Source organism: Pseudophryne corroboree, chromosome 9 (genome assembly GCF_028390025.1).
Source record: "Pseudophryne corroboree isolate aPseCor3 chromosome 9, aPseCor3.hap2, whole genome shotgun sequence".
NCBI classification, from domain to species: Eukaryota; Metazoa; Chordata; class Amphibia; order Anura; family Myobatrachidae; genus Pseudophryne; species Pseudophryne corroboree.
Genome location: NC_086452.1, coordinates 435,474,168 through 435,546,256, shown reverse-complemented (window position 1 = coordinate 435,546,256; position 72,089 = coordinate 435,474,168).

The following is a 72,089-nucleotide window of genomic DNA, read 5'->3' as shown; positions in this document are numbered from 1 at the left end:
ATGGGAGGCTCTGCCCTTTGCCTGCTGTGTTTTCACAGAGCAGGATTAGTAATGGGACTGATGGAGCTGCATCTCCAGCCCCACACCCCAAAATAGTCCCACTGCATCTGCAGCATCATACCCTCCAAAAATTTACACATAAACATTGATGCAAATTCGAAAAGGGGGCGTGGCCACGGGTACAGCGGCGTGGCCACGCCCCTTTTCCTATACTTTCAATGGAAGCTTGGAGAGTCAAAAAACGGTACAGACCATAAAAAAAGGGACTGTACCTGTCAAAAAGGTGCAGCTGGTGGGTATGTCACTGCATCTGCAGCAAGTCTGTGCTGTAGATAGGGGAAAAAACAATTCTTTTACTGCAGCCTCCTATGGGGGTCATTCCAAGTTGATCGCTAGCTGCATTCGTTCACTGTGCAGCGATCAGGCAAAAACTCAGCACCTCTGCGCATGCGTATGCAGCACAATGCGCACGTGCGGCATACTATTACAACGAACGATGTAGTTTTACACAGGGTCTAGCGATGCTTTACAGTCGCACAGGCAGCCGCAGAGTGATTGACACTCCCTGAAAACGGTCAGTTGACACCTGACAGAAGGAGAAGCAGGATAAGCATTACCTAACCCTCCCCCACTCACAGTACCTCTGGGCCCCATTCGCGGCACCCCCACATACCCCCTCCAGCACCCGCGATATCTCCGGACCCCCACCCGCAGTGACCCTGCACCCGTTCCTCCCACCGCACCACCGCATCCGCCCCTCCCCCACCCGGCGCAACCCCGCAACTGCTATTCCCCCAACCGTAGCGGCTCCGGACCACCACCCACAGCACCCACGCACCCTCCTCCACCTGCGGCACCACTGCAACCGCCCCTCCCGTGGCACCCCAGGATCCCATCCGCCTCTTCCCCGCACCCCCTACTCCCCCAACCAAAGCACCTACTAGGTGATTCACCAGGCCTTGCGTGCGCTGTTCACGCCATTGCAAGGGCCTTCCACCCCTTAACCATTGCACGCCCTTTGTCCGTGCAATATTTAACCACTCACACAATTATGATTGGATGTAATACTCCATATAATAACAATATTGCATGCCACAAGGGTGTGCAAGGGTTAAGGGGGCGTAGCCCTTATGCCGGTGTGAAGAGCGCCCGTAGGGCGCGATGAATCACCTAGTATGTTAGTATGTGCCACAACAGGTTGGTACATCTGCCCTTTATTTAAACAATACACATTTTTTTCATAGGAAGCAAGGAGTGACGCCTATTTCTTTACATGTGGGGCTATATTACAGCTCCATTATGGAAGCGTGAACTATAATATATATATATATATATATATATAAAAAAACATATAAAAAGATAATCAGGTGCGCTCAGTAAATTGCAACAGGGATCAGTCTTTTTCACTTTAAGACCTTAAAATCACTGCTCCTATGAAAAATAGGGAGTGAAAGCACTAGTGTTCCTTTCTTTATTGGAAATTATGATTTGAAACACAAATCATGTGGTATTAAGCCCACAGCGGAGGTTGTTTTGGTACGAGCAATAACGTTGTGATTTTAACAAGAGTTCTGTGCTTTTATGAATTAAAACTTTACTGCACTATGAAGCGCCCCCTCTGTCTTTTTTTTCTATATATATATATATATATATATATATATATATACACTGCTCAAAAAAATAAAGGGAACACTTAAACAACACAATGGGGTATATTTACTAAGGTCCCGATTTTGACCGAGATGCCGTTTTTTCATCAAAGTGTCATCTCGGTAATTTACTAAGCAAAAATCACGGCAGTGATGAGGGCATTCGTAATATTTTGGAAGTCCTAGGAAAAAAATCACGAATCAATACACCATCAGTCAAATACGCCTGCAATTTGCTAGAAATCGGGAATTTACTAAAAAGTGCAAAACACAAACACTGCCGACAATAGCCAAACACTGCCGTGATAAAATACAAATCGTGAAAAAGTGCTAAAAAAAAATAGACCTGCTTTTTTATCCCGTGTTTGTATAGGCATGCACGGATCCATGAGATCCGTGCATGTTTTTCAGTGGGAAGGGGGGTGAAATGTTCTAAATTTACAGAAAAAAAATTGCGTGGGGTCCCCCCTCCTAAGGCAAACCAGCCTCGGGCTCTTTGAGCCGATCCTGGTTGCAGAAATATGGGGAAAAAATGGACAGGGGTTCCCCCATATTTAAGCAACCAGCATCGGGCTCTGCGCCTGGTCCTGGTTCCAAAAATACGGGGGACAAGAAGAGTAGGGGTCCCCCGTATTTTTGAAACCAGCACCGGGCTCCACTAGCTGGACAGATAATGCCACAGCCGGGGGTCACTTTTATACAGTGCCTTGCGGCCGTGGCATCAAATATCCAACTAGTCACCCCTGGCCGGGGTACCCTGGGGGAGTGGGGACCCCTTCAATCAAGGGGCCCCCCCCCAGCCACCCAAGGGCCAGGGGTGAAGCCCGAGGCTGTCCCCCCCATCCAATGGGCTGCGGATGGGGGGCTGATAGCCTTTGTGATAAGTGTTTGATATTGTTTTTAGTAGCAGTACTACAAGGCCGAGCAAGCCTCCCCCGCAAGCTGGTACTTGGAGAACCACAAGTACCAGCATGCGGCGGAAAAATGGGCCCGCTGGTACCTGTAGTACTACTACTAAAAAAATACCACAATAAAGACATTACATACACACCTTGACAGTATAACTTTAATACATCCATCCACACCTCCATATACACATACTTACCTTATGTTCCCACGCAGGTCGGTCCTCTTCTCCAGTAGAATCCATGGTGTACCTGTTGAAAAAATTATACTCACATAATCCATGGTTGAAGGCTCCTCGGTAACTCCTTTTGTAATCAACGTACTTGAAAAAATAAAAAAAAGAATACCCGACCACGAACTGAAAGGGATTGTAGCACCCTCCTGATTGGCTGTGTGTTCCTGTACTGTATGACAGGCGGCACACGGCAGTGTTACAATGTAGCGCCTATGCGCTCCATTGTAACCAATGGTGGGAACTGTCAGGTCAGCGGTTGACCGAAAGTGACCTCACTGCTGAGCAGAAAGTTCCCACCATTGGTTACAATGGAGCGCATAGGCGCTACATTGTAACACTGCCGTATGCCGCCTGTCAGACAGTACAGGAGCACACAGCCGATCAGGAGGGTGCTACAACGTGGCGCTCCCTGATTGGCTGAGGAAACCCACTTAGACATCAGTCAGAGTGGGTTTCTGGCATTCGGGGAAAGGGGGCCCATGTGAAAACATGGGTCCCCTTTCAGTTCGTGGTCGGGTATTCGTTTTTTTATTTTTTCAAGTACGTGGATTACAAAAGGAGTTACCGAGGAGCCGAAAACACTGGATTATGTGAGTATAATTTTTTCTACAGGTACACCATGGATTCTACTGGAGAAGAGGACCGACCTGCGTGGGAACATAAGGTAAGTATGTGTATATGGAGGTGTGGATGGATGTATTAAAGTTATACTGTCAAGGTGTGTGTGTAATGTCTTTATTGTCTCTTTTTGTCCCCCGTATTTTTGGAACCAGGACCAGGCGCAGAGCCCGATGCTGGTTGCTTAAATATGAGGGAACCCCTGTCCATTTTTTTCCCATATTTCTGCAACCAGGATCGGCTCAAAGAGCCCGAGGCTGGTTTGCCTTAGGAGGGGGGACCCCACGCAATTTTTTTTTTACATTTAAACTTTATTTTTTTTTTTAACAAAGTGCACAATGAAGCCCAGCACGGATCTCTCAGATCCGGCCGAGATTCATTGTATTAAAGTCGGCAGTGTTTTACAAGTCACTCACGTAAAACACTGCCTAAAAAAACGAATGACATCGACATCGGAAAACCCGAAAATGCAGAATACGGCAGCTTAGTAAATTAGTCGTAATCAATTCAAAAAGTTGCATATTTACACTTTCGATGTCATTCGTGATTGAACTTTGACCTCAAACGGGAAAACACGAATCTTAGTAAATTTACCCCAATGTGACTCCAAGTCAATCACACTTCTGTGAAATCTAACTGTCCACTTAGGAAGCAACACTGATTGACAATCAATTTCACATGCTGTTGTGCAAATGGAATAGACAACAGGTGGAAATTATAGGCAATTAGCAAGACACCCCCAATAAAGGAGTTGTTCTGCAGGTGGTGACCACAGACCACTTCTCAGCTCCTATGCTTTCTGGCTGATGTTTTGGTCACTTTTGAAAGCTGGCGGTGCTTTCACTCTAGTGGTAGCATGAGACGGAGTTTACAACCCACACAAGTGGCTCAGGCAGTGCAGCTCATCCAGGATGGCACATCAATGCGAGCTGTGGCAAGAAGGTTTGCTGTGTCTGTCAGCGTAGTGTCCAGAGCATGGAGGCGCTACCAGGAGACAGGCCAGTACATCAGGAGATGTGGACGAGGCCGTAGGAGGGCAACAACCCAGCAGCAGGACTGCTACCTCCGCCTTTGTGCAAGGAGGACCAGGAGGAGCATTGCCAGAGCCCTGCAAAATGACCTCCAGCAAGCCACAAATGTGCATGTGTCTACTCAAACGAACAAAAACAGACTCCATGAGGGTGGTATGAGGGCCCGACGTCCACAGGTGGGGGGTTGTGCTTACAGCCCAACACCGTGCAGGACGTTTGGCATTTGCCAGAGAACACCAAGATTGGCAAATTCGCCACTGGCGCCCTGTGCTCTTCACAGATGAAAGCAGGTTCTCACTGAGCACATGTGACAGACGTGACAGAGTCTGGAGACGCCAAGGAAAACGTTCTGCTGCCTGCAACATCCTCCAGAATGACCGGTTTGGCAGTGGGTCAGTAATGGTGTGGGGTGGCATTTCTTTGCGGGGCCGCACAGCCCTACATGTGCTCGCCAGAGGTAGCCTGACTGCCATTAGGTACCGCGATGAGATCCTCAGACCCTTTGCGAGACCATATGCTGGTGCGGTTGGCCCTGGGTTCCTCCTAATGCAAGACAATGCTAGACCTCATGTGGCTGGAGTGTGTCAGCAGTTCCTGCAAGACAAAGGCATTGATGCTATGGACTGGCCCGCCCGTTCCCCAGACCTGAATCCAATTGAGCACATCTGGGACATCATGTCTCGCTCCATCCACCAACGCCACGTTGCACCACAGACTGTCCAGGAGTTGGCGGATGCTTTAGTCCAGGTCTGGGAGGAGATCCCTCAGGAGACCATCCACCACCTCATCAGGAGCATGCCCAGGCGTTGTAGGGAGGTCATACAGGCACGTGGAGGCCACACACACTATTTAGCCTCATTTTGACTTGTTTTAAGGACATTACATCAAAGTTGGATCAGCCTGTAGTGTGTTTTTGCACTTTAATTTTGAATGTGACTCCAAATCCAGACCTCCATGGGTTAATAAATTTGATTTCCATTGATAATTTTTGTGTGATTTTGTTGTCAGCACATTCAACTATGTAAAGAACAAAGTATTTAATAAGAATATTTCATTAATTCAGATCTAGGATGTGTTATTTTAGTGTTCCCTTTATTTTTTTGAGCAGTGTATAGATAGATAGATAGATAGATTAGATAGATAGATAGATAGACAGACAGACAGACAGACAGACAGACAGATAGATAGATAGATAGAGTATCTCTATATATATATATATATATATATATATACATACATACACACACACACGCACATATATATATATATATATATATATATATGTGTATGTAAATATATATATATATATATATCTACAGGAGACTACAGGAATACACGTGCATTCATACACGATTACCTCTTCCTAGAACAAAACAATAGAACGTTGGCCTATAATTAATTGCAGTCATATTTTCGTTCAAAACCATGTAGGAAAATTACATCTTCTTCGATTAACATGAAATATAAGTGTCAGGGTGGTGATAAAATCCCAATCAATAAGAAAAAATAACAATGTTGTTAAAAGGGTACACAGGAAGGTGTTCTCGGTAACTTATTTTAGAGGTTAGAACCCCTTTTAAAATAAACGGATTTCATCTTTACACTGTGTCACCTAAATCATTACAATGTTTGTGTATACAATTATAATCAGACAATAAATTGTGGCGACTGAATGGATTATGTCTACACCGGCCGACCCCATAAATCTCAGTTTGTCAAACCTTTAGAAAATAGTCGTGTAACAATCAGATGATTACATGTCAGGAGCAGCTGCATGTATGTTAGCTGGGAAATATGAAAGGGTGAGGGTAATTCAGAGTTCACTGGTATGGGCTTATAAAATATTCGTCTGACAGTGCCTCTTATTGTAATGCTTTTAAATCCTTGTTTAACCTGCGCTTTTGCTCCAAGAGATTACTAATGAGCTCTCCCGGAAGGGATTCTAAAATGCCTTTAAGTGATTTTCAAAACAAAAATTGCATATTGTATTGTTTAAAAGTGTGTGTTTGGATGCGCTTGCGTCGTTCTCCTCTGTGTGTCTGTGCCTGCAGTAGAGAAATTAGATTGTAAGCTCCACTGGGGCTGGCCCTGATGTGAATAAAATAAATCAATGTTATCTGAACAGCGCTGCGTTATATGTTGGAGCTATGACAATAGCATTAATCATCAAAGCTTTAGATGTACCACTACTCACAAGTCTAACACTTATGTTCAGGTACAATCACATGTTTTAGCACCGAACAGCCTTATAGGATTCAATGGGCGGAATTCAAATGTTATCACGCCGGCAGACACTAGATGGCGTCCAAATGGAGCTATTCAATTGTATCTCCATTCATGCCCGATGGCTGCCGGCGTATGCATTTCAGCTCGCACCCTCTGGGGGTGGTGAGCTGAAATGCGCGAAAGGTGACCCGTTTGGCACTTTTCACGATCTCACCAAACACCTTGGCCGAGTTTATCTGCTTTACGCGACTGAATCCGACCTCTATGGGCACCATCAGCGTGAAAAAAAAGGAGATTGTGCGTGCAAAACAATTGAATTCCACCCAATGTCTCCATCGAAAAAGAGAACATTGCAGGACCTGTAATTGGATCTCGGGGATCTGACTTGCCAGGATAACCTCTATTGCCAGCATGTGGTACGGAGATGGAACGATAGTCTGGTAGGTAGTCTGAGAAGGTCATGACCTGACCTGACTACTGCATGAGCGTAGTACTTGGAAAGCAGTCAAGATCCCGGCTCTCGGTATCCCGGCAGCCAGAATACCGACGCCGGAATACAGACCCTATTTTGAATGCCTTTACTTGCTGGCTAATATATAATACAAACACATTTCTTCTTGGTGGGCAGTATACGATACAGAGCCTATTTCCATGATGTACAGTGTACAGTACCGTCATCATACCCAGTTATAAAAAGTACACTAGAACAAACCACACAAGGTAACAGGATATATGTGATGGAGGAAGAAGTCATGAAAGAGGGTAACGAGGGCTCAGGTCACAAGAGTTTACAATGTAGCGGGAGAGAGCAAGTCTGAGGTAGTATAAAGGAATAGTATCAGGTGGGGGTAGGAGAGGATTTACTGACGACACAGGTTTTGAGATAGCCCTTGAAATATTCAACGTTGGGGAAGATTCTGGTGAGGTGGATCAGGATTAAAAAGAGGCATAACATGGTAATGTTTCAAAGGAGGGGACTACAAGACAGAGTGTTGTACTGGAATGTAGATAGGTGGAGTAAAACGGACTGAGTGACAGCAGGTAAGCAGACATGGCACTCGTGGGACTGAACAAGGTAGAGTTGATTATTATTATTATTACCAGTTATTTATATAGAGCACACATATCCCGTAGCGCTTTACAAAGAATACTTGGCCATTTACACCAGTCCCTGCCCTAGTTGAGCTTACAATCTATGGGGTCTATTCATGAAGCAACGAAAGGAGTGGAGAAGCGAGCCTGTGGAAATGTTGCCCATGGCAACCAATCAGCTGTTCCGTACAACTGTATAGTTTGCAAATTATAAATGTTACTTCAATGCTGATTGGTTGCCATGGGCAACTTCTCCACTGGCTCACTTCTCCACAGTTTTCATTGCTTTATGAATAGACCCCTATATTTCCTATCACATGTACACGCACACACATTCACTGCAGGATTAATTTTGTTGGGAGCCAATTAACTTACCAGTATATTTTTGGATTGTGGGAGGAAACCGGAGTACCCAGAGGAAACCCACGCAAGAACGGGGAGAATATACAAACTCCATGCAGTTTGAGCCATGGTGGGAATTTAACCCACGTCCCCAGTGCTGTGAGGCAGTAACTAATCACTAACCATTACACCAGCCATACTGCCATTGTCCGATTGAGGTAGACTAGAAGGGGTAATGACACCGGGTGGAGGAAAGATGATGAACTCAGTTTTGGATATGTTAATTTTAGGTAGCATGAGGATTTTCATATAGAAATGGTGAAGAGTCATTTGGATATAAAGGTGAGAGGTCAGTGGAGGAGATAGTTTAGATACCATCTTCATATTATAGTTGAAACTGAAGGAGTCTTTTAGATAGAAAGCAGAAACCCAAAAACAGAGCCTTGGGGAAGTCCAAAAATTAGACAGAAGGAAGTTAAGCTGTAAGCGGTTCATGAATCACTTTAGTCATGGAAGTAGGCAGTATCGGTTATCTTTGAGTGTAGAGGACTGAAGCTCGATTGCAGAGAATGAGAGCAGAGAGGACTTGGAATAGGCAGTTATATATATCAGATTTGTTTTTCTTTGGGGGGGTTATAAATGTTACTGTATGTTTGAGGAAAGAAAGGAAAGTGCCAGGGAAGAGGTGCAGGTCAAACATGGGTGGGAAGGAAAGTAGAATGCGTCATTAACTGAGTCAATGTAATCAGGGGTCTTTGTACAAAACCTTGGAGACAAATAAAGTGGACAGAGATAAAGTACCAGCCAATCAGCTCCTAACTGCCATGTTATAGGCTGTATTTGAAAAATTACAGTTACTGTAGGTTGGTACTTCCGCCTATTTTATCGGTCTCCAAGGCTTAGTACATAGGGCCTAATTCAGCATGGAACGTTATTCTGAGAAATTGCAGTTGTCTGCGAGTAGAAAGGCGCCGCCTCGACAGGAAGAAAAGACGCTCCCTGTAAGTTTGCGAATGCATTGCAGATTGCTATCCATTCGCAGATGCATATGCAATTTCCGGAACATCGAAGATTTGGTGCTGCGGCTATTTTCCCAGTGATTTCTTTAGTGTGCATGCACGAAATGCTGGGAAAAGGGCCTCTGCAACATTTTTCTGGTGATTTCAGCAGCACTGCTGCGGGACTCCGGAGGGAAGAATTGAAAATCATGGGTGCAAGGTGAGCCATGTGGTTTCCCCTGGACCCCGGGGGCCCGTGTACACGAACACTCTGCATCCATTATAAATATGCCAGTACCTCCAGCTCAAATTATGCCATGTTTCTGTGTCCCAGTTCACATTATGCCACACTATAGTGCCTGCATTTCATATTGTGCCACATTACAGTGGCCTCAAGTTCAAATGATGCCACATTAGTGTCCCCTTACCATTATAATATCCACTACACACACTCCTCTCACGGAAAATGTTATGTCACACAATTCAGGCAGGGCAATGGATCAGACCCAATTGCCTAGTAGGCAAATCTGGGAAATTGGTGTGCAACATTATAACCTGAGTCCAGGCCTCCTAAACCTCTGGGCCCCATAGCAATGGCACCTCTTGAACCCACTATAGTTACGCCCATGCATGAGACACCTGGTATGAGATTTCTTTTGTAGGTGGTGCGACTGTTTGGAATGATAGTTCTTTGGTCTGGAACGCTGGAGATGATGTTAGGTGTCTCAAGCTGCCTCATCTAGGTGTTTGATAATAGAGGAATTGTATCAGGGCAGGACTGGATAGTAAAAAGAAAGAGGAGTGATACAAATGAGCCTGAGAAGAGGTTCAGGTTGAGGATGCTTAAACATTGCTATGTGCACATAGATGTGGGTGCAGAGGTGGTGCAGAAGATAAGGTGAGGGAGAAGGAAAAAATAAGGTTGTGGCCTCAGAGTAAGAAGAGTCCATCATAATGGGTGGGAGATGATGTTCACCTGGAAAGACCAGAGGAAGACGTAAGTCAGAGGATTTTAGTGGAAGCAGGGTTCTAGATGGGGACAATGAAATTCTCAAGCATGAGAGTGGGCACATATGTGGATAGGAAATGATAGAGATGATGCAAACTTATCAAGAAACTGGGAGACAGGAAAGGGAGTTTCTAGATTTGCTTCTTGTTGCTAGTGTTTTCTATCCTTGACTATGAGCTGAAGTCTGAGGGGTGTATTTACTAAAGGTCGATTTAAAATTTTTATTGATTTTAAATTGATCTAAATGATGTTGTGTTTCAGGGGCTAAAATGTATATTTACTAACATTTAAAAAATTATATTAGTAAATATGTCTGTTAGCCCCTGAAACACAACATCGATTTAGATCGATTTAAAATCGATAAGAATAAATGAAAATCATCCTTTAATTAATAAACCACCGAGTCTCATATTATTCCCTGATACCAGTTCAGATTCTGCTTCTTTAGAAACTCCAGTAGCCAATTGGGGTTCCAGGGGTGAATGCGGGATTTCCTGAGGGAGATCTCCAATGTTTGATTTTAGAGTGATTGTCGCCAGTCCATGAGGGATGCATAATTATGATGTAACAAGCTATAATCTGCCCCAAATAAAGTGCAGTACTTTAGACATATGCTGGCCAATGAAAACTCAGATCCACAGACACACACACCACACTTGGTGGGAAAATCTGCCGCCACTGGGCATGTGCAGCAGCTCCATTCCACCCTTTTTACTGCATGTAGTGGCCAGCTGGATGACATCCCCCCCCCCCCCCCCCCCGCCGCACTCGCATTTGCCTATGGGTTCACTGTGATTAACTCTTACCAAGCCATATAATTGGAAGGACACCTTCAGAATATGACAGGACTACTAGTCGTGCTTGTGCTCATTTGTTAGGTCACATGCTTAATGTAAATAGTTAGATACTTAGGAAGGTCTAATGAAAAGTTTACTAATTAGAAGGTATTTTATAGTCTTCACAAATATTTATGTGAAAGGTTTCAGGATTGAATGCATTTGGTAGTTCATCTTGCTATTTACCATTAAATTGTGCTCATTAATCAGCTATTTTCAGCTGAGAGGCTCCATGCAGTGTGTAGATGAAGAACATTTCACGACACAGTCAGACCTTTACTGTGAAGATTTCACTTTGCCCTACTTTGTCACACACCTCGTCATACCGCATGTTTTTCCAACTCTGCCAGTAACATGAGCTGCTTGGAATTAGAGATGAGCGGGTTCGGTTTCCTGACAACCGAACCCCCCCGAACTTCACTACCCGAGCCCGGATCCGAGTCAGGCATGGTTTTTCCCGCCTGACTCGGAAACCAGAAGGAGGCAAAACGTCATCACCCCGCTGTCGGATTCTTGCAGGGTTTGGATTCCATTAAAAGAGCCGCGCATCGCCGCCATTTTCACTCCGGCATTGGAGAGTGTAGAGAGAGGACGTGTCTCCGTCCTCAGTGTCCTGCATCAGTTCAGTGGTAGTGTCTTGTGCTGCATCAGTCCAGTCACAGTGGTGGTGTCCTCTGCTGCCATATGCCCACTCCAGTGCTGCTGTATAAATCCAGTCAAGTGGTGCTGTGTTGTGCTGCATCAGTTCAGTGGTGGTGTATTGTGCTGCATCAGTACAGTGGTAGTGTCTTGTGCTGCATCAGTCCAGTCACAGTGGTTGTGTCCTCTGCTGCCATATGTCCAGTGCTGCTGTATAAGTCCAGTCCAGTGGTGCTGTGTTGTGCTGCATCAGTTCAGTGGTGGTGTCTTGTGCTGCATCAGTCCAGTCACAGTGGTGGTGTCCTCTTCTGCCATATGTCCAGTGCTGCTGTATAAGTCCAGTCCATTGCAGCAGTGCTGTGTTGTGCTGCATCAGTCCAGTGCTGGTGTATTGTGCTGCATCAGTCCAGTCACAGTGGTGGTGTCCTCTGATGCTAAATGTCCAGTGCTGCTGTATAAGTCCAGTCCATTGCAGTGGTGCTGTGTTGTCCTGCATCAGTCCAGTGGTGGTGTATTGTGCTGCATCAGTCCAGTCACAGTAGAGGTGTCCTCTGCTGCCATATGTCCAGTGCTGCTGTATAAGTCCAGTCCATTGCAGTGGTGCTGTGTTATCCTGCATCAGTCCAGTGGTGGTGTCCCTGTGCTGCTGTAAATGTCCTGTGGTACTGCCGTATATGTCCAGTGATACTGCCGTATATGTCCAGTGATACTGCCGTATATGTCCAGTGGTACTGCCATATAATTCCAGTAGTACTCGCATATAAATCCAGTCCAGTGATACTGCCGTATACTGTATGTCCAGTGATACTGCCGTATATGTCCAGTGGTACTGCCATATAAATCCAGTGATACTGCAGTATATGTCCTGTGGTACTGCCGTATAAATCCAGTGCTGCTGGCATATAAATCCAGTCCAGGGATACTGCCGTATATGTCCAGTGGTACTGCCGTATAATTCCAGTGAAACTGCCATATAATTCCAGTGGTACTGGCGTATAAAATAAATCCAGTGATACTGCCGTATAAATCCAGTCCAGTGGTACTGTTGTGTAAATCCAGTGGTACTGCCGTATAATTCCAGTGATACTGCCGTATAATTCCAGTGGTACTGGCGTATAAATCCAGTGATACTGACGTATAAATCCAGTCCAGTGATACTGCCATATAACTCCAGTCCAGTGGTACTGTTGTATAAATCCAGTGGTACTGCCGTATAATTCCAGTGATACTGCCGTATAATTCCAGTGATACTGCCGTATAATTCCAGTGGTACTGGCGTATAAATCCAGTGATACTGACGTATAAATCCAGTCCAGTGGTACTAATGTATAAATCCAGTGGTACTGCCGTATAATTCCAGTGATACTGTCGTATAATTCCAGTAATACTGCTGTATAATTCCAGTGGTACTGCCGTATAAATCCAGTCCAGTGGTTCTGCCGTATAAGTTCAGTGGTGCTGTCATGTGCTGTATATTATTTACTCCAAATAAAGGGGTTATTAATATTTAATCCAAATAATTTTCACAGGGTTTACCCTTTGTGGTGTAGAGATACGCACTCCTCTACCGCATATTGTTATATAACTCCAGAAAAATAATGGAGAACAAAAATTTGGAGGATAAAATAGAGAAAGATCAACAGCCACTTCCTCCTAGTGCTGAAGCTGCTGCCACTAGTCATGACATAGATGATGAAATGCCATCAACGTCGTCTGCCAAGGCCGATGCCCAATGTCATAGTAGAGGGCATGTCAAATCCAAAAAGCCAAAGTTCAGAAAAAAGACCCCAAAACAGAAATTTAAATGGTCTGAGGAGAAACGTATACTTGCCAATATGCCATTTACAACACGGAGTGGCAAGGAACAGCTAAGGTCCTGGCCTATGTTCATGACTAGTGGTTCAGCTTCACATGACGATGGAAGCCCTCATCATCCCGATAGAAAAATTATAAGAGTTAAGCTGGCATCACAAATCCCCAAGGAGAGTCCCAGTGTGTCGGCGGTTGCGATGCCTAACCTTCCCAACACTGGACGGGAAGAGGTAGCTCCTTCCACCATTTGCACGCCCCCCGCAAGTGCTTGAAGTAGCACCCACAGTCCAGTTTCTGATATTCAAATTGAAGATGTTACTGTTGAAGTACACCAGGACAAGGATATGGGTGTTGCGGGCGCAGAGGAGGAAGTTGACGATGAGGATTCTGACGGTGATGTGGTTTGTTTAAATCAGGCACCGGGGGAGACACCTGTTGTCTGTGGGATGAATAAGCCCATTGTGATGCCTGGGCAAAATACCTAAAAGCCACCTCTTCGTTGTGGAATTCTTTCTCCACAAATTCGGACAACGGGTGTTAAGTAGAGATGAGCGGGTTCGAATTTACTCGGTTCTTAACGCCAGAATTATCGCAAATTCTTTTTTTCTAGATTTTTCTTATTGGCTAACCAAAACACGTGACGTCCATGAGTCAATAAGGAGTTTCGGGTAAATCCGAGTAAATCCGAGTAAAACTGAACCCGCTCATCTCTAGTGTCAAGCCGTGTGTTGCCTCTGTCAATCTGTAATAAGTAGGGGTAAGGATGTTAACCACCTAGGAACATCCTCCCTTATACGTCACCTGCTGCACATTCATCAGAAGTCAGTGTCAAGTTGTGAAACTTTGGGTAAGAGAGTAAGCAGTCCACTGCCACCTAAATCCCTTCTCCCTCTTGTACCCAAGCTCCTGCAAGCCACACCACCTACCCCCTCAACGTCAACTTCCTCCTCAGTCAGGAACGTCAGTAGTCCTGCAGGCTATGTCACTGGCAAGACTGAGGAGTCCTCTCCTAACCGGGATTCCTCCGTAGGATCCTTGAGTGGTACGCCTACTGCTGTTGCTGGGAGAAGATCATCATCCCAGAGGGGAGGTCGAAAGACCACTTGTACTACTTCCAGTAAGCAATTGACTGTGCAACAGTACTTTGTGAGGAAGATGAAATATGACAGCAGTCATCCTGTTGCAAAGTGGATAACTGAGGCCTTGACAGCTATGTTGGTTTTAGACATGCGTCCGGTATCCGCCATTAGTTCAGTGGGACTTAGAGAATTGATGGAGGTAGTGTCCCCCCGGTACTAAATCCCATCTGGGTTCCACTTCACTAGGCAGGCGATACCGAGAATGTACAGAGACGCCAGAAAAAGTGTAATCAGTGTCCTAAAAAATGCAGTTGTACCCACTGTCCACTTAACCACGGACGTGTGGACAAGTGGAACAGGGCAGACTAAGGACTATATGACTGTGACAGCCCACTGGGTAGATGTATTGCCTCCCGCAGCAACAACAACAGCAGCGGTATCAGTAGCAGCATCTCGCAAACGCCAACTCATTCCTAGGCAGGCTACTCTATGTATCACCCCTTTCCGTAAGAGGCACACCGCTGACAACCACTTACGGAAACTAGGGACATCATTGCAGAATGGCTTACCCCAATTAGACTCTCCTGGGGATTTGTGATATCGGACAATGCCACCAATATTGTGTGTGCATTACATGTGGGCAAATTCCAGCACGTCCCATGTTTTGCACATACTATGAATTTTTTGGTGCAGAATTTTTTGAAAAATGACAGGAGCGTGCAGGAGATGCTGTTGGTGGCCCGGAAAAATTGCGTGCCACTTTTGACATTCAGGCCACCGCGTGCCATAGACTGGAGCGCCAGCAAACACTCCTGAACCTGCACTGCCATCACCTGAAGCAAGAGGTGGTAACGAGGTGGAATTCAACACTCTATATGCTTCAGAGGATGGAGGAGCAGCAAAAGGCCATTCAAGCCTATACATCCACCTACAATATAGGCAAAGGAGGGGGAATGCACCTGACTCAAGCGCAGTGGAGCATGATTTCCGTCTTGTGCAAGGTTCTCCAACCCTTCAAAATTGCCACACGTGAAGTCAGTTCAGACACTGCCAGCTTGAGTCAGGTCATTCTCCTCATCAGGCTTTTGCAGAAGCAGCTGGAGAAATTGAAGGAGGAGTTAAGACGGAGCGATTCCGCAAAGTATGTGGGACTTGTGGATGGAGCCCTTCATTCGCTTTGCCAGGATTCAAGGGTGGTCAATCTGTTGAAATTAGAGCACTACATTTTGGCCACCGTGCTCGATCCTAGGTTTAAAGCCTACGTTGTATCTCTCTTTCTGGCAGACACAAGTCTGCAGAGGTTCAAAGACCTGCTGGTGAGAAAATTGTCAACTCAAGTGGAATGTGACCCGTCAGCAGCTCCTCCTTCATTTTCTCCCACAACTGGGGCTGCGAGGAAAAGGATAAGATTTCCTAGCCCACCCGCTGGCGGTGATGCAGGGCAGTCAGGAGCGAGTGCTGACATCTGGTCCGGACTGAAGGACCTGCCAACGATTACTGACATGTCTACTGTCACTGCAAATTATTCTGTCACTATTGAAAGAATGGTGGAGGATTATATGAGGGACAGCATCCAAGTAGGCATGTCAGACAGCCCGTATGTATATACTGGCAGGAAAAAGAGGCAATTTGGATGCCCTTGCACAAACTGGCTTTATTTTACCTAAGTTGCCCCCCCCCCCCCCCCCCTCCAGTGTGTACTCCGAAAGAGTGTTTAGTGCAGCCGGTAACCTTGTCAGCGAACGGTGTAGGAGGTTACTTCCAGAAAATGTGGAGAAGATGATGTTCATCAAAATGAATTATAAATTCCTTCGGGAAGACCTTTACCAGTAATTGCCTCCAGAAAGTACACAGGGACCTGTGATGGTGGATTCCAGTGGGGACGAATTAATACTTTGTGAGGAGGAGGATGTACACACTGAAAGGGGTGAGGAATCGGAGGATGAGAATGAGGTCGACATTTTGCCTCTGTAGAGCCAGTTTGTGCAAGGAGAGATTAATTGCTTCTTTTTTGGTGGGGGCCCAAACAAACCAATCATTTCAGCCACAGTCATGTGGCAGACCCTGTCGCTGAAATGATTGGTTTGTTAAATTGTGCGTGTCCTGTGTATACAACATAAGGGTGGGTGGGAGGGCCCAAGGACAATTCCATCTTGCACCTCTTTTTCTTCTTTGCATCATGTGCTGTTTGTGGCCTGTTTTTTAAATCTGCCATCCTGTCTGCCAATGGGCCAGGTGTTTGTGCCGCACACTTGTGTTGCTTAGCTTAGTTATGAATAGATGAAAGCATTTTTGAAGATGGAAGAGAAACTACTAGTAGAGATGGACAGGTTGAAGAGGTATGCTAGTTACAAATGTAGGGGGACATGTATCAAATCAAAAGAAGGCAAATGGAGGTGTTGCCCATATGAACCAATTAGATTATAGCTTTCATGTATCTAGTACATTCTTTTAGACTATAGCTAGATTCTGATTGATTTCTGCGGGAAACAACTCTACTTGCCCTTTTTAGAAGGTTTGATGCATCTTCCCCATATAGTTTAAGGCAGTGGTTCTCAAACTTGGTCCTCAGGACCCCACACGGTGCATGTTTTGCAAGTAACCCAGCAAGTGCACAGGTGTATTAATTACTCACTAACACACTTTAAACGGCCCACAGGTGGAGCTAATTATTTCACTTGTGATTCTGTGAGGATACCTGCAAAACATGCACTGTGTGGGGTCCTGAGGACCGAGTTTGAGAACCTGTGGTTTAAGGCATAGGTTCTCAAACCCGGTCCTCAGGACCCCACACAGGGCATGTTTTGCAGGTCTCCTCACAGAATTACAAGTGAAATAATTAATTCCACCTGTGGACCTTTTAAATGTGTCAGTGAATAATTAATACACCTGTGCACCTGCTGGGTTACCTGCAAAACATGCACTGTGTGGGGTCCTGAGGACCGAGTTTGAGAACCTATGCTTTAAGGCAGGCATTCCCAACCACGGTCCTCAAGGCACACCAACAGTGCAGGTTTTAGTGATATCCAGGCTTCAGCACAGGTGACTTAATTAGTAGCTCAGTTATTTTGATTTAACCATACTTGCCTACCTGACCCTCTCCATGAGGGAGAAAATGCTCTGTCCCTGGACTTTCCTGGTTATGTATGATTGCCATCACCTGTGGTGAGCTAGTTAATTGATAAGAAAGGTGTTTCACCACAGGTGATGGCAATCATATACAGGTTGAGTATCCCTTATCCAAAATGCTTGGGACCAGAGGAATTTTGGATATCGGATTTTTCTGTATTTTGGAATAATTGCATACCATAACGAGATATTATGGTGATGGGACCTAAATCTAAGCACAGAATGCATTTATGTTTCATATATACCTTATACACACAGCCTGAAGGTCATTTTAGCCAATATTTTTTATAACTTTGTGCATTAAACAAAGTGTGTGTACATTCACAGAATTCATTTATGTGTCATATACACCTTATACACACAGTCTGAAGTTCATTTAATACAATATTTTTAATAACTTTGAGTATTAAACAAAGTTTGTGTACACTGAGCCATCAAAAAACAAAGGTTTCACTATCTCAGTCTCACTCAAAAAAGTCTGTATTTCGGAATATTCCGTATTTCGGAATATTTGGATATGGGATACTCAACCTGTATTACCAGGAAAGTCCAGGAACAGAGCATTTTCTCCCTCATGGAGAGGGTCAGGTAGGCAAGTATGGATTTAACCATCTGTGCTGCAGCCTGGATATCACTAAAACCTGCAATGTTGGTGTGCTTTGAGGACCGTGGTTGGGAATGCCTGCTTTAAGGGAATGCATTGGTATCAGTTTAATTAACAAGTGGTTCATCCTTTTAAAAAGTTTTCAAACTGTTCAAGTACATCAATAAAGATTAGGCCCAGAGTTTACCAGATGCAATGTTTGTTTTTAAGTCAATATCATTATGATGCAGTTTTATAACATAAAACACTATTGTTTTGCAGTGTAATTGCTTCTGATGTGTGGTGGTTTAAAAACGTAAAAACTGCAAACAGAAAACTGCAGGAGGTTTACACAGCAGCCAATGAAACAACTTGTCTCTGTGATTTGAAATTAGTACTGTATGTCTGATTTTTGCAGCCTTTTTTCATTAGAGAAGAAGAGAAAGGACTTTCCGATGCATCTGTTATACACTGAGGACACGCAGATACACTATATCAAGGGTATGCTATGACTTGTTGACACGCAACATGTTGGCATGTTCAGCTTGTCAAGATTGACCATATCAATAATTCATAATGTCTACACCGATGATATATTGACATGAACTGTTGACAAAAACCGTCCCTGGTGGTCCAGTGGTCTCTTACCATCTCCCGGTGGCTGTAGCTACTCCAGCAGCTTCTTCCGGGTCTCGGCCAGAGGTGCTGTGACAGTGACTTCCGGCACAGACCGGTGATACTGTAGCGTTCCAGTGAGTATTTCTCCCCTTAACCTCCCCGCAGCATATCCCTAACCCTACTGTCCGCAGCCTAACCCAGGGCATCAGCATCCACAGAATGCTGACATTTCAGGTGTTGACATTGTGAACCTGTCGACAGTTTGAGGATGCTGGTGTCATTTTCTGATCAGCTCTAGATCAGCCATCTTTTATAGACACATATTCATGAATATGCGTGTATGTGCATGCGACTGTGTGGGTACATGGATGATAGGTTGGCCCTAATTAGGTAGATTGTCAATAGGTTGACTCCATATGGTCAACAGGCATTAGGTCGACATTTTCAACTTTTTCAGACTTTACCATCCACGTAGATTACGATTGGGAATAGTAACCTTGCCCGAAGCATAGTGAGTAAAGCGAGCCATGTGAGGGTATGCGGTACACTAATTGGGGTTCCATGTGCTTTGTCGGCAAAAACGACACAAACATTATTAAAAATGTTGTGTTGACATTTTTTGGTGTCAACCATTTTCCATGTTGACATTTTGATGTGTCAACCTTTTGTACCTGTAAACCTTTTCCATTGTCTAGCTTTAAATGACCCTGTCGACTTTTTTACCCAGTTGACCTTCTCATGTTGACCATATGGGGTCAACCTATTGACTGTCACTTTAAAAGGGCCGACTTAATGATCCATACCCGTGTGGGTCGGATGCAATGCCTTTCAAATTTGCCCGATGTGCCGGTGCGGGCCGTACTTGGACTTTATTTTAAAGGGGCAGTTATTTACAAGGTATGTAAATGACTGCCTCTTTAACAAAAGCTTCTAGATCAGCTGGCAACTCACACGTGGGGTGAAACATTACATCCGGCCGTGTGTGTGTGTTGAAGCTCTGAGTCTACCATAACAATATCGGTGCTTGACTGTCCAGGTAACATCTAAACAGACAGCAGGCAGAAGCCCTCATTGCATTTGCATTGCTGTTGGCAGCAGCTTTGCAATGCAATCCATAGCAATGCAAATGCCTGAAGAGGTTCATAGCACCTCTTTCCTGCATTTGTGATAGCAAGACTGCGATCAATGCAATCGCAGTCTGGGTAGAAAATAGCGCTCACTGGTCGCGAAGTTCGTCTGTAATGGCAGGCTGAGTAAGCCTAAGCTTACTCAGACTTGATGTCGCAGGGCGGCTTGTGAGGCCAAGGAAACTGTGTCTCGGGATGCAGTCCTTCTCCTTTCCACTCCCGGAAAACGGGCAACACACCCCCATTTCTGGCAAATGAATCTTACAAATATACAAATACTGTACATAAAACACACGAATTGAAAATAGTTTACTCACCATGGGGGCAGTGACTATTAATGCCCCCAAGATGGCATGTCCATGCCCCCTTTAGCATGTTGCTAAGTGTGCATATGTGACACCCCCGGGCAAGTGCGAGGGTGATTACCTTATTGATATGGGAACTTCCCTTGTCTGGTTCTTCGTATCCGGCAGTCCAAGGAAATCTGCTGAAGTAGACTTAAGACGTGGACACACTAGCAATATGCAATCAGGTTCTTTTATTTGGTTTCAAGTCAACCTTACATCTTGAATACTTCTTATGTGACTGAGGTAATGTAGACCCCTGGGTCTTTTGCTCAGGTAATCTCTTTAGGAATTGATAAATCCCTTATAATGTTACATATCCTGTGTATAATAAATCTCTTACAGTAAGGCAAACACTTCGCCCACAAACATATCTCTTTGGTATAACAACCTCACAACTGCAATTAATTACTTTGTGTAGTGCAAACTTAACTCATTGAAGCAACATTAGCATTTCCATACTATTATTCTACCTATGGTATACCACTAGTGTACTAGCAGCTGCAATATTAAGCTAACATGTGCACAGGGGATTGGGTCCTTGCTCATGAGCACATATGTCTCTACTTTGTGTTGATTCCTATCCAGAGGGAAAAATGGTCGGGTTTACTACTCCTGTTGCCAAATGTTCCTAGGAGTGTCAATGTCCCGCTGCTGAGTAATAGCCCTGTAGCTAAAGAAAGGGGCCGGGGTGCAGATGCTCTTTGGGCGGTAGCTCCGTGTTTCTTTGTCAGGCAGAAATGCTGAGTAAAGGGAGTGTTTCTCCCCTGCGGTGTCTCTTGTAGAGTGGGGGAACATAGATAATGGGGGAGGGGCGGGTGGCTGTCTAACTCTGTTTCAGCTCTACAGTGGGTGCAAGTATGCACAGAGTACCTGGTCACGGTGGCTGTAATCAGTGGCGTCCCTTTCTGCCTGGGCGGTCCACCGAATCACGGAAGGGGTCGTTGGGGCCGCAGGCACGGTCCCGCCACTCCTGTCTTCAGTCGTGCTAGTGCGGGCACCTCCGCGTTGTCGCACTCAGCCGCTGACCTTCCCCGGCTTCAGTCCCTTGCTGCCGCTCTAGGCACGATCCCGCCACTCCTGATTTGGTCGCGCTAGTGCGGGCACCTCCGCATTGCCACACTCGGCCGCTGACCTTCCCCCGGCTTCAGTCCCTTGCTGCCGCTCTCCCGTACCTCAATCCTCCAGCCCGCGCTGTCTCTCTCGTTACCGCTCTGTCCAGCTCACCACGCACCGCTCCTCACTCTGATTCATCCGCGTCACTCCTTTGCGCCCAGTCCTCCTCTTTTCGAGCCACTCTCCCCTCCAATCCGGTCTCTTTTCTACCCTTCGGGGGGGGGGAAAGTCCTGCCTCTTTCTGCAACACTCTTCCCTCAGGACCTACTAACCCCTTTGTTTCCAGCATTACACTGGGCTTGGATTGTTAAAGTCAAGGGGTGCCCACTGGGCATGGCAGGATGCCACACATAGATTCAGTATACAATACAGGGTGTGGTCATGCTCCTATTCACTGCCCACACATCCCAGGTCCCAGGGCATGACAGATCTCGTTGCGTTCCTGCACATCATTCCTTATGACTGGGCTACAGCTCCAGTAAGCTCCAGATGGTGCTTTGTGATATCATTTTTGTTTTAATGTTATTTCCTATTTTAGATGTGTTTTTAATTATTGACAAAATGTCCTTTATTACTTTTACAAAGATGAGATGATGTGAACTGTAAGGCCATAGAGTGTAGCAGTGTTGGGGGTGAGGGGAGACAGCGCCAGATGCAAAGATGAGCAACAATTTTAAATCCCTGCTTCCTTATTACAGTAATGGTTCCTATTCTTACACAGGGGTGTATCTTCCTATTGGCCAGGATGGCACTCGCCAGGGGCGCCGGTCAAGAGGGGGGCGCCGCCCGGCAGTGCCAACTGCGCCAAGGGGTAGAATGACATAGTACTCACTGAGTACATACCTTAGCAGTGATTATCCACTGCCGGACTCTCAGAAGCGTATTGCACTCTGACACTCTCTGTGACTACAGTCACAATGATGGTGAATATAGCTGCACCTCCTCTTCCTCATCCATTCCCCTTCTCATAGGTCCCACGAGATCTGTCACCAGCCACTAAAATCAGCACCAGTCAGCAGTGCAGCATGAGCATACCTGTACATTTTCTGCGGTACCGTAGCTGCACTGCATGGTCTATCCTGGCAGTCTGGATCACAGCTTACAAAGAGCTCTGTATGGAGAGGTATCTAGACCAGTCACTGCCTGTTCAGCTGTGTTGAGACTACAAGTCCCAGCACACCTTGTCAACTGGATTTGCTGGGACATGTAGTGCCATCACACCTAGAGAGGGGTTTTTAACTGTATGTGTGCATATATCCACTCGGTGTCCCTGTCCGCACCCTCCTTGTAATTCCCCCTCAGTGTCCCTGCCTGCACCATCCCTGTTACTGCCCCCTCAGTGACCCTGGCCATACACTCCTGTAATTCCCTCTCAGTGTCTCTACCTGCACCCTAACCGTAATTCCCCCTCAGTGTCCCTGCCTGCACACTCCTCGTAATTCCCCCTCAGTCTCCCTGCCTGCACCCTCCCCGTAATTCCATCTCAGTGTCCCTGCCCGCTCTCTTCTCGTAATTCCTACTCAGTGTCCCTGTCTGCACCCTCCCTGTAATTCTCCCTCAGTGTTTCTGACCTCAGCATCCCTGTGACTCCCCCCTCAGTGTCCCTGCCCGCACACTCCTGTAATTCCCCCTCTGTCTCCCTGCCCGCACCCTCATCATAATTCCTCCTCAGTGTCCCTGCCTGCACCCCTCCCTGTAATTCTCCCTCAGTGTTCCTAACCTCAGCCTCCCTGTGATTCCCCCCTCAGTGTCCCTGCCCGCACACTCCTGTAATTCCCTCTGTGTCCCTTCTCGCACCCTCCCTGTAATTGTCCCTCAGTGTCCTTGACCTCAACCTCCCTGTAGGCCCTGCCTCTCATTTTTCCTACCCGAACCCTCCCTGTAATTCCCCCTTAGTGTCCCTGACCTCAGCCTCCCTGTGACCCCCCCCCCAGTGTCCCTGCCCACAACCTCCTGTAATTCCACTTCTGTGTCCCTGCCCGTACCCTCCCTGTAATTCCCCCTCAGTGTCCCTGCCCACCCACTCCTGTAATTCCCCCTCAGTGTCCCTGTCCACACCCTCCCTGTAATTGCCCCTAAGTGTCCCTGATCTCAGCCTCCCTCTAAGCCCTCCACCTCATTGTCCCTACCTGCACCCTCCCTGTAATTCTCTCTGTGTCCCTGACCTCAGCCTATTTGTAACTCTAGAGCCGGCCCTAACCAATATGATGCCCTAGGCAAGATTTTGGCTGGTGCCCCCTAGCACCACTGCTGGTTCTGCCTCTGACCTTGCACATTTTTCCCAGCACCATTACCCCTCACCCATAGCAGTCCTTGTACCCCCTATATTTTAAATAGGAACAGTTCGCACATTTGACGCACAGCACAAAAAGGGGCATCTTCTTGCTGGGAATGGACATGGCCACACAATAGTAACCCCAATTCCAATTACGCCACACAGTGCTGCAACTTTATTCACATTTTATCTTGCGATAGTGTCCATAATTCATATTACATCCCACAGTAGTATCACTTTACCTTATAAACGTTACTCCTCACAGTAGAGCCCCTTATTCACATTACATCACACTGAATTGCTCCTTATTCACATTACACCACACCTTATTGCTCTTTATTCACATTAGACGACACAGTAGTGCCCTTTCTATTTGCAACACCACATAGTAGAGCACCTTATACACATAATGCCACACATTAGTAATGCATTTATACACAATTCCACACAGTAATGCCCCTTACACATATGAGACACATTAATGTCCTTATAAACATAATGCACCTTACACATTATGACAACCTTTATTAATGCCCTTTTACACATAATGTCCCTTACACACATGCCGCACATTATTAATGCCCTTATACACATAATGACACACATAGTGCCCCCTACACATTTGCTGCACATTATTAGTGCCCCTATACACATAATGACACACATACATTAGTACCCTGTTACACATATGCCGCACATTATTAATGCCCTTATACACATAATGACACACATAGTGGCCCTTTACACATATGTTGCACATTATTAATGCATTTTCACATGACACACATAATGCTCCTTACACATATTCTGAACACTACTGCACAACCAACCCACTCACATGCACACAGCACTCACACTTCCACTAACACTGTGACCTCTGCCTCTGCTTGGATACAGATGTGTCCTCACAAATCTTGCATCAATGCTAACGTCGGGCACTTTGTTTATGAAAATGCATCTTATTTGCATTGCTATGTGGCTAGGATGCACAAGCAGCTTCTGTTGATTAAACTGATATGCAGCATGCCAATATACTGTGTGAGACTGTGGCTGTATCTGCATATGAAATGCTACATACAGAATATAGGCATGTTGCATATCATTTTAATCAGCAGAAGCTGATGATGCCCCTAGGCATATCAAATGCCCTAGGCAATTGCCTAGTTTGCCTATGCCTATGGCCGGCTCTGCAGTAACTCCCCCCTCTGGGTCCCTGGGTGGGGGAGGTGGGGGGTGCCAGTTCCTTACTTTGCCAGGGGCGCTCAGACCCCTAGATACACCCCTGTTCTTACATCCTGCTCAAGGGGACAAGAAGGTCTTTCAAATAAAAAGAAAAAGAAATAAAGACAAAATAATGCATTTTCCATTGTTTACCCCTAGAATGACATGGCACAGGAACATCATATCCAGTCTTTTAACAAACTTACAAAGTAATAAGTTTCCATTTTTCTCCAACCTTATTGATTCAAGGTCAACCGAAAGTCAAGCTTAGTCTTCTGAATGGCAACAAAATAAACTAGTAAAAAATAAATAAATATATATATATATATATATAATCTGTGACTGCTCTGCTGCTGGCAAACTAGTAAACAGAACCCGCATCTCCTCTGCAATTTAATGGTATAAAAAGATGTGCCCGTACATAAATGTCATTTCCAAGGAACAATACTCAGAGACAAAAACAACATCATTCTACTTTGTGTGAATGTACCAACAAATCAAGACTGATATATTCTAAAGCACAAAAACATCTCAAGGATCAGACCCTTTCTCACCCAGGAAGCTACTAAGACCCTCATCCACTCACTGGTCATCTCCAGATTGGACTACTGCAATCTCCTCCTATCTGGCCTCCCTGAAAAATGCCTCTCTCCACTTCAATCTATCCTCAATGCTGCTGCCAGTCTCATCTTCCTCACCAAATGTACTACATCAACTTCCCCTCTCTTGCAGGACCTTCACTGGCTTTCCTTCCCATTCAGAATCCAATTCAAACTTCTCACACTCACCTACAAAGCCCTCACCCACTCTTCTCCCTCTTACATCTCTGACCTTATCTCTCTTTACATTCCCACCCGTCCTCTTCGCTCTGCTAATGCACGCCGACTCTCCTGTCAACGGATTACTTCCTCCCACTCCTACCTACAAGATTTTGCACGTGCTGCTCCCTATCTCTGGATTTCTCTACCTCTCCCCATCCGACTCTCCACCTCTCTATAAAACTTCAAACATGCCCTCAAGACCCACTTCTTCACCAAACCCAGCCAACTCTCCTCCTAACCCTCTTGTCTATGCTCACTGTCTACCCCGTCTGTGTCACCCCGGTCTGTCAGCCCTCAACTTTTTAGATTTTAAGCTTGCACGAGCAAGGCCTTCTTTCCTCATGTGCCTTTCCTTTTCTTACACTATCTTATACTCCATACTCCCTTTGATGGCACCTAACCCCTGGTTTTCCATACTTGACCTATATTGTCTTGTACTGTAAGTACTGTTTTCTTGTTTGCTCATTTGATTATGTACTGTGTAGTGGGCGCTGTGGATCCCTTGTGGCACCATATAAAGGATAATAATAATAATAATAATAATAATAATAATAATAATAATAATAAAAGCACAACCTTTACCAGCCACCTAGTACTGTATGTATAAAGGTGATACTCAACTCCTAAATACCAATATAACAGAAACAAATATATATATACACTATATATAGCTTGGAATATCCAATATGACTTTAAAGAGTGTTACAACAGGTCCAGCCAATGGAATCCTGACAAATGATCCACTCGATTATAAAGAAATGTAAAAGAATAAAAGGGAAATGCATACAGGGTAATACTGTATATCCAAACATATTTGAAAGAATCCAATGTGAGTACATGGAAATGGGAGAAGTGTGTACTGATAGCCCAGATGAAAGGCATATACATAGATGATTTTAGATGAAAGTGGTCAACATCATATGCCCGAAGGTATTATGCTTGCACAAAGGTATATGGTATTCAGCCCATGGCAAATGATTTCCCTTAGTATAACAGCAAAGGATCTTGTTCCTGGTTCTTCTGTTAATCATAGAGAAAAGAATAGGCCTATTGGGCCTAACTGTTGTTTGTACGTGATGTTCACGCAATGGAGCAATTATCATCAGACTGCGCATGTGCCGCGATCTCACTGGCTATGCACCAATGTGTCGCATTCGACATGCAATATCTGACCTGCAAACAGGCTTGATCATGCAATATTGTGTGTTTTTTCACTAGTGTGTACACCCGACCATACTATTTTACTGTGTTGACATTTGCCTGGCACCTTCTCCTCCATATTGTGCTCCAGCCCCTTAAGATATCATTTCATCTTATCTTACTGTTTGTGTGTACATGTCGGAAAATTGTATACAATATTGCATGGGGCGCACATTGTACTAGTGTGTACACAGCCTCAGATTCCGGTACAGATGGAACTACCCGCTACCAACGCGTTTTTACATTCCTGGCATCATTCTCAAGTTAGACTTACTGTACCTTGAGAAAGATGTTAGGAACTTTAAAATGCGTTAGAGGTGGTTAGTGGATACCCACATCTATCGATTGATCTTCTGGGAGGATTTCTTTTGGTCCCTGGTTCCATCTGCTCTGATATGCCCTATATCTATTGGGATTTGGTATTAAGTGAATCTCACTATATTATATATGTTTTTTATATGTTTACTGTATTGGCTGAATAAATGAGGTGCAGATTTACTGCATAGCAATATCAAGCCACCACTTTCCAGAATAATGTGACCACAAATTGGAATTTACCATTGCATTCTACAATTTTCATCTTGACCAATCAGAGAAAGTTTTAGCTCTCCTCTCACACATATTAACAGATTTTATTTATCTGCCGCTGTACAGTTCACAAGGGATCCGCTCAGGATCACAGCAGTCGGAATACTGACGCCGGAATCCTGAGATTGCTCAGAAAGGTGATCCTGGCATCCCGACATGGATCAAAATGCCAGGGCTGGGATACCGAACACCGGAATCCCGATCTACTTCTGCTGGTAGTCCTCAGTGGTAAGCTTTGGAGGAGGGGGGAGGGGATTAGGTTAGGCTGCAGGATTGGGGGGGGGGGGGTTAGGGTTAGGCTGCGGGAAGGGAGGGTTAGGATTAGGCTGCGGGGAGGGGGGGTTAGGTTTACTCACCATCAAGGAGGGTTAGGGTTAGGCTGCAGGGGCTAGGGAAGATAAACATACTTACCCGACACCTGTCGGGATTCTCTGCATCGGATTGCTGGTGTCGGTCATATGACTGCCAGCTTCCCATCCGGCTGTATATCATATGTATTCCGTTCAAACAATGGACTGAAAATACATTCATATTAATAATGTTCCTGTATATGCTTACATTTTGAGGCCCCTAGATTTCATGGATTCATTTAATGTTCAGATCACGTCTGCTTATTCTATCTTTCCTCCATTGCGGTTGGAAGGGAACTCATCTGCTGAAAAGCGGCAGTGATATTTTAAACAGCCCTGCGGGGACCATGCCTCCAATACACAACTAAAGTAAGGCATTCTTTACTTGCAGAAAATAGATACATTTCATTTATGATGATTAGGGGAGAAAAATGTTGTAAAAAGTACTTTTTAACTCTTGATTTTTTTAAATGGATGTAAGACTAGCAACACCCAAAAATTGTCCTTCAAAAAGGAAACAACAGTTGTGTGAAAGGCTGGCTCTAGTGTTAGCAAACACATTAAAGCAGACAGCTTTAGCCGCCTAGTTCAGATTAACTTGTTTTATGAGCATCCATTATAAATGTAAAAAGAAAATGATATATATTATAATCTCCATGTGCAGCGTCGGACTGGGGCATAAAGGGCCCACTGGGGGAAAGCATTTGTAGGGGCCCACGTTTAGGGTGTGGCCAAACTTCAGCTAGTGCATGCATTATAATGTACCAGATTAATAACGGAAATGGACTCTATAAAATAGACCATAGTCCTGTGCAGTATAAGGTAATATATGTATAATGTGTAATTCAAGTGTACAGTCTGGAATCAGATTCCTTAGAGGTGTGGGTGGGTGGGGGGGGGGGGGGGGGGGGCAAGTATTGGGACCCACCGGTGGTTTTCCCTGTTCCCCTGTGGGCCAGTCCAACCCTATCCATGTGCCAGTCCTATCCTATCCATACCTAGGCTATATAGCCTCTTTTCCCATCGTGGCACTGCTTTTTTCACATACAGATTGTCCCTCACTATCATAAACGTATGCAGAGGGAGGTCATTGCCTTCCACAAAATCAACACAATTAATTACTATATTTACAGGTCGTTCTGTCCTAGCCCATTTCAAGGCTGCGGGCACACACTGCCTGACGCAGTGCTGCAAACAATGCAGATGTTCATGTACAGTAGTTGAGCGACTTTTTGCTTCTGAGCATGCTAAAAACTCCTATGGCGTTGTGGAAAAGTGATGGGCGTTCCTGGCAGGGCCAGTGCAAGGTTTCTCTCCACCCTGGGTAACACTTTATCCTACTGCGCCCAACCAACACCAATACCCACTTCCCAGCTTCTGAAGTGACAGGTCATCTTGTAAGTTCCCCAGCCGCCACCTGCATTAGGTACAAGGATGTCTCTTTGAGAGTCATCCTTAATTTTGTGATAGCAGACTCAGGGGTGCCCTTCCTCCCTAGATCCCAGTGCCCTATGCAACTGCTTAATGGTAGAGCCGCCCCTTGTTCCTGGGCAGTGACTTGGAGTTGATTAGTAGTGTAAATGGTCCTTCTTATGGGCGTGTTATGGGCGTGTTCCGGGCATGTCAGTGACAGCGACATCATACACAGACACACAGACATACAGTAGGAGGCCATGGTCAGATGGAGAAACTGCACCTGCCATGGAGTTGGTTTAAGTATCAATGGTGCAACCGATGGTGGCATCTAAGGACTTCTATGAATGCCATAAGAGCTAAGGATGAGTGCTGATGAGTCTATGACATCATCCTCTGACCACTAACCTGCTCACTCTGAGATATAAGTTACAGCTACTAACCGGCTACGTGGATGTATTACACTGACTCAAACGATTAACCTGCTACTCACAGCCTATCGGAACTCACTCAATGACATGACCTTCCAACCTCGAGTCTAGCCGCCACATAGACTGTTAGCCTGAGTCACACGCAAGCTCCAATGCGGCTGTATCTGACGATGTTTCGCAAACGGCCTATGTGTCACCGCACAGGCATCTTTAATATGTTGTTCAGATTTGTATGCATCTTGGGTGAATGGGGAATACTGGGTGCCAATTGTGCGTTAACGGCTGTGTGCTTAAGAAAAGCATTACGTGGGTGTATTGTGGTGAGCAGACAGAGATCTACCTCTTGTGTATGCAAAGTGGATGCCAAATTCAGCAACAGTATATCTCCTGCACCTAACACAGGTCAGGTCGCTCAGTATTAACTCAATATAGTTCGTATGCTAATTGTAACAAGTAAGCTTTATTACGCAGGTTCTCAAACTTGGTTCAAACAGTTCATGTTTTCTAGGTTTCCTCGCAGAATCGCAAGTGAAATAATTAGTCCCACCTGCTGATCTTTTGAAACGTGTCAGTGAGTAATAACTACACCTGCGCACCTGCTAGGTGACGCGGAAAACATGCACTGTTAGTGGTACTGAGGACCCAGTTTGTGAATCTATGGATTATTAGATTGAAAACCCACTGCAGCAGGTTCTGATGTTTTGAATAGAAACTGCCCAAAATTGCCGAATTTAGATACAGTATGCTATAGAAATAAAAGTAAAATAGTCCGTTAAAGCTATGTTAATTAAAATACAAAAAAAAAAAACCCGAATAAAAGGAAATATATTGGGGGTTATTCAGAAGTGGCTGGAGGTGCGCCGGGATGCACAAAGTACCGATTAATCATATAACATGCGCAGGACCAGTTGCGGCTGTTTGGAGAAACGGAGGCTGTCACAGCCCCTCCTATTTCTGACAGTCTGATGCTACATCGCAGGACCCATTCGTGCACGCTCAGAACGGGTCCTGCACAGCAGCAGCTGCAGCGCCAACCACATAGTGCAGAGGGGAGCTGCCATTTAGGGGGAGGGAAGAGGCCAGGGATCTTCGTGGTTGCACAGAGATTTCCTGTCCTCAGCGTCGGACAGCTTGCGCGGCATCATGGGTGTCGCAAGACGCCCTTTGGTGAGTGAGTGCTCCAATGCTGCTTACAAGGAAGGAACAGTGACGCATCTGCATAAAGCTCATTGTCATTAATAATGTTATTTTCTCCTTTCAATGTAGAAATACCTTGAAAACTTTAAAATAATGGAAAAACTTGTCTCTCTCGAAACGGAACACTATTATATTCTAGAGTTAAATTATTTTTCACTGTAATCCACATATACTTCCTATTGTTTTATTGTTACTGTCGTATATATGTCTTCAGAATTCTGCACTAGTCCATACTGCTTTGTATAGAAAACAGATAGCTTTCATCTTTTACACAGAGAGAATTGAAACAAGCGTTCCACCAGCTCTTTATTGCAGTTCTACGGGCGGGATACATGAGTACGAGCCACAAAATATTCTTTTGAAATCTCTCCAGCGGAAAAAAAAAAAAATCATATACATCTCTGTTGGAAAATAGTATAATGATACTATTAAAGCTAAATATTTGATTACTATATTTACCTTTAAAGAGTGTTATCATAAAATGTATGATAATTTATTTTGAATATTGATCCCCCCCCCCCCCCCCCCCCCTCCTATTCTGTTATTTAGAATGGAGAGAATTAACCACGCGGGGTGTCTGGATGGTGCGACCCAAGGTTTAATAAACAATACATGGCGCACTGAAAAACCTCTTCTGAAAAATGATCTCAAACTCTCTTTTAGTCACTTACTTCCAATTTCAATGCTAAATCTTAAGAAAAGCTAACTAATAAACACACACACATATATATATATATATATATATATATATATATATATAACTTTAAATTGCAATGGAGGAAAGGAAATAAAGAAAATTTAGAGAGAAAAGCAGATAGCTTTCCAACAGTGAAAATAAGTTTTAAAGAGGTTTCTTTTTCATTATAATGGCCCTAATTTAGGGGACATTTGCTGTGAAATAATCATATGCTTCCTGGTAATTGTACATTATTATATTATGTTTTCACTGCATGTTACACATTCCAAGTGGAATTTGTTCTATAGCTTATCTTATTTTTTTTTATTTTTTTATTATAACAGCTATACTATGTGGTGGGTGAAGATATGAGTTATGAAAAGCGTGTTAAACTCCATACCTATTTTTAATACAGCATCTCAATTATTTCAGTTAGCACTTTGGATAACTAACCTAGATTATTATAGAAAATACTGCAGTTTTTGCCCTGATACTATTAGTTTTCCTGTATCACCATTATAACCATATTCTGTTCATTTAGATGATTCAAGAAGTTTTAAGAAATCATTTCACTTGTGTTGTAGTTCTTTCAATATTAATATTACCACCAGCAAAAGTAAATTATGGCTTTATTAAATTTTGGAAAGAGTTAATTGTAAAATGGAAATTAGAGATGTGATCCTGAGTAAATCATTTAAACATTGACCACTGCCATATTTCTGTAAATGCTCAACACACATCCCAAATCGGTGACTTGAACTTGTTGGGAAACAAACACCCATTTAGTAAAAGTCTACCTTATCACCAGTGAAAAGAAACAAATATATACTATACTATACTCTCTCTCTCTCTCTCTCTCTCTCTCTCTCTCTCTCTCGCTCTCTCTCTCTCTCTCTCTCTCTATATATATATATATATATATATATATTAGAGATGTGCACCGGAAATTTTTCAGGTTTTGTGTTTTGGTTTTGGATTCGGTTCCGCGGCCGTGTTTTGGATTCGGACATATTTTGTCAAAACCTCCCTTAAAAATTTTTGTCGATTCGGGTGTGTTTTGGATTCGGGTGTTTTTTTTTTCAAAAACGCCTCAAAAACAGCTTCAATCATAGAATTTGGGGGTAATTTTGATCCTATAGTATTATTAATCTCAATAACCATAATTTCCACTCATTTCCAGTCTATTCTGAACACCTCACACCTCACAATACTATTTTTAGTCCTAAAATTTGCACCGAGGTCGCTGGATGACTAAGCTAAGCGACCCAAGAGGGCGGCACAAACACCTGGCCCATCTAGGAGTGGCACTGCAGTGTCAGGCAGGATGGCACTTAAAAAAATTGGCCCCAAACAGCACATGATGCAAAGAAAAGAGAAAAAGAGGTGCACTGTGGTCGCTGGACGGCTAAGCTAAGCGACACAAACACCTCAATATCACAGGAATTATTCGTTCTAATCAATGGTATTATTGGTCCAAATCACTGGAAGAAAATGACAAAATCACAGGAATTATTCGTTCTAATCAATGGTATTATTGGTCCAAATCACTGGAAGAAAATGACAAAATCACTGGAATCATTTGGCAAGATCACTGTAATTACTAATTAATTATAAATCACTGATATTAATTGATAAAATCTCGCTATCGCCTGCCTAGTGAAGTGGAATCTAGATGGGATTTTGTACCAGGGACACAATAACTTCATCAATTGTCTAAATCCCAATGCACTAATGGCGGAAAACGGGCGCACGTCTAAAAGCGCACTGATTATACTGAGAACTGATTATACTGATCAATCACTGATTTTACTGAGCACTGATGATACTACAGAGAACTGACACTGAGCAGCGAGAACAGCACTGGACTATTGTACTGTAGTATACTGGTCACCACAATGCTGCACTGTACTACTATATACTGCTCACAACAATGCAGCACAGATATGGATACTTGAAGTGACACGGAGCTGCAAGTACAGCAATGGCCTACTGTACTGTACAACTATGTAATGTTGGTCACCAAAATGCTGCACTGTACTACTATACATACTGCTCACAAAAATGCAGCACAGATATGGAATGGATACTTGCAGTGACACAGAGCTGCAAGATACAGCAATGGCCTACTGTACTGTACAACAATATACTGTTGGTCACCAAAATGCAGCATACTGAGCACAGATATTTGCAGCACACTGAGCACAGATATGGAGCTTTTCAGGCAGAGAACGTAGATATTTGCAGCACACTGAGCACAGATATTTGCAGCACACTGAGCACAGATACTTTCAGCACACTTAGCACAGATATGTAGCTTTTCAGGGAGAGAACGTAGCCACGTCCTCTCCGTGCAATCTCCAATGCACGAGTGAAAATGGCGGCGACGCGCGGCTCTTTATATAGAATACGAATTTCATGAGAATCCGACAGCGGGATGATGACGTTCGGCCGCGTTCGGGTTAACCGAGCTGCCTCGGAACAGTGTAAAATAGGTGAAGTTCGGGGGGGTTCGGATCTCGACGAACCGAACCCGCTCATCTCTAATATATATATATATTTCTCTTACGTCCTAGAGGATGCTGGGGACTCCGTAAGGACCATGGGGTATAGACGGGCTCCGCAGGAGACATGGGCACCTAAAAAGAACTTTTCCTATGGGTGTGCACTGGCTCCTCCCTCTATGCCCCTCCTCCAGACCTCAGTTAGATTCTGTGCCCAGAGGAGAAAGGGTATACTGCAGAGAGCTCTCCTGAGTTTTCTGTAGAAAAAAATTTTTGTTAGGTTTTTTATTTTCAGGGAGTCCTGTTGGCAACAGGCTCCCTGCATCGTGGGACTGAGGGGAGAGAAGCAGACCTACTTAACTGATAGGCTCTGCTTCTTAGGCTACTGGACACCATTAGCTCCAGAGGGAGTCGGAACACAGGTCTCACCCTGGGGTTCGTCCCGGAGCCGCGCCGCCGTCCTCCTCACAGATGCCGGAAGATAGAAGCCGGGTGAGTATGAGAAGATAGAAGACATCTCAGGCGGCAGAAGACTTCAGATCTTCGTGAGGTAAGGCGCGCAGCGGTACGCTGCGCGCCATTGCTCCCAGACTCAACACACAGAGGCAGCACTGATGGGTGCAGGGCGCGGGGGGGGCGCCCTGGGTAGCAATAATCCTCAATTTTGGGCACAATAGCGTATGATTAGGCTGCGGAGGCAGTAAATCACAGATCCCCCGCCATTTTATTACAATTGCATTGGGACCGAAGCCCGCCGTTGGGGGGGCGGAACTTGATCCTCAGCACTAACCAGCGCCATTTTCTCCACAGAAGCTGCATGAGAACGCTGGCTCCCCGGTCTCGCCCCTGCTGAACACTTCACAGGCTCGAAAAAGAGGAGGGGGGGCACATTGGTAACGCAGTGAGTGGGAATTTGGATAGTATATAAAAAAGCGCTATCTGGTCATTTTGTTTTTCCAGTGTTATTTGAGCGCTGGGTGTGTGCTGGCATACTCTCTCTCTGTCTCTCCAAAGGGCCTGGTTGGGGATTTGTCCCCTTATAGGTATATCCCTGTGTGTGTGGGGTGTCGGTACGTGCGTGTCGACATGTCTGAGGCGGAAGGCTTCTCCAAGGAGGAGGTGGAGCAAATGAGTGGTGTGTCCCCGTCGGTTGTGCCGACTCAGGAATGGATGGACATGTGGCATATGTGAATGCAAGTGTGGCTTCTTTACATAAGAGGCTTGATAAGGCTGAATCAGAGGAGGCATCAGGGGGTCAATCCTCGGATTGGACCGACTCACAGGGCCCGTTGGGGTCTCAAAAACGTCCCTTGGCACAAATTGTGGACACTACTACCGACACAGACTCTGATTCCAGTGTCGACTATGATGAAGTAAAATTGCACCCTAAGGTGACAAAAAGCATTCAGTGTATGATTGTGGCAATAAGGGATGTGTTGCATATTGCTGATGAACCCTCTGTTCCAGACACGAGGGTACACATGTTTAAGGGAAAGAAACAGATTATAAATTTTCCCACATCTCATGAACTAAATGAGTTCTTTGAAAAGGCTTGGGAGACTCCGGAAAAGAGACCGCAGATCCCCAAAAGAATTTATATGGCATACCCCTTCCCTAAACAGGACAGGGTGCGTTGGGAATCACCTCCCACTGTGGACAAGGCCTTAACGCGCCTGTCCAAGAAAGTGGCGCTACCGTCTCCAGACACAGCGACCCTCAAGGATCCTGCGGATCGCAGGCAGGAGACTACTTTAAAGTCTATTTATTCGCATACTGGAGCTGTGCTAAGACCGACAATTGCGTCGGCATGGGTATGTAGCGCAATTCCAGCATGGACAGATGATCTAACTGCTGAATTTGGTACTATGGATAGAGATGCTGTATTGTTAATTCTAGCCCATATAAAACTCGCAGTCTTATTTATGAGAGATGCTCAAAGGGATATTGGATTGCTGGCTTCCAGAGCCAATGCCATGTCTATCTCAGCGAGACGATCCTTATGGACTCGCCAATGGACGGGTGATGCGGATTCAAAAAAGCATATGGAAGTCCTACCCTATAAGGGAGACGTATTGTTTGGGGATGGGCTGACGGACCTGGTTTCCACAGCAACCGCAGGTAAATCAAATTTTTTACCATTTATTCCCCAACAGCAAAAGAAAATACCACCGTATCAGATGCAGTCCTTTCGGTCGCAAAAGTCCAGAAGAGGTCGCGGTTCCTCCTTCCTTGCCAGAGGTAAGGCTAGAGGGAAAAGAGCACCCGCTTCGGCCGGTGCCCAGGAACAAAAGTCCTCCCCGGCTACTACAAAATCCTCGGCATGACGCTGGGGCTCCCCTGCGGGACTCCGCACTGGTGGGGGCACGTCTTCGACTTTTCAGCCAGGCCTGGGTCAGCTCAGACCTGAATCCTTGGGTGTTGGAAATAGTTTCCCAGGGTTACAAACTGGAATTCGAGGAGCTGTCCCCGCGCCGATTTTTCAAGTCGGCATTACCAGCTTCTACACCAGATCGGAATGTAGTGTTAGCTGCAATTCAAACGCTGTGTCTACAGCAAGTAATTATCAGGGTTCCCTTGAACCAGCAGGGAAGAGGCTACTACTCAACCCTCTTTGTGGTCCCGAAACCGGACGGTTCGGTAAGACCTATTTTGAATCTAAAATCCCTAAACCTGTACATGAAAAGATTCAAATTCAAGATGGAATCGCTCAGGGCGATTATAGCCAGTATGGAGGAGGGGGAGTTTATGGTGTCACTGGACATAAAGGATGCGTACCTTCATGTCCCCATATATCCCTCCCATCAGGAGTACCTGAGATTCGCTGTACAGGATTGTCATTACCAATTTCAGACGTTGCCATTTGGGCTTTCCACGGCCCCAAGGATTTTCACCAAGATAATGGCGGAAATGATGGCGGTCCTGCGCAAGCATGGAGTCACAATTATCCCATACTTGGACGATCTCCTAATAAAGGCGAGATCAAGAGAGAAATTGCTGAGCAGTGTAACGCTCTCTCTGAGAGTGCTCCAGCAACACGGTTGGATTCTGAATCTACCGAAGTCACATTTGATTCCGACAACTCGACTAACGTTCCTAGGTATGATACTGGATACGGAACAAATTAAGGTTTTTCTCCCGTTGGAAAAAACCCAGGACATCCAGAACATGGTCAGAGACCTGCTAAAACCGAAAAGGGTGTCAGTTTATCAATGCACTTGAGTTCTGGGAAAAATGGTGGTGGCCTACGAGGCCATCCCCTTTGGCAGGTTCCATGCGAGGATGTTTCAATGGGACCTTCTGGACAAATGGTCCGGGTCGCATCTGCACTTACATCGGAAAATAACTCTGTCCCCAGGGGCCAGGGTGTCTCTCCTATGGTGGCTGCAAAGTGCTCACCTGCTGGAGGGTCACAGGTTCGGAATTCAGAACTGGATCCTGGTTACCACGGACGCGAGCCTCCGAGGGTGGGGAGCAGTCACCCAAGGAATACATTTTCAGGGACTGTGGTCAGACCAAGAGTCCTGTCTACACATCAATGTGTTGGAACTCAGGGCCATATACAACGGCCTTCGACAAGCGGAGAGTCTTCTTCGAAACCTACCAGTTCTGATTCAATTAGACAATGTCACAGCAGTGGCTCATGTGAACCGCCAAGGCGGGACAAGAAGCAGAGTCGCAATGGCGGAAGCCACAAGGATTCTTCGCTGGGCGGAAAATCACGTAAGCGCTCTGTCGGCTGTCTTCATTCCGGGAGTGGACAACTGGGAAGCAGACTTCCTCAGCAGACACGATCTCCATCCAGGAGAGTGGGGACTTCATCAAGAAGCCTTTGCAGACATAACACGTCTTTGGGGAATTCCTCAAATAGACATGATGGCGTCACGCCTCAACAAAAAGCTTCGGAGGTATTGTGCCAGGTCTCAGGCAGTAGCAGTAGACGCCCTGGTAACGCCGTGGGTGTTCCACTCGGTCTACGTGTTTCCTCCTCTTCCTCTCATCACAAAAGTGTTGAGGATCATAAGGCGAAGAAGAGTACAGACGATACTCGTTGTTCCAGACTGGCCTCGAAGGGCCTGGTACTCAGATCTTCAAGAGATGCTCACAAGAGATCCCTGGCCTCTCCCTCTGAGCGAGGACCTGTTGCAACAGGGGCCCTGTATATTCCAAGACTTACCGCGGTTACGTTTGACGGCATTGCGGTTGAACGCCGAATCCTAGCGGAGAAGGGGATTCCGGAGGAGGTCATCCCTACTTTAATAAAGGCTAGGAAGGAGGTGACGGTGAAACATTATCACCGTATCTGGCGAAAGTATGTGTCTTGGTGTGAAACCAAGAACGCGCCTACGGAAGATTTTCATCTGGGTCGTTTTCTCCACTTCCTGCAGACAGGAGTGGATATGGGACTGAAATTAGGTTCTGTTAAGGTACAAATTTCTTCCCTTTCGATTTTCTTTCAGAAGGAATTGGCTTCTCTTCCAGAAGTCCAGACGTTTGTAAAGGGAGTGCTGCACATCCAGCCTCCTTATGTGCCTCCAGTGGCACCGTGGGACCTGAACGTGGTGTGCCAGTTCCTAAAATCACACTGGTTTGAACCACTTAACAAGGTTGAGTTGAAATTTCTTACCTAGAAGGTGGTCATGTTGTTGGCCTTGGCATCGGCAAGGCGAGTGTCAGCAGCTAGGAGTGTTGCTAATTGTGGAGAGGTACTATTACAGCTATCTGCCTTGTGTTAATCCACTCTCGGACGTTGTTTAGTGAAAAGCTGCTTTATGAGCTAGATTCAATCTAATTGGTTTGAATACAATTGCTTTTTGAAATTTTCAAACCGAGTTTGGCTCAGTGGAAAATCACAGAATGGGTTACATCCAATAAGTATCTAATTGATATCCCATGTGGTGAAATCTGGTCCGATATCACTTTTAAGTGTTTTTATTTGCCTTTTGAAGACACGCTAAGTTGCTTGTCCATATTGTGATTCCTTGATTATAATAAACCCCTGATGAAGTCTGTAAGACGAAACGCGTTGGTTTAAGACAGCGATTTTGTCATTCCTTCAAGGAAGATTAATCATCATGTCGATGTGTGACTGAAATGAATTGCTACCAACACAACTATTTGTACGAAACTTCGTTTATTGTCACCTTGGACAAATTGTGATACAGCTTCTTTTACTGTATTTTATAAAATAAATAAGTCTATTTCTCATGATTGTTTTATTGTATAACTGAAAACTTTGACATACCAAAGAATATCACTAGCTCCCTGGGGAAACATTTTCTTTACTGTTCATAACTATTATACCCCGTCTAACAGGGGGTATTTTCCCTAAGGTGTAGCTCCATATACCATTAGCGCGAGAAAGGTCTTAAATTTCTTCTACAATATATATATATATATATATATATATATATATATACATACATACAGTATATGTATATATTTTTTTGTGTGAAGTAGACAGGAAAAAGATAAGTATTGTTTTGTTAGAGTGCTAAGGTTCAGATGTACTGAGCATCGGAGAGTGATAAGGTAGGTGGAAAGAGATAAACTAGTAACCAAGCATCTCCTATCATCTTTCAAACACAGGAGGAGATGTACTAAGACTTGAAAAGTGATAAAGTGGACAGAGATAAAGTACCAACAAAGCAGCTCTTGACAGCTATTCTACAGGCTGTGTTTGAAAAATGACATTAGCTGGTTGGCTGGTACTTTGTCTCTCTCCACTTTATCTCTCTGCAAGGCTTTATACATCTGCCCCACAGCCTGTAATATGGTTCTTAGGATCTGATTGGCTGTTACTTAATCTCTCTCCACTTTATCTCTTTCCAGTGCTTAGTACATCTGACCCTTATTTTGAAAACAAGGGTCTGCAGTAGAAAGGTGTTTATTGGGGCTTGACTAAGGATAACAATTAGAGATTAGCGAAATCTTAATGAAATTATATTGCGAATCCAATTTTCAAATTCCGATTTGGTCAAGGGGCGCAAATAATAATGAATTTTCTCATTGTACAGTAAATACTGCACCATACAAAAGTGTCAAGCAATTTGCAATTTCCATGACAGATTCCATACTGTATGGTGGATGGGTGTGGCGTGCAAGGTCGACATTAACTAGGTCAACAGTAACTAGGTCCACCACTATTGGTCGAAAGTAACTAGGTCGACAGGGTCTCTAGGTTGACATGTTCTAGGTCGACAGGTCAAAACATGAGTCTTTTATGTTTTTTTGGTGTCATTTTCTCCGTACAGTGACCGGGAACCCCAATTAGTGCACCGCGTCCCCTCGCATGGCTCGCGCAAAGGCGCTGTGCTCGGAACAGGTTATCATTCCCAATCGTAATCCGCGTCGATTGTTAAATATGGAAAAAGTTTAAAAAAAAGAAAAAAATGTGAAAAACTCATGTCGACCTTTTGACCTGTCGACCTAGAGACCCTGTCGACCTAGTTACTGTAGGCCAATAGTGGTTGACCTAGTTACTGTCGACCTAGTTACTGTCGACCTAGAGAGCGGGTCCCTTTGTGGATATATTCCATATCTCATTGTTTCATAAGGAGCGACATTTTCATTTTGGCTATAAATCTACAATAAGTCACGTCCACTGATAGTTTTTGTACCAGTCATGAGTGGGAGCACAAATGCATTTGATGACATTAATATCATTTTTGGAGTGGAATTATAGATTGATAAATTTGACAATAGTGTTACCTCCCATTTAAAGTGCCCTGTTTGTACCTGTTAAATGTCGGATCTGCTCCCAGCTACATTGTACAGAGGGTAGTTACTGTTCGGCTGTTTTGTGTCACCTCTGCAGTTACCATCATTCTTTTTTATTTTCTTAATTTTCCCCTCAAGAACTACAGCAGGAGGTTTTAAATAATTTGTTTAGCTATTACTTTCGCCTTAATCAACAGTCTGTTTTATGCCAGCGATGTGAATTTCTGCAGGTTCCTCTGTAAGATGTTGTGCATTACCACTTGGCCAGCTCGCATCCTTTAAAAGTTAATGTAATGGTAATTTAATATCAGTAGCTTTCAGATTCAGCGCTCTCCTCAACACAATGCAGAGCTGTTGCAACATTTTGAGACAAATGTATTTAAAGGGGAACTACAGTAATGCCACATTTCACAAGTTGTCACATTTTGCGGGAGGTGTATCAAGCCTTGGAGAGAGATAAAGGGTAGAAAGATAAACTACTAACCGATCAGCTCCTAACTGTAATTTTACAGGCTTGACAAATGATAGATGCTTACTGGTTGGTACTTTATCTCTCTCCACTTTATCTCTCCCAAGGCTTGATCCATCTCCTCCTTTATAGCCAAGCTGCTCAGGCCATTGTATACCTACAGACTGGAGTGCAGGAAACTATTACTAGCTAATTCTCTGCTCTTAGTGGACTGTTCCCACAACTGTTGGTTCTCCATGGTCCAGTTGACCTGTCTGGTTAGTCATGTGACTGACATACGTACAGTTGACCATTGCACAACAGAGCAGCTTGTGTTCCTACAGGGAACCTGCATTTGCATTATGAAAAGTGTTGGATGCAAGGAGTGTCTATGGCTTTCACCTGACCTCATATGCACATAAAGAGGAAAAAAATAAGTTTGTCCACAGGAACTAATAGACCTGCAACCAAAGTCCAAGGAAGGTATAAAAGTACGCCTGCACTCTTAACTGTCAAAACCATCTTAAAATGATTTACATAGCAGCAACTAGGCTATATATTGTTTATGCATGATGCGGCCTTTAAAGGGGCTGCACTCTCTTCCTTTCCTATGTTGCTTTTGACAGCTATTGGAGGCAGGATTGAAAAGAAGGGACATTTGGGGCTGTTTGGGGGGGAACGTATAATTGGATGTGTGCCGCTGACAATCAATCATATGCCACTGTCTATGGATGGGAAGGTGCCTTCCTCTTTTCAAAGCTGCCACCAAAAGATGACAACTTCAAGTGAGGAGGGTGTACACCCCTTTAAATGACGTCCCTTTGTCTCTATACTGTCCCTTTGTCTTCTATACCGATGCCCCCACCACTGAACTTGACGTTGGAGGATCAAAGTAAAGTTCCCAAAGTCATCATTTTTATTACATTCGTGATACACAAGATAATCAAATCTATCAGCGTTTCAATGTGACAATGGGAAATTTCAGCATTCAAAAGTAGTACCAAAATGCTGAAGACATTGTAAAACAAGTTCCACCCCACAAAAATACCTAATAATATGAAACAGTTGTCTCATAATGTGCATGTACCCTTAGATAGAGACATTTACAGTATATATATATATATATATATATATATATATATATATATATATAGGATTGTGTAGATATATTTAAATTTAATTCTTAAAAGTGTTTTATGACGAGTTGGTAGCAAATGCTAAAATTCTATTATCTGGTTAATACACAATATAATGCTGTAATGGAATTTCACTAACATAGGCCTTGACAGTGCTATATTAACATAGCAAAGTCTCATTTGTCATGTAAAATGCCATGAAATACAGATTAATGAGAATATATACTTGACTGCCATGTTCTCACAGCAAATATCAATTAGTAATGAGATGAGTCTATATAATATAGCAGCCACAGTAATAATTTATAAAGCATCAGTAGGAGGGCTCCAAAAGAAAGCAGCCAATCAGAAGTGGTTTCCTAACATCATCATTATCCACATCAGTATGTATTTTGCACCAGCGGTTGAGCACCTGTAAGAGACAGGGTCCAAGTCTTGGCATCAGTGGACACGGTCTGTACATGTGCAGCAGCTCCTGACTTTATGCTATTGGTCCCCCACCTCATCAGGGGGCTCTCCGGTGTCCTATGTCCCCACTGCGTGCCAGTATACTGATACCTGTGTTGCGAGCTGTGGGCCTAATTCAGACCTCATCGCAGCCGCAAAATCTATCTCTAATGGCCAAAACCATGTGCACTGCAGGGGGCGTAGGCAGGTGTAACATGTCCAGAGAGACTTAGATTTGGGTGGGTTATTTTGTTTCTGTGAAGGGTAAATATTGGCTGCTTTATTTTTACACTGCAATTTAGATTTCAGTTTGAACACACCCCACCCAAATACAACTCTCTCTGCACATGTTACATCTGCCCCCCAGCGGTGCACATGGTTTTGCCCATTAGAGAAAAATGTTAGTGCTGCAATCAGGTCTGAACTAGGTGTTGGGTTTGATATTATTATTATTATCTGAGATAATGCTTACAAGTGCTGCACATACAGTATCTTTCCTGTGAGCCGCTCGCTACTGAAATCTCACTTCTGGTTAACTCTGGTCCCAGCCTTGCAGACAGGCTTACAGTAGCTTGTATGGCTCTTGGCTACTGGAGTTCACCTGGGAATCCTTTAAGCCTTAAATTTGAATAAAGAAAACAGCCAATCAGAAGGTGCAAATTCAGAGCATGTGTCATGATAACGCAGTAGCTTGATTACCTTAAAGTTTAAGGTAATCAAGCTACTGCGTTATCATGACACATGCTCTGAATTTGCACCTTCTGATTGGCTGTTTTCTTTATTCAAAATATATAATCCCAAACTTGTTTGATCCTATTTTTATCAAACAAAAGCCACCAGAAGAAAATTTTGATTTCCTTTCTATTTTCTCTTGATATGTATAATTAAGGAACACGCCCCATCTACTAGCACAGAGTTTCTCAACTGCAGTCCTCAAGGACCCTCAACATGTGATGTTTTCAGGATTTCTGTCTGTGGAAACAGGCCAGATAATTACTGCCCAACAAAACAGATCATATATGATAGAAGAAATCCAGAAAACATGACCTGTTAGGTGTATTTGAGGATTGGAGTTGATAACCAATCTGCTAGCAGAACAAAATAAATCTGATTTGAAGTTAGAATGTGGAATATACAAAGGGAAGCAGATTTGTGTTTAAAGATCCATTCATATAAACATTTTTTTTTTTAAATATAATGAACTCTAAATATTGAAAACTCCCCTAGCGCCCAAGTCATAGGTGACATCAGTGAAATTATAGTGAAGATTGTTAATGCAGAAATGTAATTGTGCAGTTAAGATGTGGTCTTCCCAGCTATATTCTTTCATATGTAACGCAACGATTTCAAACATTTGTTTTTAAAATATGAAAAAACCTCCATCCTACAGTATTTATTTTCTATGGCACCAACATTGTTATTACTTAGCCGAATATGAGCCACTTCTCCAGGGCAGGAACTCCCTCAACATTCATGCTGTCTTAGCCACTAACCAGGTCTATATGACACGTATCAGACATTTGGGTGGGGAGGTAACATCAGCACCCACAATCAATTTTAAAAGTTGGCTCCTATGCCCAGCTGCTGTGTACAGACAAAGTTTATTCATTCCCATCAGCCCCGACCCTGTGGAGCTTACAATTGAATTTCCCAATGACAGGCGGATAAACAAACAACCACAGAGAATGCAGCTGGAAACCAGGAAATCTACCAGTGGGGTTTTGCTTTGTGCAATAATTCAAAGCACCTGTAGAAAAGTCACACAGACCTGCGGAAAGCGTACAGGATCTATGCAGAGAGCAGTCTGTCCAATACCCTTGTGTCACAATGTAGCCATGTTGTGCCAATGAATTTAATAATTCTTTGTTAATGATGCAAGATTAAGGGGGAGATTTATCAAAGCCTGAAGAGAGATGGTAAGTACCAGCCAATCAGTTCATTTCATTATTCAAACACAGACTGCAACATGGCAGTGGGGAGCTGATTGGCTCTTGATTTATCTTTCTCCACCTTGTCTCTTTCCAAATTTGACAAGTCTCTCCCTTAGTATAACATTAATGATCCGATTTATTTGCCAGATTAAGAATGTCTGGAAAGATCTGGTTTGTTTTCTAGATTTGAAGAATATCTTTATGGATATTATAATGTTCCATCCTCTCATTACACCTGTCTGTGTATGCTGTAGGTAGAGTGTCACATATAATCCTCCGGATGGTAAGGAACTACATGTTGTGTTCATCTGTCAGCGAAGGTACAAATCAGAACTTGACATCTGTGAGACGTAATATAACATTGCTTGTGGGGTCGGACTTATTGTGAAATAGTTAATATTATCTAAAAAAAAAAAATAATTTCTGTAATTTAAGTACATAAATAAAGCTTCAATGTTTGGCTGCAATAAATGTAATTTTAAATATTGTAGGGACTATTAAAATAAGAAGGGATCACTTTGATCAAGTTGCCCAGTGTAACATACGTTACAATTCCACAATCCATGTCCCCCCGCTCTGCGGAGCGTTAGAGCTAGCCCAGGCGCCTTGGGGTGCTGCAGGGAACCCAGCACCAGCTTGGGACATATACTGTATGTACACATTGGTCTCTTTATACAATGGATTGTGCATGTACTACATTATTAATAATTAACACTAGCAAGCATATTTATCTCAATTAAACAACATAAGTGGTTTGGTATAGGATAAATATCCAATAATAAATATACATGCAATATATAATCAGTATGAAGCACACATTCTCCCACCTTGTGTTATATTTACTAAGGTGTGAGTTTTTTAGAACTGTTTTTAGAACTGGTGATGTTGCCTATGGCAACCAATCAGATTCTACTTAACATTTATTTAGCTGCTTCTAGAAGATAAAAGAATCTGATTGGTTGCTGAGGGCAACATCATTAGTTCTAAAAAAAACTCCCACCTTAGTAAATTTACCGCCTTGTGTTTTCTTGCTGGCAATTGGTTTAGTCCGTTGATTGACCAATCAGACTCACATACACAGCAGACTTGGTAGGAGAAGCTGCTGCCACTGGGCATGTGCATCAGCTCTGTTCCATCCCTTATACTACAGTCACAGCTGTAGTAAAATCATCTGTCTGGGTGGAGGGCGGGATCCGGGCAACTGGAAACCCCCTCTGCATTTGCCAAAGAGCAAATAGTGTGCAGTCGCAGAAATTAGGGAAACCTCCTGCCTGGCTGTGATGGCAGGAGGCCCGCCGCCATCTTTTTGATCTGAGCGGCTGCGTGTGACGTCAAGCAGCTGCCCCGATAACCCCACGCCACGCCCCCGTTCTCCACCTTGGAAACGGAACGTTGCCACCTCCCACCCCCGTGAACGCCTCTGCCTGTCAATCAGGCAGAGGCGTTCGCATTTACTGCCGGTCATAAATTCCAGTTGGATCGCTGGCATACCGACAGCGTGGCGAGCGCTAAGGAGCCCCTTGCGGGCTCACTGCGCTCGCCACGCTGCAGGCACGGTGGCGTGCTACGCGCACCACACTATTTTATTCTCCCTCCAGGGGGGTCGTGGACCCCCACGAGGGAGAATAGCTGTCGGTATGCTGGGTGTCGGGATTCCGGCGCCGGTATAATGTGCGCCGGGATCCCGACATTCGGCATACTGAAGACCACCCCAGAGAGAGTAGTGTTTATAATTATTGATACCACTACTCCAAGAAAGATCACATTATCAGCAATCTCGCAATGGCTGAATATTTGTACTCAGATGGATGATAACAGGAGCTGCTGATGTTCAGTGTGTGATTAAATACACAAACAAAGCTGCACCGTCACTCCTGTCACCTTGTCCTTTTACGAGAGCACACAAAAACAATGTACGCTTTGAAACAAAACAGTATGTTTGCATTTATCTGTAAATTTTTTCCCAGCGAGAGGTTTTAACTAGATGTGGAGATTTTTCTTCTCCTGCTGAGCTTCATCCACCTGGATTCCGAACAATCCCCAAATACTTATGGTCAGTGTCTAGAATCTCAAGTGTGTTTTCATTATAGCTCAAAGCTAAATGCAGAAGGAAACAGTAGACAACAATGAAGGAAGCATTGAACAGCTCCACAGGAACGTACTATTGAAATACAATTTACCACTGAAAGGTAGTGCAACTAACAAACACCAGTATCTATGCTGACTGTATACAGGAAGGGAAATTACTCGCTGACCACCACTGGTGAGGATTACGGCGTGAGCGCCTACTCTTGTCTACAAGTCGTCAGTTACATGTTCTCATTACAAGAACTCTGGAAGAGCGTGAATTTCAAGATTAAATGATTATGAACGAATAAAATGCATTTACACTGAAACAACCCATCTAAAGGACTTAAGTCACAGTAAATAAGATACATACATGAAGTGCCCTTCAACTGGAGGAGAGCGTTTTATATGAATATATAGTATTAGAGGAACGGTACATAGGGGCATATCCAATTAGTTGCAGGATTTTGCGGTTAAAACAAATATGGCGCCCAATTTCCGATTGGGCACAGTCATTTTTTCTGATGAAACCTGCGTTAAATGTTAAAAAAGGAGGAAATCAGCTTGTACCCCTACAAAACAGGCAAATTAATATATTGGTTAATATTACAGATATTGATTACTGTTCCAAAGCAAACTACATATTTGAAGTTCTTAATATTACTAGGTTTACTTTAAATAGCTGATTTTTCTATTTTTTTAACAGTTACAAAATGATCGAAACATTTTTAAAGCCATTAAATGCTATTAATGCCTCCAAGGTGATTTTTTTTTTAGTCATTGTCAGACACTTTAAAAAAAAGTAAACAAAAAAAAAATACCTGTGACTCCCACCTGCAATGATAAAAACTCCTGTCCCATCAGTGGCGTAAGTTCGTCCCAGTTGCCCGGAGGCAAGTTAAATATTGGTGCCCCCCTATTTCCTATATCAAGATAAATGTATGTATGTATTTATGTATGTATGTATGTGTGTATGTATGGAGTGTTCTGAAAAAAAATGTATATACTGTATTTATACATTAAATTGTCTTTTATTTTAAATCACACATTTCTTAGCAGTCATACCCAGGATTAGAACCCATGACCTGTTACACTGAAAGCAGACACTTTACTGATGGAGTTATTCGCTCCTGTAGAGGAAGCATGAGAATGCTAACTATATAAAGTTACGTGTAATTGTCAGAGAAGTATCTTTATATAGTTAAAATTCTCATATTTCCTATACAGGAGCAAACCGCTTCATCAGTAAGGTGTCTGCTTCCAGTGTAATAGGTTGTGGTTTCTAATCCTGGGTGTGACACTTGTAAAATGTGTATAATAAAGAGGGTGAGATTTGTAAGGGCAGGGACTAGTGAGGAAGTCGGCCACTGAAAAGACAGTGGCAGCTATCAATTAACTTAATTCAGTGGTGTCACAGAATGGGAGGAGAGGTGCCCCCCTTCAGAGCAGGAGCCCGGCGGCAGATGACTCCGTTGCCTCCCATAGTTCTGCCTCTGTGTCCCATCCATACAACTCCCCCATAACACATCATTTACACAAGTATTCTGCACTTCGCAGAATTTCACGTCAATAATGACATCTAATTATTACCCAAATTAAGCTAATTAAAAACTTCTAATCTGATCCTTAGAGGGGATGTCTCAGGGCAAGCTTCACCAACCTGTGGCTCGCCAGCTGTTTTGAAACTACACATCCCAGCATGCCCTACCACAGTTTTACCAATGCCTTATAGCAAAATTGTGTCAGGGCATACTGGGACTTGCAGTTTCACAACAGCTGGAAAGCCACAGGTTGGCCAGGCCTGTCCCACAGGTTCTGAATCAAGTCCCGACATTTTTACCTTAAAATAGAGATTTTCCCCAACATTTGCTCTAAAATTGCAAGAAAAAAGCAACGTTAAATCCTATAGAAATTACCATGGTTAAATTCCTCGCAATCAATTGGATATTGAAAACCTTCCAGCCGACTGTATTTTCCCACGTACCGCGAAAGAACAATTACTGTGGTCAATTGAATATGCCCCATAGGATTGAATTTGTATAACATGATATACAGAATGTAAAGGTGTCGCGTAGGGTTCAAGTAACATCGTGCTTGTAGACAACTTCATAGCCCTCCCTGCGCCGCATACTCTCTGAGCCCCGGAGCCTCCTCTGCGTATGATGTCACAGAAGTGCCTCCCCGCCACAGCCGCACCCAGATCCCCAGAGGCCCTGACTCCGCAACACAGCACCTGGCCTACCGGTTTGGAAGCCCCGAGATGGCTAATGTAACGCATAGAGTGGGTGATATCGCAGTGGGTAATGTCTGGACGCTGAATGAATTGTTTTTGGAACATAGAAGATTTCTAATTAATGGGAATAGAACACACAGTCTACCGTGTCATTTTAGAATATGTCCTAAGGGGATTCTCAAAGATATAAAAGTACAAGCTATTGAACAGATTCCTCCATCTGTCAGAGGAGGGGATAGATTTTCAAAGTTATGTCGTAAAGAAGCATTCTGGATATTCAAACTTGGAACCATGACCCCATTAGGTCTTAATGATACAATAGAACTCAATAATATATAAATCTCCCCTCCCTTTCTTTCCTTTCCTCTTTCTCCCTCTTTTTCCCTATTTCTGGGTATAGCTTTGTTGTTGTTTTTTATGTGATCCCATTTATTTTGGTCTGCGGTTTTACAGAGTACTGCTTCAGTTGCAGATGATTTGCTGGAGCAGTATACTGTATCACCATCTTTGGATCTAAAATTTCAAGGGAAGAAATATTAAAGGAACATGCAGCATCAATATTTTGTGATTGGAATTTGTGAGGATAGACTATGATCCAATAAATAAATTTATGCTGCTAATAATATATGTCTATCCTTATATAGAATTACTGTCTCTACATCCTTATAGTTTTAAAGAAATTGTATTGATTTTGATATCTTTATACGTATTTATATATATTTTCTAATGTTTTCATTTTATTTTATTTTGTTATGATAATTATAAGATTATGGCTTTATTAAGAATTGTTATTTTGACAGAAATTAAAATAACATGGTAATTTATGGCTATAGGACACCTATCATTATTATTACTATTATTATTATTTGTATTAATATTACTATATTATTTATATATTATATATTATATATGTTTTTATATATGTTTATAATTATTTGTGTTCTCTATAGAGAAATATACATTTCTAATATCCAATTGTGGAGCCCCACATATGTCCTTACTGTAAGGAAAAAAAGATTAATCCAATCCGTTTCAGTTACCTATAAACAAATGTGTTGTAATATTAACAAGTGTTTGGTGGTACAATTCACCTGATATGGGTTTTAATTAGTGGAACAACACCAGGCATGTGTTTTAGTAATTGGAGAGCTCCACGGTATAAAAATACCCAAAACCATGGAGGCGGTACTTCTGAAGAAACAGCCCCGGTATTAGAGGCTGAGAAACGCGTCAAGCATCCCGCCCGACGTCCTGCCCGGTATCCTGGGTGTTCAACATTCAGCACACCCACAGCACATTCAGCGGTTCCTGCTACGGATGCACGAGCGAACGGCTCCTGACTTCATCAGCCGCGAACGGCTTTCTGGTCTCAGGTAGCCGCGCTCTGAAGTGGTCCCCGTGAAGCGCAGTCTTCAACAGTGATACCGACACCTTGCTGTGCCGCTGTTTAGCGGTGTGGGCAGCCGGCGCCCACTACAGGAAAAGACACTAAAGGGAAATTTCCATCATTTAAAAGTGGGTAAGCTTCATTATATGAGACTGCACAATCAGTGATTTGGCTAAATTATCACTGCACATATATGGAAATTTGCACAAATTAAGCTACCCATAGAAAGTCTACGTGATCTGGATAAGACTGCAATATACAAGCTGATTAATACCATATAAATACTTCACTGTGGATGGACTTTTTAAACAGCATCTAAGGAACCCATGTGAATTAATTAGCCCATGCATGGAGCTTAACCCTATAAGTACTAGTACATTTTAATTGCTGCAGCATTTATTGGGAATTAAGAGGTTATGTTCTTTTTAAAGGTGATTATTTAGAATCATTGAATGTTTGGTGTGTATTGTATGTTGAACATTCCAGGATAAGCGGATTATTTTATTGAAACTATATTAATTATTTTTAATAAATAAATTTATCAGACTGTTCATTGGTAGCGCTTCTCTGAGTATTTAATGTCACAGAAGTGCCTCCCCGCCACAGCCGCACCCAGATCCCCAGAGGCCCTGACTCCGCAACACAGCACCTGGCCTACCGGTTTGGAAGCCCCGAGATGGCTAATGTAACGCATAGAGTGGGTGATATCGCAGTGGGTAATGTCTGGACGCTGAATGAATGTAAAAGGTGACAGTGTTGTGCAGTGCAGTGGGTGTGCAGTGTCACTGACACACTGCACAGCACTCTCACCTTTTACATTGATTCAGCGAGTCAGTCAGTTCTGCCAGCCAGTCACTATTGTTAGCGCCAGTGTCCCAACGCACCGCATTACAGGGAAGTAGACACACTAAATAAACTACAGCTCCCAGCAGCCCTTAGCGCCAAAGCATTCCGGTGCTTAGGGCTGCTGGGAGCTGTAGTTTATTGAGTGCATCTTCTTCCCTGTAATGCGGCGCGTTGGGACACCAGTGCTAACAATAGTGACTGGCTGCTTGGCTGCTGTGCGAGTCTCCGGGAGAGCCACTGCCAAAGGGAGGACAGCATCTTAGCTGCTTCCAGGAGAAGCATTACCCGCCCCTCCCCCACTCGCAGTACCTCCGGGCCCCATCCGCGGCACCCCCACACCTGCCCTCCAGCACTCGTGGTGGCTCCAGACCCCCTCCCGCTGCACCACCGCACCCGCCCCTCCCCCACCCGTGGCATCCCCGCCAACGCTCCTTCCCCACCCACGGCACCCACGCACCCTCCCCCACCCGCGGCACCACTGCACCAGCCCCTCCCGTACCCGAATCACCCCCGCAACCGCCCCCCTGGACCTCATCCGCGCATCCCTCACACCCGCCACTCCCCCGACCACAGCACCTACAAGGTGATTTGTCATGCCCTGCATGCGTTGTTCATGCCGTTGCAAGGGGCTTCGACCCCTTAACCATCGCACGCCCTTTGTCCGTGCAAAATTTAACCACTCACACACTTATGACTGGAGGTAATACTCCATATAATAAAAATATTGCACGCCACAAGGGCATGCAAGGGTTAAGGGGTGTAGCCCCTAACGACGGTGTGAAGAGTGCCCGTAGTGCTGTATGAAGTGTTTAAGAAGCCTTAAGTGTTCACGTAAAGGGTTAATAATTTTGTATGCTCTGTGCTTCTATTTAGGTAGCAACTGCATTAGTGTCACCTTTAGCCCTTGTAGTTTCTGTTATGCATGGGAGAAGGGTTATATCACCACTGTCTCAGTGGATTGGGAATGTTTATTTTTAATTAGAAAAAAGACAGAGAATGGATGACAGCAGGAATGAATAGCATCCAACATCTATATCTGCAGGGCTGTCTGTATTCCACAGCATGAATAGCTGAGAGCAGTGGCGTAACTAGAAATTTTTCTCCCCCAAGGCAAAAAATTCTTTGGCGCCCCCCCCCCCCCCCCCCATAATTGGCACTAGTAAAGGGACAAACATGCGGCGCGCGGTGCCAAAAGGGTGTGTGGCTTTGTTTAAATGGGCGTGACTTCACATAAAGGGGCGTGGCATTGCAGGAAAGGACTACCTTATACCCCAGTTTTGCAACCTGCACGCCCAGACGTTGGCCACCACAGGAAAGAAAAATAATCCTGATTCATGCCCCTTACATTATTTGTCATTTTTCCTCCTTATAGTAATGCCCAGTATACATTATGCCACATACTACAAAGGCCCTCAGACATTATGCCACACACAATAATGCACATGACACAATATGCACACACTGTAATGCCCCCGACACATTATGCCACACACCGTAATGCCTGTGACACATTATGACAGGAATCGCAATGCCCGTTATACATTATGCTACACACTGCAATGCCCCTGATACATTATAGCACATACAATGTCTGTGACACAGTATGACACACACCGCAATGATCCTGAGACATTATACCACATACCACAATGCCCGTGATATAGTATACAACACACCGTAATGCCTGACACATTATGACACACACCGCAATGTCCGTGTACATTATGCCACACACCGTAATGCCCATTACACATTAAGTTCTACAGTAAGGCTTCTAATTACTTTTAAATTACCTGCTTGTTGCCAGGGGTTTCATGCTCTTGGTTCCATGCAAGGTGCCAGGGATTTTCATGCTCAGGGTGTCATGCTCGTTGCCAGGGGTTTCATGCACTGGGTGTCATGCTCGTTGCTAGGGGGTAGTGCTTGTTGCTAGGGCCGTGCTCCCAGTGCCACATATGCCCCCAGTGCCAGATATTCCCCCACAGTGCCAGGTACATGCCCCCAGTGCCAAATATACCCCCCCAGTGCCACATATGCCCCCAGTGCCAGATATTCCCCCACAGTGCCAGGTACATGCCCCCAGTGCCAAATATACCCCCCCAGTGCCACATATGCCCCCAGTGCCAGATATTCCCCCACAGGGCCAGGTATATGCCCCCAGTGCCAGATATTCCCCCACAGTGCCAGGTACATGCCCCCAGTGCCAAATATACCCCCCCCCCCCAGTGCCACATATGCCCCCAGTGCCAGATATTCCCCCACAGTGCCACATATGCCCCCAGTGCCAGATATTCCCCCACAGTGCCACATATGCCCCCTCAGTGCCTGCTCCCCTCAGTGCCATATTTTCCTCCACAGTGCCAGGTATGTGCCCCCAGTGCCAGATATTCCCCCACAGTGCCACATATGCCCCCTCAGTGCCTGCTCCCCTCAGTGCCATATTTTCCTCCACAGTGCCAGGTATGTGCCCCCAGTGCCAGATATTCCCCCACAGTGCCACATATGCCCCCTCAGTGCCTGCTCCCCCAGTGCCAGATATACCCCCACAGTGCCAGGTATATGCATCCAGTGCCAGATATTCCCCCACAGTGCCACATATGCCCCCTCAGTGCCTGCTCCCCCCAGTGCCAGATATTCCCCCACAGTGCCACATATGCCCCCTCAGTGCCTGCTCCCCTCAGTGCCATATTTTCCTCCACAGTGCCAGGTATATGCCCCCAGTGCCAGATATTCCCCCACAGTGCCACATATGCCCCCTCAGTGCCTGCTCCCCCAGTGCCAGATATACCCCCACAGTGCCAGGTATATGCATCCAGTGCCAGATATTCCCCCACAGTGCCACATATGCCCCCTCAGTGCCTGCTCCCCCCAGTGCCAGATATTCCCCCACAGTGCCAGGTATATGCCCCCAGTGCCAGATATTCCCCCATAGTGCCACATAAGCCCTCCTCAGTGCCTGCTCCCCCCCCCCCCCCGCTCCTTTGTGTTGGAGGGACACGGAGGGCACAGCGCGCGCCTCTCCCGTGTCCCTCCTGGCTCTCCAGCGGGTCTAATAAAGGAAGTGCCGGTTCGTGAGCCAATCAGAGCTCACGAACGGCACTTCCTTTATTAGACCGACCGGAGAGCCAGGAGGGACACGGGAGAGGCGCGCGCAGTGCCCTCCGTGTCCCTCCAACACAGACAGCAGCGGAGGGAAGGAGACCGCAGATTGACATGCGGACGCTCGTCCGCATGTCAATCTGTGCTAAATCAGTGGCGCCCCCGCAGTCCTCGCAGTGGCTTGGGGGCAGTAGTTACGCCACTGGCTGAGAGAGATCAACGATAGGTAGGGGGTGTAAATTTAGACTGTGATCTTTTGTGCATGTTTCGTATATTGATATAAATAGTAAACTTTTGGTTTTACTGTTTAAGTACATTATATCATGTTTTCGTTTTGGCAAAACCACCCTCAAGTGATTTGGTTGGGATTCGGTTTTTGGTTCGGTTAAAAATTGATTATTCATAAAAACCGCTAAAAATCTATATCAATTTGATAAATCATTGATAAATCCAGCTAAAATCATGTCATTTCTGCAATCAAAACCCCAATTTACAATATGAATTCCGGGACTAGATTCAGATCGGACATCCTCGGGAGATATCGGGCCGGGTTTTAGCTCGGTTAGGAACCACAAAATTATATATATATATATATATATATATGGCAGCGAGAACTTTTGAGCGAGTTCGGACCATCATAAAGTTCGGCCCCTGTCGTGATGATTCGCTCCCGCGATATCATTGTGACTAATTGGATTGGCCCCCAAGCATTAAAATCAAATTCAATTCACAGAAGTGTGAAAATGACTAAAGGCCTGTGCACACTATGTGATTTTGTAAGCGATATCGCTAATTTTTACCCTCCTGATTGATATTAATTACATTGGCCCTCATTCCGAGTTGATCGCTCGTTGCCGTTTTTCGCAGCGTAGCTATCCGATGAAAAAACGGCATTTATGCGCATGCACATGGTACGCAGCGTGCATGCGCTAAGTACTTTCACACAAAACTTTGTAGTTTTACACAAGCACGAGCGACGCTTTTCAGTTGCTCGAGTGTTCGTTGTTTGATTGACAGGAAGTGGGTGTTTCTGGGCGGCAACTCAGCGTTTTCAGGGAGTGTGCTAAAAAACGCAGGCGTGCCAGGTAAAAACACAGGAGTGGCTGGAGAAACGGGGGAGTGGCTGGCCGAATGCAGGGCGTGTTTGTGACGTCAAACCAGGAACTAAACAGACTGCAGTCATCGCAAGCTAGGAGTAAGTATCGAGCCACTCTGAAACTGCATGACATTTTTAAGTAGTAGAACTGCTAACCTTTCGGTCGCACTTCTGCTAAGCTAAGAGACACTCCCAGAGGGCGGCGGCCTAGCGTTTGCAATGCTGCTAAAAGCAGCTAGCGAGCGATCAACTCGGAATGAGGGCCATTATCGTCCAGTTTGTATGCTACTGTCGACCCTCTCTGTCGTCTGTACATGCAGCTCAATTTGAGGATATTGTCAGATGGGGTATGGGTCATTAGGTTGACCACACTTAGGTCGACAGTCATTAGGTCGACTACTATTAGGTCGACACGAACAAGGTCGATATGGGTAAAGGTCGACATGAGTTTTTTTACTTTTTTTGGTGTCGTAAAGCGGCGGGGAACCCCAATTAGTGCACCGTGTCTCCTCGGATGGCTCGCTTCGCTCGCCATGCTTCGGGCAAGGTGCCTCACTCTGCTACCTCTGTGCTCGGCACAGGTTACTATTCCCAGTTGTAGTCCACGTGGATCGTAAAGTGTGAAAAAGTAAAAAAAAGAAAAAAGGAAAAAAACATGAAAAACGCACGTCAACCTTTTCCATGTTGACCTAGTACATGTCGACCTAGTGACCATGTCGACATTTTGCATGTCGACCAATAGTGGCAGACCTAATGACTGTTGACCTAAGTGTGGTCGACCTAATGACTATATCCCGTCAGATGCTGCATATTCTTATCTATATATATATATATATATACACACACATATGGGCAGCGAGAATTTTTGAGCGAGTTCGGGCCATCATAAAGTGCGGCCCCTGTCGTGATGATTCGCTCCCGCGATATCATTGTGACTAATTGGATTGGCCCCCAAGCATTAAAATCAAATTCAATTCACAAAAGTGTGAAAAAGACTAAAGGCCTGTGCACACTATGTGATTTTGTAAGCGATATCGCTAATTTTTACTTTCCTGAGTGATATTATTTACAATATCGTCCAGTGTGTATGCTGCTGACCTAATGACCGTATCCCGTCAGATGCTGCATGTTCGGGCCGGCCGAGGCAAAATGTCACTGTGAGATATCGCTAGCGATTTCTCGCACAGTGGCCCTCATTCCGAGTTGTTCGCTCGTTAGTGTTTTTTGCAACGGAGTGATTAGTCACAAACTGCGCATGCGCAATGTTCGCAGTGCGTCTGCTCCAAGTAAATTTGCAAAAAAGTTTGGTATTTTACTCACGGCTTAACGAAGAAATTTCTTCGTTCTGGTGATCGGAGTGTGATTGATAGGAAGTGGGTGTATCTGGGCGGAAACTGACCGTTTTATGGGTGTGTGTGAAAAAACGCTGCCGTTTCTGGGAAAAACGTGGGAATGGCTGGAGAAACGGGGGAGTGTGTGGGCGAACGATGGGTGTGTTTGTGACGTCAAACCAGGAACGAAACTGACTGAACTGATCGCAGTGGCAGAGTGATACCCCTTTTCCACTTACGAGCATGGGTCGCAGCCGGGAGCCTGACACGGGAGCTGCCCCCTGCTGCGACCCGTGCTTGGCCCCTTTCCCATCAGCAGTCACAACCCGGCATATGCCGGGTTGGTGACGCTTCTAGTGACGCTGCAGGGGCGGCGCAGGGAGATCACATGATATCCCAGCGCCGCCCTTCCATACAGTGTAAATGGGAGCCGTGTCGCATCGACACGGCTCCCGTTTACACTACAACCCTACCCGGATCAGTCCCGTGTCCTACCCAGGTAAATAGCCGGGTAGGATTCACGGGTCACTTGATCCGGGTTTACCCTTTTCCACTTACAAAAAACACGGGTAAATGCGCGCCCCCGTGCATTTACCCGTGTTTTTTGAGCTAGTGGAAAAGGGGTAGTCTCGAGCTACTCAGAAACTGCAAAGAAATTTATTTTCGCAATTCTGCGAATCTTTCGTTCGCAATTCTGCAAAGCTAAAATTCACTCCCAGTAGGCGGCGGCTTAGCGTGTGCAAAGCTGCTAAAAGCAGCTAGCGATCGAACAACTCGGAATGAGGGCCAGTGCCACTGTCAGCAGCACGTCCGGGGTAGGGGGGGGGAGGGGGCTGAACTCTTGGAGCGAATCGCCTAGTGTGTACAGGACTTAACTTTCTAGGTATGAAGCAAACTCAAACGTAAATGAAAATATTTGTGTTATAAACACTGAGGACATACTGTATTTGTCTGGATGAATAAATCCATTAATAGGCATAACAGAAAAATATTGTTTTCAACTTAGATGATTTTTTGTTTCTAGAGAAAAATATGCAACATGATAACAAATTTGTATATTGCAGCTGCATGATGTTCACTACTTTATTTTTAATGTTTGGAGAAAAAAAAAGTTTTTTGTGTATTCATTAGAGATGTGCAGTTTGTTTCTCCAGAAATCCGAATCCACCTGAATTTTGTGGATCTAAACCAAAACCCAGTCTGGATCTCCCGAAGAGATCCAATCCGAAACGAGTCCTGGTCCAGAAGTTCCTGGTGTTCAGAATTTGGATTTTAAATCTGATTTTCAGGTTTGGGATTGCAAAAATCACATCATTTTAGTTGTTTTCATTGATTTTTTTGTCAATGATTATGGATTTTCTTATTGGTTTTTAAATCCAATCCGAATCCGAATCCTAACCAAAACTCTTCAGGGTGGTTTTGCAAAACCAAAACACGAGGATTAGAAATTAGAACCCAAACTTGGCGATTTGCAGACATCTCTAGCCCTAAAGACTAATAAAAAAACATTTTTTTTTTTAAATATTGCATTAGGTTATCATAATTCATGCATGAAAGGGTTATTGACTCCCGGTGAATATGTATCGGTTTAAACATATACTGACAAATTCTGTTACATTTTAGTTGTTGAGATTTGTCTGGCAAAAGGAAAATGTGATAGCAAAAAAAAACCTAAAATCCATATATACTTTATTAAAAAGCACTAAAAAAGGCAGCTTTACTGTCCCCCAAGGGCAGCAGTTCCCTAAAACACCAATGACTTATATTAACATGATGCCTCTATTTATTTTCTTCCATTACGTAATGAAAACAAATTGAAGTACCGTGGAAATTTTTGCATTCTAAGAGCATCATAAAAATAGATGGACTACATTTAATTGGCTATTTTACGTCGCAGTTATTCAGGATCCACATAAATTCTACTCAAATATATGAATGTTTGTGCATTGTGGGTGTGTATTATGGGTTCTCAGTCCCACGGCTTACAGTGGCAGCAGTATTATCTGTCTGATTCAGTCCCGCTCACTGGTATGATACGGCAAGGGTATCACATGGTGCTCAGCAACTTTTATACGTTTCCGAACACCACACAGTAAGGGAGGATGAATGCAGTAATGGGTTAATATTTGTGTGGCTCCCAAGGGAAGTAGTTTACTAACTGGGTATGTGCAAAAAGAGACTCCTTAGTGCCCAATTCTCTGGGCATTGCCAAGGGTATCCGGATGATAGGTCGACTGTTAATAGGCTGACCGTAACAGGCTGTGGGGTCTATTCATGAAGCAGTGAAAAGTGTGGAGAAGTGAGCTAGTGGAGAAGTTGCCCATGGCAACCAATCAGAATTGAAGTAACATTTATAATTAGCATACTACAAAATGATACAGAGCAGCTGATTGGTTGCCATGGGCAACTTCTCCACAGGCTCACTTCTCCTCACTTTTCAATGCGTCATGAATAGACCCCTGTGTTTGAAAAATGACAGGAGCTGGTTGGTGGTTAGTTTATCTCTGCCCACTTTATCTCTCTACAAAGCTTAGTATATATAGACCCCTTAATTTATTAATAATGAATTCCCCACCGCTAATGCTCAGGAATCAGGGATATAAATAGTGCTTTAAGAAAAAAACCTTATAATAACACAAGGGGCTATCTGCAATCTAACACAACTGTGTACTACAGCTCAAAAAGGGGGAGATGTATTAAACTTTTAAGAGAAATAAAGTGGAAAAAATGCCCATACAAACCAATCAGATCCTAAAGGCCCCATACATCAGACAGCCCCTTATCCCTATTCCCTGTTCCACCAGGGGCATAGTGGCCTACCATGATGCACCATCCTCCGGGAGGCTGCAGCGTGGTAGGCTAATGGGGGCATGTCCGGCGGTGATGTGGGCGGTCTGGGGGCGTGGCTGATGGGGAAAACGAGCGGTCCGGGCACCATAGTCACGTCATCGTAGCCCCGCCCCCGCTAGACAGTGCAGAGAAAACAGGCACTGTACAGTGGGGGGGCGGAGCTATGAGGATGCAAATTGCATCATCATATCCCCCTCATCGTATCCCCCTCGGACCGCCCACTTGTTCTCTGCTGTGGGCGGCCTAGGGGGAGGGCGGGGCCTGCCAAGAAAAACGGGACGTTTGCCCACCTTTCCGGTGGGCCGGGAGGGCAACACGATTTCTGGAAGCCTCCCAGCCTTTCCGGGAGGGTAGGCAAATATGACCAGGGTCCAGTGATGATCAGCGGAAATAAACATGTTAAAAATGCCCGTTTTGCCAATCCCGACTGCCAGAGGCGTTACTACCCCCTGTGACACACGGTGAAGCACAAGGAGTTTCTGCCAGAAAAAGGGGCGTGGTATCGCACGATGGGGGCATGGCTTAGTGACTTCACCACTCTGGGTATCGGGAGATGCTGGGTTGCCCCCGGAGACCGCAGAGTCTGTGATGCCAGCTCCTACACTATTATAGGAGCCAAGCGCTGCACGTAAGATACAGTGCAGTACCCGGCCATGGTTACTGTTGAGGAGTCTGCACTTTGGTGACACCCCTTGGCAGGAGACACCCGGCTGCTGGCCGCACCCCCTTGTGACACCACTGCTGATCGTTTACGATCGGGATCTGGGAATTGGGATTTTTAAACATGTTTAATATGCCCGATTCCCAGACCTGGCTGCCGGAGGATTAGGTCATTGCCCCAATATATCTGTAATGACAGTGTAAGGGCCTTAACTGTCATTTATGTAGCACTGGCTTTGAAATTAAAGTTAGATGCTTTAAGAAACATCTCCATTTCATCTTTCCAAGACTTCATACATATCCCCCAGTTTGCAGATGTATCTTGTATGATTACGCACTGGGCATGCTCCGAAGCTGAGCTTACACGAGTACAGCCAATGTAGACTTGTTCAGTACTCACATCTCCCCTTGGGGCTGTAGGGACGTATCTGGATGGTTGTGAGGCCTTTGCATGTAGGCTGAGTGCAGAGCAGGATGTGCGGCCTATGCAATGAAGTGCTTACGCATATTTACACCTGTTTTAAGTAATGTATTTTGCACTGGAGAAACAGCTGCTGCAAGTGTGCAGTGATAATGATAACGGCAATGAAACCAGGCCTGGCCGCTGAATTGTGTAAGACTCTGCAGCATTAAACCTTCATGGGGTCTATTCATGAAGCAGTGAAAAGAGTGGAGAAGTAAGCCTGTGGAGAAGTTGCCCATGGCAACCAATCAGCTGCTCCGTACAATTGCATAGTATGCAAATTATAAATGTTACTTCAATGCTGATTGGTTGCCATGGGCAACTTCTCCACTGGCTCACTTCTCCACACTTTTCACTGCTTCATGAATAAACCCCCAAGACAGATAAAGTGGAGAAGTCATACCAACCAAACAGCTTCCAACTGTCATTTATCTAGCACAGGCTGTAAGTGAACAGAAGCTGATGGTTGCTATGGCAACTTCTCCATTTTCATCTCTCTTGAAGGTATATTACAGAATGAGGCGGGATCAGTATGATTTACCGACGATCGGGATGCCGGCTGTCAGTATACCGACAATGGCATTCGATTGTCAGTTTGCCGGCAGCTGGGCGAACGCAAAGAGTCCCCTTGCGGGCTCACTGCGCTCTCCCATGCTGCTGGCTCGCCACAGGTTCTATTCCCACTCTATTGGTGTCGTGGACACCCACGAGTGGGAATAGCCCGTTAGCAGGGATTTCAGGATTCCGGCTGGCGGTATTGCCAACAACTCAACTGCATACCAATGAGGATGCTGGCACACTGTTGGGTGCCAGGCGGGAGAGAGAGGAAGCTGCTGAAGCAGTCAGTTCTCTTTCACAAAGTAATATACGGGGGGAGGGAGGGAGGGATCCGGTCTCTAGGTCGACAGTATCTAGGTCGACAGAGCCTCTAGGTCGACAGGGTCACTAGGTCGACATGTTCTAGCTCGACAGGTCAAAAGGTCGACATAAGTTTTTCACAATTTTTTTTTACCTTTTTCATTCTTAACGGTGCACGCGAACTACGATTGGGAATAGTAATCTGTGCCGAGCGCAGCGGTAACGGATCGAAGGCACCTTGCCCGAAGCATGGTGAGCGAAGCGGGCCATGCGAGGGGACACGGTGCACTAATTGGGGTTCCCCGTCACTGTACAGAGAAAACGACACAAAAAACCCATAAAAAACTCATGTCAACCTAGACCATGTCGACCTAGAGACCCTGTCGACCTAGTTACTGTCGACCAATAGTGGTCGACCTAGTTACTGCTGACCTTGCATACCACACCCGGGAGGGGGGAGCCACCCAGGCTTGGACTGGCCCACAGGGGTACAGGGGAAGCCACCGGTGGGCCCCACTGCCTGCCCCCCATCCTCCTCTAGGGATCAGGTCTCAGACTATGCAATTGAATTAAACATTATACATATTTTGTCTAATACTGCACAGGACTATGGTGTATTCTCTACAGTGCATTGCTGTAATTAATGTGGTGCATTATTATCATGCATGCACTAGCAGTATTTATTATATATATATATATATATATATATATATATATACTAGGTGATTTATCGCGCCCTACGGGCGCTCTTCACACCGTCTTAAGGGGCTACGCCCCCTTAACCCTTGCACACCCTTGTGGCGTGGAATATTTTTATTATATGGAGTATTACATCCAATCATAATTGTATGAGTAGTTAAATATTGCACGGACAAAGGACGTGCAATGGTTAAGGGGTCGTAGCCCCTTGCAACGGCGTGAACAGCGCACACAGGGCCTGGTGAATCACCTAGTAGGTGCTTTGGTTGGGGAAGTAGGGGGTGCGGGGAAGAGGCGGATGGGGGGGTCATTCCGAGTTGTTCGCTCGCAAGCTGCTTTTAGCAGCTTTGCACACGCTAAGCCGCCGCCTACTGGGAGTGAATCTTAGCTTATCAAAATTGCGAACGAAAGATTAGCAGAATTGCGAATAGACACTTCTTAGCAGTTTCTGAGTAGCTCCAGACTTACTCGGCATCTGCGATCAGTTCAGTCAGTTTCGTTCCTGGTTTGACGTCACAAACACACCCAGCGTTCGCCCAGACACTCCTCCGTTTCTCCAGCCACTCCCGCGTTTTTCCCAGAAACGGTAGCGTTTTTTCACACACACCCATAAAACGGCCAGTTTCCGCCCAGAAACACCCACTTCCTGTCAATCACATTACGATCACCAGAACGAAGAAAAAACCTCGTAATGCCGTGAGTAAAATACCTAACTGCATAGCAAATTTACTTGGCGCAGTCGCACTGCGGACATTGCGCATGCGCATTAGCGACTAATCGCTCCGTTGCGAAAAAAAATAACAAGCGAACAACTCGGAATGACCCCCGGGATCCTGGAGTGCCACGGGAGGGGCAGTTGTGGTGGTGCCGCAGGTGGGGGAGGGTGCGTGGGTGCTGCGGGTGGTGGTCCGGAGCCACTTTGGGTGGGGGAGGAGCAGTTGCAGGGGGAGGGGTGGATGCGGTAGTGCGGCGGGAGGTACGGGTGCAGGGTCGCTGCGGGTGGGGGAGGGGGTCCGGAGCTATCGCGGGTGCTGGAGTGGGAGTGTGGGGGTGCCGCGGATGGGGCTCGGAGGTACTGTGAGTGGGGGAGGGGCGGGTAATGCTTATCCTGCTTCTCCTCCTGTCAGCAGCTAAGCTGCTGTCCTCCCTTTGGCAGTGGCTCTCCCGGAGACTCGCACAGCAGGCAGTCACTGTTTGCGCCGGTGTCCCAATGCGCCGCATTACAGGGAAGAAGATGCACTCAATAAACTACAGGTCCCAGCAGCCCTAAGGGGCGGAATGCTTCGGCGCTAAGGTCTGCTGGGAGCTGTAGTTTATGTAGTGCGTCTACTTCCCTATAATGCGGCAAGTTGGGACACTGGTGCTAACAATAGTGACTGGCTGGCAGAACTGTGTGACTGGCTGAATCAATGTAAAAGGTGAGAGTGCTGTGCAGTGTCAGTGACACTGCACACAGGCCCGGCGCTAGCCGCTCAGCAAAGGGATGCAGTGCAGGGAGGCAGCAGGAAGGAGAGACGTTCTCCCTGCTCTGCATCCCTGTGCTGAGCTTCTGCTGCTATCCCGGCTGCTGGCGGCTGCTGTCACACATGCAGCGGCGCCAGAAGCACAAAACCTTTTCTCCCCCTCGGTGCCGGCAGCACAAAGCCTCCTCTTCCCCTCGGCGTCGTCAGTACAAAACCTCATCTCCCCCCTCCCCTGTGTGACATTCAGTGGCCGGGAGGGAGCCAAAGTGGGCGGAGCTAGATGGGAGTAAGGGGCGGAGCTACATGGGCCCATGCTGCAGCAGGAGGATGAGCTGCTACAGCTTCAGCCAGCCAGACTTCATTAGATAAGTGTCTGGAAAGAGAGTGAGTGTGTGTGTGAATATACAGTGTCTGTGTATACTGTATATATGTGTGACTGTGTATGCGTGTAATGTATGTACAGTATATATGTGTGTGTGTGTGTTTGTATATATATGTGTCGTGTGTGTGTGTGTGTGTGTGTGTGTGTGACTGTCTGCATAATGTGTGTAAGCGTCACTGGTACAGGGGGCGTTACGTGTGTAAGCGGCACTGGTACAGGGGGCGTTATGTGTGTAAGCAGTACTGGTAGAGGAGGCGTTACGTGTGTAAGCGGCAGTGGTACAGGGGGCGTTATGTGTGTAAGCAGTACTGGTAGAGGAGGCGTTACGTGTGTAAGCGTCACTGGTACAGGGGGCATTACGTGTGTAAGTGGCACTGGTACAGGGGGCGTTACGTGTGTAAGCGGCACTGGTACAGGGGGCGTTACGTGTGTAAGTGTCACTGGTACAGGGGGCGTTACGTGTGTAAGCGGTATTGGTAGAGGGGGCATTACGTGTGTAAGCATCACTGGTACAGGGGGGCATTACGTGTGTAGCGTCACTGGTACAGGGGGCGTTACATGTGTAAGCGTCACTGGTACAGGGGGCATTACATGTGTAAGTGTCTCTACTACAGGGGTCATTATGTGCGCTGTGCGTTTGTAAAGTATGCAAGGGTGCAAATTTATAGTTTGCAGGGGGGCGCTGAACACTCTAGCAACGGCCCTGACTGCACACCCACTGCACTGCGCAGCACTGTCACCTTTTACATTGATTCAGCGTCCAGACATTACCCTCCGCGATATCACCCACTCTATCCGCTACATTAACCATCTCGGGGCTTCCAGGCCGGCAGCCCAGGTGCTGTGTTGCGGAGTCAGGGCCTCTGGGGATCTGGGTGCGGCTGTGGTGGGGAGGCACTTCTGTGACATCACACGCAGAGGAGGCTTCGGGGCTCAGAGAGTATGCGGCGCAGGGAGGGCTATGAAAGTCTTCCGCTGCACCGCTTTCATACACATCTATGCCGGTGGCCGCAGCAGCTTTTTTTCCACCTGCGGCACGGCTAGGGAGTGGGGATTGTTGCTGCCGGAGGGGGCAGGTGGACTGGCAGCAAGACATTGGTGGTCATTCCGAGTTGATCGTTCGCTAGCAGTTTTTAGCAGCCGTGCAAACGCTATGCCGCCGCCCACTGGGAGTGTATTTTAGCTTAGCAGAAGTGCGAACGAAGGGATCGGAGAGCGGGTCCAAAAATATTTTGTGCAGTTTCAGAGTAGCTTCAGACCTACTCGGCGCTTGCGATCACTTCAGACCATTCAGTTCCTCATTTGACGTCATGTACACGCCCTGCGTTCGCCCAGCCACGCCTGCATTTTTCCGAACACTCCCTGAAAACGGTCAGTTGACACCCAGAAATGCCCTCTTCCTGTCAATCACTCTGCGGCTGCCTGTGCGACTGAAAAGTATCGCTAGACCCTGTGTAAAACTACATCGTTCATTGTAATAGTATGCCGCACGTGCGCATTGCGCTGCATACGCATGCGCAGAAGTGCCGAGTTTTTGCCTGATCGCTGCACAGCGAACGAATGCAGCTAGCGATCAACTTGGAATGACCCCCATAGGACACTGCAGTAAAAGTGTTTTGTTTCCCGATGTACAGCGCAGACACTTGCTGCAGATGCAGTGGCATACCCTCCAGCTGCACCTTTTTAGCAGGTACAGTCCCTTTTTTTATGGTCTGTACTGTTTTTTGACTCTCCAAGCTCCTATTGAAAGTATAAGAGAAGGGGCGTGGCCACGGCGCTGTACCCGTGTCCACGCCCCTTTTTTGAATTTGCCTCAGTGTTTATGTGTAAAGTGTTGGGGGGGGGGGTGTTGCTGCAGATGCAGGGGGACTATTTTGGGGTGTGGGGCTGAAGCTGCAGCTCCATCAGCCCCATTGCTAATCCTGCTCTGTGAAAACACAGCAGGCAAAGGGCAGAGCCTCCCATTGGATGTAACCTGTGTGGGAGGGTGTTTCTCGCCCAATCAGCTGTGGACTGGGTGTGATAGACCTGCCACTAACCCAATGAGAGCTCCTAGCCACGCCCAGCGTTAGAGACCAGGCACAGAATCACAGGGCTATTATATAGGAGATATATATATATATATATATTAAGGGGCCCAGATCTAATGGTTAGACAAACCAATGTGGTGCCTGGCCATACCCTCTCTGGAGACTGGCCACCCCCCTAAGCATGGGCCCCTACCACAGCATTTCTCTGGTGGACCCTTCATGCCCCAGTCCGACACTGGAGCCACCCCCAGATCAGCCCATCTGACAAACCTGCCGGGCTGCCCAGTGATACCGACACCGCCCTTTGGGGGTCATTCCGAGTTGATCGCTAGCTGCTGTTGTTCGCAGCGCAGCGATCAGGCTAAAAATCGGCACTTCTGCGCATGCGTATGGGGCGCAGTGCGCACGCGCGAAGTACTTTCACAAAAGCCAATGCAGTTTCACACAAGGTCTAGCGACGCATTTCAGTCGCACTGCTGATCGTTCAGTGATTGACAGGAAAGGGGCGTTTCTGGGAGGTAACTGACCGTTTTCCGGGAGTGTGCAGAAAAATGAAGGCGTGTCAGATACAAACGCAGGCGTGGTTGGGGAAACAGGGGAGTGGCTGGCCGAACGCAGGGCGTGTTTGTGACATTAAAACAGGAACTAAACAGTCTGAAGTGATCGCTAGCTAGGAGTAAGTCTCGAGCTACTCAGAAACTGCACAATCTTTTTTTGTAGCAGCGCTGCGATCCTTTCGGTCGCACTTCTGCTAAGCTAAGATACACTCCCAGAGGGCGGCGGCTTAGCGTTTGCACGGCTGCTAAAAGCAGCTAGCTAGCGATCAACTCGGAATGAGGGTCTTTGTGCGTGAATACTGTATTTTCAATCTGCTAGTAAGGAGGGGGGCTGCCCACACCTCCCCGGGTTGACCATGCCCCCTTCCGAGTACAGGGTCCGGGCACAGCTGTCGGAAGCCCTGCCCCTAAATAACACACACAGCAAAAACACTACAGTATAGTAAAACCACACCATAATATAATAATCCAGGTGATTTAATATACAGTATACAGTATGATATTGTGGGACCCCACATCAAAGTTATAAATGTAGGATACATTTAAACAAGAATCAAGTAGTACATCAAACTAATAAGAAAATATTCATAAACTAATTCAGGGGAAAAAAATTAAACAAGGGGGGGATCAAATGTAAACAATCATAGAACACAGTTGTGAAAATAATGGTCCTATTGCAACATTCCCGAATGTTCATTTTATAGATTTTAGTGAACGAGGGATTATGTCTCATACTGTACTATGGGTCGCAAAGGCAAATACTGGGGGGGATTCCAATTGCCCAGAAACCCAACATCCCCACAGCCTGGCCGGCGGCCACTACATGCAGCATAGAGTTCAGAATGGAGCTTCTGCACATGTCCAGTGGCAGCAGATTTCCCTACCAAGTCTGCTGAGTGTGTCTGTGGGTCTGGGCGCTCAATCACTGCCCCAGAGAGAGAATTTGGTGAGTGGCTTATCGTGATCATTGGGCCTGCATATGTCTTATGTACTGTATTAAATCAACTGGTGCAGACTATAGCTTATTACCTGCTAATTATGCATCCAAGCATCCGTCACGTGTTGTCGACAATTGCTCTAAAAACAAACATTTTGAACCCCTCCAGATATTCTGCATTTGACTCTTAGTAGCAATGATGTTGCAGTACTCTAGTATGTTATATTGTCAGTGGGGGTAATTCAGATCTAATCACTGCTGTGCGTTTTCGCACATCGGGCGATCAGGTGATAACAGCGCATATGCACGCGTGTCGGACAACAACAACAACCTGGCTTGCCAGTCAGCGACGGGATGGTGCAATAGATCCGATCGCACGGGCGTTCGCAAGGTGATTGACAGGAGGAGGCCATTTGTGGGTGGCGACTAAGCGTTTGCAAGGAGTGTCCGGAAAGATGCAGGCGTGCCCAAGCGTTTTCAGGGAGGGTGTGTGTGACGTCAGCTCCGGCCCCGATCAGCCTGCATCTTTCGCACTGGGCTGCACACATACTGAACAAAAAGAATTTTAGCAGCTCGGCGTACACATAGGATCTCACACTTGCACTGCGAAAATACACTTCCCCTGTAGGCGGCGACTATCTAAACTCAGGACAGCAGAAAACACAGCCCAGCTATCAGATCTGAATGACCTCCACTCACTGTGGCCACAGTGGAGCCCTACGAATTACAGTACAAGAATAAATGATACATTTATATTGATAGAATGTGTCTGTCTCATTTGAGTACAATGATGACATTAAGCAGCTGCCTATCAGGGATATGAAGATCCTCCCCCCTGTCACTGACATCCATTTAGAAAACGTAACTGACAGCGGTGCTTATTATCTTATATTCTCCATTTAGGGAATAACCACACAGCAGTGGAAGAGGTGCAATTTCATAGAAACAACACGACCATGTGACAAAAGTAATATCAGGACCAACTCAACAGGACTTGTTAATATATTTTACAGGCAGATGGATTGAGTGCATTTATTTGTCATAGAAGAAAGTAATATAGTGAAGGCTGAGCCCAGGAATTTCCAAAATAGCAGAAAATAGTCTTAATCCAAGCATTGTAGGAAATTGCTCTTTGCAGAGTGAACTTTTTATAAACATTTTATAGAAGTTGGTGAAATGCGCTGTGTATGTTTATATTTGCAAAGGAAATTATATTTTGTTATTATTAGTGTTTATTTACAGTAGCACCACTAATTTATGGGCCTCTGTACAACCATAGAATATTCTATCATTTCGGTCCCTGCCCCATTAGAGCTTACAATCTTAAAACCATAACATACAAGCACACACATTACATACTAGCACCAATTTTGCCAGAATCCAATATTTGGAGTATGGGAGGAAACTGGAGCAACCGGAAACAAATGCAACAACAGAAGGGACACACAAACTCTAGAGATGAGCGGGTTCGGTTTCTCTGAATCCGAACCCGCCAGAACTTCATGTTTTTTTTCACGGGTCCGAGCGACTCGGATCTTCCCGCCTTGCTCGGTTAACCCGAGCGCGCCCGAACGTCATCATGACGCTGTCGGATTCTCGCGAGGCTCGGATTCTATCGCGAGACTCGGATTCTATATAAGGAGCCGCGCGTCGCCGCCATTTTCACACGTGCATTGAGATTGATAGGGAGAGGACGTGGCTGGCGTCCTCTCCGTTTAGAATAGATTAGAGAGACACTTGATTTACTAATTTTGGGGAGCATTAGGAGTACTCAGTACAGTGCAGAGTTTTGCTGATAGTGACCACCAGTTTTATTTATAATCCGTTCTCTGCCTGAAAAAAGCGATACACAGCACACAGTGACTCAGTCACATACCATATCTGTGTGCACTGCTCAGGCTCAGGCCAGTGTGCTGCATCATCTATTATCTATATATAATATTATATATATCTGTCTGACTGCTCAGCTCACACAGCTTATAATTGTGGGGGAGACTGGGGAGCACTACTGCAGTGCCAGTTATAGGTTATAGCAGGAGCCAGGAGTACATAATATATTATATAGTGAGTGACCACCAGACACACAGTGCAGTTTATTTAATATATCCGTTCTCTGCCTGAAAAAAGCGATACACACAGTGACTCAGTCAGTCACATACCATATCTGTGTGCACTGCTCAGGCTCAGGCCAGTGTGCTGCATCATCTATATATATTATATATCTGTCTGACTGCTCAGCTCACACAGCTTATAATTGTGGGGGAGACTGGGGAGCACTACTGCAGTGCCAGTTATAGGTTATAGCAGGAGCCAGGAGTACATAATATTATATTAAAATTAAACAGTGCACACTTTTGCTGCAGGAGTGCCACTGCCAGTGTGACTAGTGACCAGTGACCTGACCACCAGTATATATAATATTAGTAGTATACTATCTCTTTATCAACCAGTCTATATTAGCAGCAGACACAGTACAGTGCGGTAGTTCACGGCTGTGGCTACCTCTGTGTCGGCACTCGGCAGCCCGTCCATAATTGTATATACCACCTAACCGTGGTTTTTTTTTCTTTCTTTATACATACATACTAGTTACGAGTATACTATCTCTTTATCAACCAGTCTATATTAGCAGCAGACACAGTACAGTGCGGTAGTTCACGGCTGTGGCTACCTCTGTGTCGGCACTCGGCAGCCCGTCCATAATTGTATATACCACCTAACCGTGGTTTTTTTTTCTTTCTTTATACATACATACTAGTTACGAGTATACTATCTCTTTATCAACCAGTCTATATATTAGCAGCAGACACAGTACAGTGCGGTAGTTCACGGCTGTGGCTACCTCTGTGTCGGCACTCGGCAGCCCGTCCATAATTGTATATACCACCTAACCGTGTTTTTTTTTTCTTTCTTTATACATACATACTAGTTACGAGTATACTATCTCTTTATCAACCAGTCTATATATTAGCAGCAGACACAGTACAGTGCGGTAGTTCACGGCTGTGGCTACCTCTGTGTCGGCACTCGGCAGCCCGTCCATAATTGTATATACCACCTAACCGTGGTTTTTTTTTCTTTCTTTATACATACATACTAGTTACGAGTATACTATCTCTTTATCAACCAGTCTATATATTAGCAGCAGACACAGTACAGTGCGGTAGTTCACGGCTGTGGCTACCTCTGTGTCGGCACTCGGCAGCCCGTCCATAATTGTATATACCACCTAACCGTGGTTTTTTTTTCTTTCTTTATACATACATACTAGTTACGAGTATACTATCTCTTTATCAACCAGTCTATATTAGCAGCAGACACAGTACAGTGCGGTAGTTCACGGCTGTGGCTACCTCTGTGTCGGCACTCGGCAGCCCGTCCATAATTGTATATACCACCTAACCGTGGTTTTTTTTTTCTTTCTTTATACATACATACTAGTTACGAGTATACTATCTCTTTATCAACCAGTCTATATATTAGCAGCAGACACAGTACAGTGCGGTAGTTCACGGCTGTGGCTACCTCTGTGTCGGCACTCGGCAGCCCGTCCATAATTGTATATACCACCTAACCGTGGTTTTTTTTTCTTTCTTTATACATACATACTAGTTACGAGTATACTATCTCTTTATCAACCAGTCTATATTAGCAGCAGACACAGTACAGTGCGGTAGTTCACGGCTGTGGCTACCTCTGTGTCGGCACTCGGCAGCCCGTCCATAATTGTATATACCACCTAACCGTGTTTTTTTTTTCTTTCTTTATACATACATACTAGTTACGAGTATACTATCTCTTTATCAACCAGTCTATATATTAGCAGCAGACACAGTACAGTGCGGTAGTTCACGGCTGTGGCTACCTCTGTGTCGGCACTCGGCAGCCCGTCCATAATTGTATATACCACCTAACCGTGGTTTTTTTTTCTTTCTTTATACATACATACTAGTTACGAGTATACTATCTCTTTATCAACCAGTCTATATATTAGCAGCAGACACAGTACAGTGCGGTAGTTCACGGCTGTGGCTACCTCTGTGTCGGCACTCGGCAGCCCGTCCATAATTGTATACTAGTATCCAATCCATCCATCTCCATTGTTTACCTGAGGTGCCTTTTAGTTGTGCCTATTAAAATATGGAGAACAAAAATGTTGAGGTTCCAAAATTAGGGAAAGATCAAGATCCACTTCCACCACGTGCTGAAGCTGCTGCCACTAGTCATGGCCGAGACGATGAAATGCCAGCAACGTCGTCTGCCAAGGCCGATGCCCAATGTCATAGTACAGAGCATGTCAAATCCAAAACACCAAATATCAGTAAAAAAAGGACTCCAAAACCTAAAATAAAATTGTCGGAGGAGAAGCGTAAACTTGCCAATATGCCAT